The following is a 72089-nucleotide window of genomic DNA, read 5'->3' as shown; positions in this document are numbered from 1 at the left end:
TGGTGCCTGACAAGAGTGGTGACAGGGTCCAAGAAGGGTGTCCAGAAACGGGGTCCTGGGAGAGCAGCCTGGTAGGTCTGTTACTGAGTCCAAGCTCACTCTGTCAGCTGGTGGCACAACAGTCCAGTAAGTCAGGAGATGAGGTGTTGAGGAAAGGCATACGACTTTGTTTGGAAAGCCAGCTGACCAAGAAGATAGGTGACTAGTGTCTCAAATTAGCCACCTTACTGGGGTCTGGATGCCAGTTTCTTTTATTGAACCCAGAGCAGGAGGAGGTGAGGAAGTAAAGTAAAAAGACTATTAATCTTGCAAATATCTCCTGGAATGGCCAGCTTTGAGGCAAGCGTTGGGGGTGAGCTGTTAATTTCTTCTCTCTTGCAGCCACCTACAGGTGGACAGGGTCCTGAGCAAAGGCGCTTTGGTTTAACCTTCAGGCAGAGAGGTAGCGTTCCTCAGGGCAGGCCATTACATATGGACAGTATCCTTTTGATAAACAAAACCAACGGGAAGCAAAGGTTAAAGTAAAACCAAAAAAAACCTACCTGCAGTCAGATTTTGTTCTTGGCTATAGCAGGTCCGGTGAGGTCCAGTGATTCTGAGAGCCCTTTCCAGAGGTGGTGGATTAGCTCAAGTGGTTGCAGTCTGTGATGGAGTGCGGGGGACCTGAATGAGAATCCCAGTAAGGTGACTTAAATCACCTACATACGACAGTCCTTCTGGGTCTTCGTTTACATTTGACCAATTATCTTGTTTCTTTCGTCACACCTGACTGCTCTGTGAACCTTCCTCAAAATATATGAGCAACTTTTCTCTAAGATGGATCTCACTGCAGAGGCCTGTGGGTTCCTGTCTATACTTATTATGGGGTGGGGCCCCTTCTCTTTTTGACCCGCAAAAAGGCTTCCTGAGCATGTGCAGCTGGGGAAGTCTTCCTTGACCTCTGGGGGCAGACATCTTATCTCTTTACGTTAACTGAGCTCAGCTTTTGCCACTAGCTTGTCCTTGGACTGTCTGCTGCTGCTGCTGCTGCTAAGTCGCTTCAGTCGTGTCCGACTCTGTGCGACCCCATAGACGGCAGCCCACCAGGCTCCCCCGTCCCTGGAATTCTCCAGGCAAGAACACTGGAGTGGGTTGCCATTTTCTTCTCCAGTGCATGAAAGTGAAAAGGGAAAGTGAAGTCGCTCAGTCTTGTCTGACTTAGCGACCCCATGGACTGCAGCCTAGCATGCTCCTCCGTCCATGGGATTTTCCAGGCAAGAGTACTGGAGTGGGGTGCCATTGCCTTCTCCGTTGGACTGTCTGGGTGAGGACAAAGTTTGAATTTTACTCCACTTGACAAACACCAGGTGTCTGGCCCAGAGGCCCATCTGTCTGCTACCTCATTCCCATTGTTGGAGCTGAGATTCTATCTTCTTCATGTCCTCTTTGACAACACAAAGTTTGCTTTCCAGTCAGTTTGCCTTAAGGGTACAAATGAAGACCTGGGAGCCCACTGGTGGTGGGGCCTGCAGGCACTGTGGATAGGACACCTGAACCCACAGGTGCTTCAGTTTGCAGCTCTCTGCAGAAAAGTGGCTTCCAAGCATGGATGTCTCTTGCCTGTGCCCTTGTTGTGGATGAGGTCGCCAGCCTGGTGCAGGAAGGACAGAATTGCTCTTGGAAAGGCTAAGCATTTGTAACTGAAGCTCTTCTGCCCAGTATACATGGCTCTGAAGTTCTCTATCTCTGGGAGGATGTCTGCCTTCAGTTCCAGCATCATGCGGCCCAGTGACTGCTTATCCAGGTACAGGAGCAGGTCTCTGAGGAAGAGGATGGGCGGCCGGCAGGGAGGAGCCTGGTTGCTCCAGGTGGGCAGGCGGAGTAGGTGGGGCCCCCTGCTCAGTGCATCTTCTGGAGCACGGGTCTGCAGGGCAGGGAGCGGAGACCATAGAAGTCAGAGTCATGTGTGCCCAGAGGGCCTAGTGCTTAGCTAAACTTTGGACACACCCCAAATAAATGCCTTGGTATAGTTCACTGACTCCTTTGAGAATTTTTGTGATTTGATTGGGATATATGCTCACAGTTCTTCTTACTGAAAAATCTGTTACAGCTGAGTCTGGAGGAAAGAATGCGTAAGAATTAGCTGATAAATGGATAGATGAGTTCCTTACATAACATAGTGGTTCTCTGGTAAGATGGCCTTTATTCATAGTTGCCTGTGTTTGCATACTCAGTCCTGTTGGACACTTTGAGACCCCATGGACTAGCCTTCCAGGCTCCTCTCACATCTGGTCCATGGAATTCTCCAGGCAAGAATAATGGAGTGGGTTGTCACTTCCTTTTCCAGGGGATCTTCCTGATCCAGGGATGGAACTAGCCTCTCTTGCATCTCCTGCGTTGGCAGGTGGGTTCTTTACCACTAATGCCACCTGGGAAGCCCCTCTCCATAGTTAAAGGGATATAGATTTTCTAGCAGGTGGATACTGTCTAAAATGTCTACAAGTTAGTTTCGTATATTTTCTGCCTCCATTTCCCATATTGAAAAACAGTAGTTTGAAGCATTTAGCCACAGGTGAGTATAGGAAGAGGGAAGAATTTTCTAGTTGTCTTAAAATTTGGGACAAGCAGTTTCATTTTTCAAGTTAATCTAATTAGAATCACTTTAGAAATAAATATCATTACTTGGTATTATAAGTATTGATCTTAAGAATAATATCAAGCAGCATAAAAAAACAGTATATTTATATGATTTCTCAGAGCTTATGAAGTCTTCGTGTGCTTTCAATTTCAAGACTGGTCCAACTGGAGACTCGCTCTATTTGGGTACCTACATCATATTTAAATGACCTCATTTGTTCAGGATTTTCTTTTTTGTTTAAATGATACCAGAATGGGTTTTTGGAATTAATGGAATTAATGAAAAGTTAAAATAGCACAAAGGGCCAACTATAGTTATCTTTACTGGACAATAATTTAAATAAAAGCAAACAATTAAAATAGGAACTTCCCAATAATTTTGCTGCTTTTCAGTCTTTGTTCATCCTCTAGGGCTTGTAAATTCTTCTGGTTGCAAGTGATAAAAGACAGTTTAAGGTTCAGTATTTGCTTAAAAAAAAAAGCATACTGTGTCCTCTTGTTTACTCTTACATTCTGCATCATTACTACTAGCAATTTAACATTGGTAAGCAGAATAATGGCACCTAAAGGTATCCTTGTCCTGTGAATATAATATACCCATGAACTGTGAATACACTCATCCCTTTGGTATCCGAAGGGGATTAGGTCCAGGATCCCCATACTAAAATTTCTTGATGCTCTAGACCATTATATAAAATGGCATAGTAAGGGCTTCCCTGATAGCTCAGTTGGAAAGAATCTGCCTGCAATACAGGAGGCCCTGGTTTGATTCCTGGGTTGGGAAGATCTGCTGGAGAAGGGATAAGCTACCCACTCCAGTATTCTTGGGCTCCCTCTGTGGCTCAGCTGGTAAAGAAATCCACCTGCAAAGCAGAAGACCTGGGTTTGATACCTGGGTTGGAAAGATCCCCTAGAGAAGGGAACAGCTACCCACTCCAGTATTCTGGCCTGGAAAATTCCACAAACTGTATAGTCCATGGGAATCAAAAAGAGTTGGACACGGCTGAGCAACTTTCAGTTTTTTTTTTATTTGCTTCTAAACCTGTGCACCAGAGAAGGCAATGGCACCCCACTACAGTACTCTTGCCTGGAGAATCCCAGAAACAGGGGAGCCTGGTGGGCTGCCATCTATGGGGTCGCATAGAGTCGGACATGACTGAAGCGACTTAGCAGCAGCAGCAGCAAACCTGTGCACAATACTCTTGAAACTTTGCATCATTTCTAAATTACCTATAAAACCTAATAATGTAAATGTTATGCAAATAGTTGTCAGCGTGAGGCAAATTTAAATTTTGCTTTATGGGAATTTCTGGAATTTAATTTTTCCAATGCTTTTGATTGACAGTTGGTTGAATCAGTGGATGTGGAACTCAAGGATGTGGAGGGTCAGCTTTATACTACTTTAGTTGCAAAAGGGACTTTACAGAAGTAACTCAGGATGTGGACCTTGAATTGGTGATGTTATTGTGGATTATTTGCTTGGGCTCAGTCTAATCAAATGAGTCCTTAAAAAGGAAGAACTTTTTCCAGCTGAGTCAGAGAGGAGATGGAATAAGAAGGAGCAGAGATCTGACACATCAGAGAGAGCCTTGCCACTCTGTTGTTGGCTTTGAAGGTGGAGGAAGTGCGGGAATGAGCCAAGGACTGCAGTACCTTCTAGAAACTGGAACTAGTCCTTGGCTGATAGCCAGCAACATAATAGGGCCTTGGTCCTAAACTTCAAGGAAGTGAATTCTGTCAGCAACCCAAATGAGAAGAAAATGAATTTTCCCCTAAAGCCCCTAGAAAGGAATACTCCTTGTGGATGTTAGCTGGGTGAGATCTGTATTAGACTGTTGACCTACAGAATATAAGATAATGAATCTGTATTGTTTTAAGCTACTAATTTTGTTATGGTAGCTTAGGACACTAAGATACTAATGTTTAAAATTCCATCTTAATTAGTGTTTGACTATGAGTATGGATCAGAAAATTATATGAATGCTTCATTCCTGGTGATCTTTTTTACCTTCTTTTGATCTTTACACATTTGTCCACTGCTCCACCTTTTGATGGACAACATTCTTTTATAATATTCTGAATCCATTCTGAAGACAGCACTTTCTCTACCTGCTCTCCCATGATGGATTTCCTGCTAATTCTTAAGGTCTTCATCTTTGTCTATGAAGCTAGATGACCCAGGACCACACTGGTAGTGGCCTGTTTTGTCTTCTGATGCCTCTTGTTTTCTCCCTGTTCCTAAGCTCTCTTTTGGATGCTTGTACCCATTGCACCTGCTCAGTGATTGTGTGGACAGAGGACAGTTTACCTCTTGCCAACCCCTTCCTCTTACAAATAAGTGAATCAGGCGAGGACATCATGAACCTCATTTAGACCAATTTGATCCTCTTTTCAGAACTTTTGATTTAGAACTCAGATAATTTAAAGTAAATGTTGATATAAATAATGTATGGGGCTTCCCAGGTGGCTCAGTGGTAAAGAATCCACCTGCCAATGGAGGTGATGCAGGTTTGATCCCTGGGTGGGAAAGTCCCCTGGAGAAGGAAATGGCAACCCACTCCAATATTCTGGCCTGAGAATCCCATGGACAGAGGAGCCTGTGGGTTAAAGTCTATGGGGTTGCACAGAGTCGGACACGACTTAGTGAGTAAAAAACAACAGCTGCTGCTGCTGCCGCTAAGTCGCTTCAGTCGTGTCCGACTCTATGCGACCCCATAGACGGCAGCCCACCAGGCTCCCTTGTCCCTGGGATTCTCCAGGCAAGAACACTGGAGTGGGTTGCCATTTCCTTCTCCAATGCATGAAAGTGAAAAGTGAAAGTGAAGTTGCTCAGTCATGTCTGATTCTTAGCAACCCCACAAACTGCAGCCCACCAGGCTCCTCCGTCCATGGGATTTTCCAGGCAAGAGTACTGGAGTGGGGTGCCATTGCCTTATATCTCAAATGTTTGAATGTACCCTATATATATATATATAGTTATATATTTGTTGAATATATTTATGATTGAAATATACATATATTTGTGAACGATTGAAGCAGCCATTACTTTCTATGTGCAGAGAGAAATGCAAGTAAATAGTCTGCAGAGAAAGAAACATGAATCAGGAATGTACTAGTTTGCTGTGATGCCATAACAAATTACCACAGACTTGGTGGCTTAAAACAGCACTAATGTGTTCTGTTACAGTTCTGGAGGACAGAAATCCAAAGTCAGTTCCGCTGGGACTAAACCTGGTTTTCAGTTATGCCATACCAGAGGCTTTAGGGGAGAAAGAATTCATTTCCTGGCTTTTTTTCAGCTTTTGAAGGTGCATTCCTTGACTTATGGCTCCTTCCTCCATCTTCAAAGCCATCAGCATAGCATCTTCAAATCTCTGCTTCCATGATCACATTACCTTCTTTTGTGTGGTAAAATCTCCTCTCTGTTCTCTCATATAATGATGCTTGTGATTACAGCTAGTACCCATCTGGGCAATCCAGTATCTTCTCCCTATTTCAAGTTCTTATTCACTTTTACAAAGTGCAAAGTCCCTTTTACTTATGTGCTCTGTGTGTTACATTTGCAGGTATCAGGTATTAGGGGTTCTTCAGGGTTCATCATTCATTCAGCCTACCACAAGATATTTGGGAAAAAATCCGATAATACAGAGATTAATTAAGCCCCCCCCATCCCTGCCCCCAAGCTGGAGAGAGATTTAAAGGAAAGAGAGTATCTGCCTTGTGTTTTTTAAAGGATTTCTAGATCCTGATTCTAGCTCCTTTGCAGACCTTGCTATGTTTTACCTCCTAGGGTTTTATTAGGTATTCTTATTGTAATAAATACCCATTTTACTTAAGTTCACTTGGTTACTTTTCCCCATTTGTTTTCCCCCAACCAGGTGAAATCTAAGATATTAATTCCTCTATAGATATGACCACATTGGCCAGTTGCCACAGACGATCAGTCTAGACTGTCAGTTACTGCCCCTGAGTAATTGGTTTTCCTTTCAGTCCATCGTGTCTCAAAATCTGTTCTCACTCATCCTGATAACTTCTTGGTCTGCAGGTTTTCTAGGTAATGAGCACTGGCAGGGAATGCTCTTATTTCAGAAAAAGTGGATAACTTCCATGTTAACTTGTTTCCTGTCTTAACTTTCTTCCCATTTAATATTTCATGGTATAAGGAAGTGCTGAAGTAGCCTGGAGTTCACATATATCTGCACATACATAGTCAAAACCAGTGATGTAGTTTGCGGCAAGATGCTTAGTGAACTTCAGTTTTTTCATCTGTAAAATGGAGATAAAAATATCTGATTTTCAAGGTTGTTAAGAGGATTAAATGATATATATATATAAATATATATACATTTAAGTGCACTGTACAACACTGAGATATGTTATTCTTCTTCCTTATTTTTTTGTTGTTTTTCACAATTATTATCTGCAGTATTTGGCTGAGAGGGATGAAGCCAATAGTCTTGTGAATGATGAAATGCCCAGTTATGAGTTCACTTTTGATTACATGTGGTTTTATGTCATATACTATTTCAGTTAAGCTTATTTTAACAAAAAGGAAAAGCACAAGCTGTATTCTCCACTTTACAGAAGGAAATAAAGGTCAGAGAGGCTGTGTCACCTGCTTAAAAAAACACGTTAGGATCAGGCTTAAAATTCAGGTTTTGTGACCTTGGTTAGTATTTTGATATTCTGTGTGTGAGACAGTCCAGTAAGAGTTCAGAGCATGTTTATTTTTCTCTGTGGCTGAATTACCTCCTTTAGACCTTGATTTGTATCCAATGTGGCAGGAAGTTTTTCATTTCTTCTTACACATCTTTGATTCTATGGTCTTCAAGAATACTTTACTCCACATTGTGTCCAAGATTTTAAAGTGTCATTTTGCCTTTTTTTAAAAAATATTTATTTATTTATTAGGCGTTAGGCATGTAGGATCTTTAGTTACAGCATGTGGGATCTAGTTCTCTGACCAGAGATCCAACCTGGGCCCCCTGCATTGGGAGCACAGAGTTTTAGCCACTGGACCACCAGGCAAGTCCTGAAAGTGTCATTTTTAGGAAACAAACTTTCAAGGTTTCCTGTGCAATGAGGATATAATTTTGTTGACTGCATCTCTCAAAACATCTTTTACAGTTTCATTCCTTAGACTATAAATGAAGGGGTTCAAGAGAGGGGTAACCATTATAGTGAAGACAGCAGTCACTTTGTCAAATTGCAGGGAATGACTCTGGCTGGGTCTCACATACATGAAGATGTTGCTCCCGTAGGCAATAGAAACGACAGTGATGTGAGAAGCACAGGTGGAAAAGGCTTTCTGACGCCCTTGGGCCGAGGGGATGCGCAGGATGGTAGAGATGATGTAGGTGTAGGACACGGTGGTGATCAGCATTGAGGTCAGGAGGATGAGAGAAGACAAGAGGAAGCTTATCATCTCAAGGAAATGAGTGTCTATGCAGGCCACCTGCAGCAGAGGGGCGATGTCACAGAAGAAGTGATTAATCTCCTTATGGCAGAAGGGCAGCCTGGAAAGCAGAATAACTGGGCAGAGCACAGACAGGAAGGCCCCCACCCAGCAGCCCAGAACCAGCAGGAGACACGCCCTGCTGTTCATGATGATGGTGTAGCGCAGGGGTTTACAGATGGCCACATAGCGGTCAAAGGACATCACCACCAGCAGGATGAACTCCACGGTCCCCAGGAAGAAGAAGAAGTATGTTTGGCTGATGCAGCCTGCAAGAGATATGGTCTTCCTGTCCTTGAGGAGAAAGGATAACAGTTTTGGGGTAACTGAGCTAGTGTATGAAATATCCAGCAGTGACAAATTACTGAGGAAGAAGTACATTGGGGTTTGGAGGCGATTATCAGCCCATATTAGGGAAATGATGACACCATTTCCAGTTAGAGTGAGCATGTAAGTAAACAAGAGGACCACGAAGAGGAAAATCTGAAGCTTCCGGAGAGCAGGGAAGGCAGTCAGGATAAATTCGGTCACTGTGGTCTGATTCTGCACATCCATTGAGTGCAGAGCAAGGTGGGCAGCATGTCTCTGAAAAAATAATAAAATAGAAAGATGAAATTCAACTTAAACTTTCAACTGTCAATATCATTGCTAAGATGCAGTAGAAGAAGATCTGACTGCAGAGTCGAGGGTGATTTGTTTTCCTTCTCTCTGTAACCCTATTAAAGGGAGGACCTTGGATCAATGCCTTGAGTTCCCTAAACTCAGTATTCTCATAGTAAAAATTTTGGTTGAATAGAATTATCTTTGTGATTTCATAAAAATCTAGTCTTCATGACTTTATTCTTTTTTTTTTAATACAAATCTTCCGTTTTTCATTTTCATTTTTCTTTTTTTTTTTATTTTCATTTTTCCTAATGCTATTTTCCCAGCTAAATTCTGTGCCTCCTTAACTGAGAATCCAACCAATCAACTTGAAAAATGGAAAAAGGAAATGTTAATAAAACTGAGTTGCTTTTTTTCAAAGTTATTTCAATGTTTCAGGCATTGTTTAAATCAAAGAGCAGAGACAAAGAAAACTAGACAGTCAATGAAAGGGGACTTGTTTCTGTCTTTCCTTGCTTTCATTATCAATATTTTGTTGGGTATCAAGTTGTACCCAATTTACTTTGCTGTAATAGTAGTTGATCTCTCCATCAGGCTGCATAGGTTTTCTTTGTTTTTATTTTCTATAATGATATAAATTTTTATGTTTACACTGTTATACAACAAGTAGGTCAATGGTCTGTGTTTCATAAGTTGCAAGTGATTTCATATATTTTGAAAAATTGTTTTTGGGAAAATGGTCAATGTGGTTCTTTTTTGTTCCCTGCAATGTTGTATCCATGGCAGCATCCAGAAGAATAACAAAATTTCCCCTCCCATTTCCCAACTGATTCTTTTTTTTTTAAATTAAAATTCATTTATTCATTTTTTGGCTGCGTGGGGTCCTGGTTGCTTTGTGGATTTTTCTCTAGTCGCAGCGAGTGGGGGCTGCTCTCTAGTGTGGTGTGTGGTGACTTCTCTTGTTGTGGAGCACAGGCTCTGAGGTGTGTGGGCTTCAGCAATTGTGCTGCAGGGGCTCATTGCTCTGCAGCGAGATCTGCGTTGATCTGCAGTTCGATCCCTGTCAGGGATTGAACCCACGTCTCCTGCATTGGCAGGTGGGTTCTTTACCACTGAGCCAGCAGGGAAGCTCCCTTGCCTCCAATTGATTCTTACAGGATCTCTCACTCATCTCTTATATTCTTTTCAGCCATTTGAAGATCATGTTTGTTATTAATAGTAGTTCAAGTACAGATACAGATGGTATTTGAATCACTCACTTTTATCTCTGGAGACTGCTCAACTTTGTTGAATACCTACTGTATAGAATGCAGCTGCCTGCTGTCATTTGTTGTATAATTTTGTGACTATTCCTTAAGTATCAAGTTAAAACAAGATATTCATGAACGCTGGACTGGATTCTTTCTGGGTTTGGAGCCCACCTGGTTCCTCTTTAAAGGAGGTCAGGTTCCTTGGACTCTATCTGGGATAAGTAACTTCTAGTAACTGCCTTTTGACTTAAAGACAGTTTTTTTTTTTTTTTTGTGAACAAATTTCATTGACTTTGTGGTCCTGTAGGAATCTCTTTATTTCTATTCAACTCTCATTTATCCCACACATCTATGCATCCTTCATATTTTAATAGTAAGAGTTGTGTCTTCACCTTCTCTGTTCTAGCCAGGAAATATTGGTTTCTTAGAATTTTTAACTTTTCAGGTTGGTGAATAAACTCCTTTACAAATGCACACTTGTTTCTGTTCATCTCAGATTAATTTTTGAATGTAGTAGGATTTGAACAACTTGACTTGCTATTGAACTAATAGGAGAGCTCATTTACTTTCTCTTAATCCTGGGCTCCAATTTCCAGATCTATAAAAAAGAGTATTGATCATCTACATTTTCCTTCCAGTCTAAATAACATCTTTTGTTTTCCATAAAGGTAGTCACAGTCTCTATTTAAGCCCCATTCTTTGGGTACAAGCCCCATTCATTTTTGTATTCAATAAATAAACAGCGTAGTGGAGCTCCCTGCTTAAGCATGAGGGTGCAGCTATTCAAGATTAAACTCAGGACTGCATTTTCATGTACCAAATACAGATTTTACCATAATCTGTACCTTCCTGATGTGTGTCACCTTTTCTCTAGTTTTAAGTGTGGGATCCTTGTAGTTCTAGAAAACTGATTGTTGCCACATTAATGCTGGATGTGGGGAAGGGACCCAAAACCAATGAGTCTGATAGATCGGACCTTTCAGGGTTTAGAGGCAGGGAGCATCACAAGAAGGTAACAGCCTAGGATAAGAGAGAGCAGTTTACAATTGCAAAGTCCATTATTCCATTTCTTCGAATAACCTTCCAAATTATTATAAGGCAGTTTGTTTCACCTTCTTTTAGGCTATCAGAAGTCTTCAAAGGGTCTCACCCATTTATGCAGGGTCTTGGTACCAGAAGGAACTCTCTCTACCACAAAATATTCTAATATTCACTCCTCCCCTACTGCTCCTGCACCCAGATGATAAACTTCCAAACTATTTACTAAAGCAAGAAATAGTTTCTGGGTGAACCAGTGTCCCATCACTTCATGGAAAATAAATGGGGAAACAGTGGAAACAGTGTCAGAGTTTATTTTTTGGGGCTCCAAAATCACTGCAGATGGTGATTGCAGGCATGAAATTAAAAGACGCTTACTCCTTGGAAGGAAAGTTATGACCAACCTAGATGGCATATTGAAAAGCAGAGATATTACTTTGCCAACAAAGGTCCATCTAGTCAAGGCTATGGTTTTCCCAGTGGTCATGTATGGATGTGAGAGTTGGACTGTGAAGAAGGCTGAGTGCCGAAGAATTGATGCTTTTGAACTGTGGTGTTGGAGAAGACTCTTGAGAGTCCCTTGGATTGCAAGGAGATCCAACCAGTCCATCCTAAAGGAGATCAGTCCTGGGTGTTCATTGGAAGGACTGATGTTGAAGCTGAAACTCCAATACTTTGGCCACCCCATGTGAAGAGTTGACTCATTGGAAAAGACTCTGATGCTGGGAGGAATTGGACGCAGGAGGAGAAGGGGACGACAGAGGATGAGATGGCTGGATGGCATCACCAACTCGATGGAAGTGAGTTTGAGTGAACTCTGGGAGTTGGTGATGGACAGGGAGGCCTGGCGTGCTGCAGTTCATGGGGTCGCAAAGAGTCGGACACGACTGAGTGACTGAACTGAACTGAACTGAACCAGTGTTAATGTTATTGAGGTTTAGTACAGTAGTAGAATTGAGCACACTTTGTAGAGTAGACATGCTTTGATAGTACCTTTAATTTGTAGGTCACCATCTTCATCACCAACAACACTGGATACTGATAAGTATCATAACAGAATACTGTGGGTTCTCATGAAGCTTCCTCTCATCTATTCTACTGTTTCTTCCATTTATCTATTTCACCACTGCCATAATGTTTTCCAATTGCCTATATAGTCTTTGATGACCCTGATATGAGCTTGAATTCCCTTTTATTGTAAAATGTGAATAACTTGGTATCTTTAAAGCATTATGCCATTCTTCAACAATAAAAATATGAGATGTTCAAATACAGAGTTGATATTTGCCATGATTGCCATAGGATTACATAACTATGGAAAAACAGATCTTTATATTCTGTTGTATTTTGGTCAAATAAACTTCTATGAGAAGAACTAAAGATATAGCATTGCTCTCATTTTTGGAGTCTCTCAAGTTCACGATAGTGAAGAAAACCTGGGTTTGTGTTAGCTTTGTCCCGATGATCTCTCTGCCCTCAGGACCCCATCGTGTCCAGGAGGAAAGGTTCTGGACCATGACAACCTTTGTATAGCAATTTAGTTACAACCTTGCCAAATGAAGATTTTCTTTTGGGGACCATTTTTCTCATTACCATTTCTGTGGATTGTTGCAAAACTGCATAAAATTGCACATTTCAAGAATCCAATTCAGTCAGGAACTTGTGGAACGATGGAAAGAGCCTAGTAGGTATCAAAATTGGAGAACCTGTGTTATAGTTTTTATTTGGCCATGGAGGGCTTTGAGATCTTTCATAAGACTCTTTCATAAACTACCTGAGTTTTATTTTCCTCCTCTCTAGAATGAGTTATAGTCCTAATGGCAGATTGATAGTCCTAACACAGGAGATATCGCAGCAATTTATACATACTTTGTGTTCAACAGATATTTAAGAAGACAGTGATGGGGAAGGATGACAGAAAAGGACTAAGATGTGTGTAGGGGGGATGGGGAGATCTGTGCTGCTATCAGGAAAATATGAAAAAGTTTAGTTGTAGCTGAGGGACATTAAACACATGAATTTACATAATTATGGGAAAGCTATCACCTTTGGCTTCTGTCATAAGTAATTTTTTTTGCAAAGCAGTAATTGGAATTTAACTCATAAAATATACATATAAACAAATTTACTAAGACCTAGATGCTTAAAATACAAATATGGATAAATGCATAATAAAATATACTTACATCTTCCTGAATGTAGAACTTGTGGCATTTTCTTCATTCAATTATCAGAAATTTTGTTTTTCTTCTTATGCCTTCCATCCATTATCCTTTAAATTTTTTTTATTGCTTTGATTTTGAATTTCATATAAATCCCTTTGTCTTACTCTGAAACTCTTCCCCATATCGTACACATCCCTTTTCTCAAAAACACACCAAATGGTTATTCAGTTTTTGCTAAAGTACATCATCTGCTTCATTTGAATAAAAAAGTGTCCTTTTATAAGCTCTGATTACTTTCTTCAGTTTTTTTTAATTGTTATAGAAAAGTCTAAGTTTTGACTTGTACTAAGTCAAAGCATTACGTTATCACTTAATCTTTTTTAATACACATATTTGGTATCACATTTTTGCCAAAATGGCAAAATGATGACTTTGATGATGACTCAGAAAGTTAGACCCAGTGAATTAAGAGCAGGTCTTCTGACTTCTGGTTTATACTTCTGACAAAAAGACTGGAAGTCTTTCTTCCCAAATCTCCCAAATTTCAGATCTTGTTTTTCAATATAGAAAGGTAATAACCCGACAATTTGGTTAATTTCTGTACCTTCTGTGGATCTATTCAGAAACTTGGAACTATTCAAAACCACAGACTGTCAGGTTAGAAGAGAACTAAAGGGCGTATGAGACAGTCTGGTGCTACAACCTCCTGCCCTGCCTCTGTCGTCTAGTGATGTGAAGCTCTCTGTTTCCTCTATTTCTCATTCTGCTTTACTGGTTTTGGTTGTTAGAAGAAACTTATATTTGCATTCACTGAACTACCTTTCTAAATTTTCATCACTTTGTTTAGTCACTCCTGTTCATTCAGCTGGCATATTGCGACTTGATTTTGGACATATCCACCTTATTTGCTTTCTTTAGGAAATGATGTTGTTTTGTGATTTGTAAAGTGATTACAACTAGAACTGTGATATTTAAAGATTTTTTAAAATTTACCATTAGAGGTTTGGTTTAGAATGGCTCTTGGGATTCTGGCATTAAAAAAGGTTAATTATTATTATCGCAGTCTTGGGATATTAGAACTGAAGTTACTAATCACAGAAAGTTAAAGTCTCTTGAGAGACTGTCTTGGGTGCTTATTTTATTTATCTAAAGAAAAGCTTAGACATCTGATTTAAATTTTCAGTGAACTAGATACTTGGAAAACTTAAAAAATATAATGTGTTTAATAAGTTTTAAGATGCTTGTCAAAATGAGATTACTTTTGAGAAGGTGTATGTACATATTTAAAAATTTATTGAGATAAGATTTATAGACAGTCAACATGTTTAAGTATATAATTTGTTGAACTTTGACAAATGTACACAGTTACCTAGCCACCATTACCAGTACAACATTGGTTTAACATTACCTTAAACATTTTTTGTGACCTTTTGCAAGTAAATGCTTTTCCCTCCATACCTCAGCACCTGACAACCACTGATGTTTTCTGTCAGCATAATTAGAATTTTCTAGAATATTATATAAATGCAATCTTATATTGTTTATGAACCATGTATCTTGATAAGATGTTAATATCCAAAACATAGGAGGAACTTATGTATTGCAATAGCAAGTACATATATATTTGCTAAATAAATATTATTTATATATGTATTATTTGCTAAATAAATAATATAACTATATATATGTATTTGCTATTGCAATATATAAGTTCCTCATGAGTTTTGGATGTTAACATCTTATTAAGATACATGGTTCATAAATATTTCTCCTGTTGCATAGATGGCTTTTCACTTTGTTGATTGATGGTCCTCCCATGGGCTTTTTGGGTTGTTGTCTTCAGTTCAGTTCAGTTCAGTTCAGTCGCTCAGTCGCGTCCGACTCTTTGTGACCCCATGAATCGCAGCACGCCAGGCTCCCTGTCCATCACCAACTCCCGGAGTTCACCCAGACTCACGTCCATCGAGTCAGTGATGCCATCCAGCCATCTCATCCTCTGTCGTCCCCTCCTCTTCCTGCCCCCAATCCCTCCCAGTTGTTGTCTTAGCAATTGTTAACTGTCATTGTGTTGGTGGGAGTGTCATTTAGCATGCTAATGAATTATAATGACCATATGATGAGGGTCAAGATCAAAACTTCCACCAGCTTGGGCCTAGTTAGTTCTAACCATTGTTTTCCTCTTTGCAGCTTCCTCTTGAAATTTAGATAAGAATAGTTGGTTTCCACTTGAGCGAAGGACCAGGTGTATAATTCTGGGATGATAGCCTTGGCAACGACTTGTGTTGGGCTTCTAACTTCAGAACTATAAGATAAAAAATTTGTATTCTTTTGAACTGCTAATTTTGTTATGGAAGTATTTGGACACTAAGTAACTTTCAAAATTCTTCTTAATGAATGTCTGATTATGAGTACAGAGCAGAAAATTATGTGGACGCTTCATTCCTGGTGATATTGTTTTACTTTCTTTTGATCTTTAAACATTTGTCCACTGGTTTATTTTTTGATGGCCTATGTTATTTTATAACATATTATAGTATTTGAATCCATTCTGAAGATAGCACTTTCTCTGCTTGCTCTCCCATGAGGGTTTCCTGCCAATTCTTAAGGTCTTCATCTTGTCTACGAAGCTAGATGACCCATGACCAAACTGGTAGTGACCTATTTTGATCTTCGAGATGCCTCTTGTTTTCTCCCTGTTCCCAAGCTCCCTTTTTAGATGCTTGTCCCCATTGCACCTGCTCAGTGGCTGTGTGGACAGAGGGCAATTTACCTCTTGCCATACCCTTCCTCTTACAAAAAGAGAACTGGGGAAGACATCATCTCACTTCAGTGAGACCAATCAGACCATTCACTTCAGTGAACCATTCAAGGAATTTGGATTTAGAATACAGGTAATTTAAAATACATATCCTAAAATAAAATAGAGAATTCCTTGGCGGTCCAGTGGTTAAGATTCGGCACTTTCATTGTTGTGGGCCCAGGTTCAATCCCTGGTCCAGAAAGTAAGATCCTGCAAGTTGTGCAGCACAGTAAAAAAAAAAAAATCCATGTAAATTGTATATATCTCAATATATTTAAATGTATTCAGTATACATGCATATATATTGAATATACCTATGATGGATTTTTTTTAGCCATGCCATACAGCATGAGGGATCTTAGTTGCCTGACCAGGGATCAAACCCGTGCCCACTGCAGTGGAAGTATGGGGTCCTAACCACTGGACTACCAGGGAATTCCCTGAAATATATATTTGCAAATGACTGAAGCAGCCATTATCTTCCATATGCACAGAGAAATGGAAATAAATAGTCTGCAGAGAGAGAAACATGAAACGGGTAGGTACTAGTTTGCTGTGATGCTACAGCCAATCACTACACGGTGGCTTCAACAACACTAATGCGTTCTGTTACAGCTCTGGAGACAGAAATCCACAGTCAGTTTCAGTGGGCCTAAACCTGGGCATTGGCTGGGCCATGCCAAGGGCTCTATGGGAGAAAGAATCCTTTGCTTTGCTTTTTCAGCTTTGAGATGTACATTCCTTGGCCTGTGGCTCCTTCCTCCATCTTCAAAGCTAGCAGCACAGCAACTTCAAATCTCTGCCTCTGTGATCACATTACCTTCTTTTGTGTGGTAAAATCTCCCCTCTCCTTTCTCATAAAATGACACTTGGAATGACAGTTAGTACCCACCTGTGTAATTCAAGACCATCGCCCTATCTCAAGATCTTTAATTTGAATCCCTCCTGCAGAATCCCTTTGCCATATACATTTTATATGTTACTTAGATTCACAGGATCAGCGATTAGGTCTGGGTATCTTTCAGGGCCGTCATTCAGCCTGCTACAAGATATTTGGAAAAAAACAGTAACATAGAGACCAAATGACCCCTGAGAAAGCTAGAGAGAGATCAGAGATTCTGAGGGAAGTGGGTGTCTGCCTTGCATTTTTAAGGAGTTCTAGCTACTAATATTACCCCACTCCAGTACTCTTGCCTGGAAAATCCCATGGACGGAGGAGCCTGGTAGGCTGGAGTCCATGGGGTCGCAAAGAGTCGGACATGACTGAGCGACTTCACTTTCACTTTTTCACTTTCATGCATTGGAGAAGGAAATGGCAACCCACTCCAGTGTTCTTGCCTGGAGAAATCCCAGGGACAGCGGAGTCTGGTGGTCTGCTGTCTATGGGGTCGCACAGAGTCGGACATGACTGAAGTGACTTAGCAGCAGCAGTTACTAATATTTGTCCTTAGCAGGTCTTGCGGTTTCTTACCTTCTGAGGTTTTATGTGGTATTCTTGATTATTATTATGATAAATACCAATGTTACTTAAGCTAGCTTGATTACTTTTCTGCTTTTATTTTCCCCAACCAAATGCATCCTAGAACATTTATTCTTCTGTAGATGATGACCACTTTGGCCAGTTGCCACAGACGATCAGTCTGGACTCATTGTCCATTACTGCCTCTGAATAACTGGTTTTCCTTTCAACACATTGCCTCTCACAGTCTGTTCTCACTCATCTGATACTCCTTGGTCTGCAGGTTTTCTAGATAATTAGAACTGGTGGGGAATGCTCTTATCTCAGAAAACATAGATAACTTCTCATGTTAACTCTGTTTCCCTTAAGTTTCTTCCCATTCCACACTTCATGACACAGTGACATGCTCGAGTAGGCTAGAGTTCACATATATCTGCACACACACACACACATATATATATATATATAAATGTATATTCAAAACTAGTGATGTAAGATGCTTAATCTCAATGAATTCCAAGTTTTCTCAGCTGTAAAATGGGAAAAATGTCACATTCTCAAGGTTAAGAGGACTAAATGAGATGTATATATGTACATATTGGACCATACTGTACAAACACTGGGATATGTTATTCCTTTTCTTAGTTTGTTGTTATTATTATTATCTACAGTATCTGGCTGTCAGGGATGGAGCTAATCATCTTGAATAGTCTGCAAAGACCTGTAAAAAGTACTTATTTTTAATTGCATGTGGTTTCATTTCTTAGACCATCGTGGTTGAGCCTACATAACAGAAAGAAAAAGAAGACCCACAGACTATATTCCCCACTTTACAGATAATATATTAGGTTCAGATAGGCTAAATGTCACCTGATAAAAAAGTGATAGAGAGGGCTTAAAATCTCTGACTTCAGTGTTTTTTGTTAATCCATGAAATTCTGTGTGTGAGAAGGTCCAGTAATAGAGTTCAGAGCATGTTATTTCCTCTGTGGCTGAACTGCCCCCTCTGGACTCTGACCACAATACTTTGCAGCTGGTGTGGCACATAGTTCTTCCATCTCTTTGCACACATGTTCGATTTTATGGTCTTCAAGCATGCTTTACTCCACATTGTGTCTAAGACGTGAAAATGCCATTCTTAGCAAACAAACTTTCAAGGATTCCTGTGGAATTATGTTTCAAGCTTTCCTGGGCAATAAGGATATAATTTTGTTGACTGCATCTCTCAAAACTGCCTTTACCTTTTCGTTCCTTAGACTATAAATAAAGGGGTTCAGAAGAGGGATCATCATTGTGGTGAGGACAGCTGTCACTTTGTCAAATTGCAGGGAATGACTCTGGCTGGGTCTCACATACATGAAGATGTTGCTCCCGTAGGCAATAGAAACGACAGTGATGTGAGAAGCGCAGGTGGAAAAGGCTTTCTGACGCCCTTGGGCCGAGGGGATGCGCAGGATGGTAGAGATGATGTAGGTGTAGGATATGGTGGTGATCAGCAGTGAGGTCAGGAGGATGAGAGAAGACAAGAGGAAGTTTATCATCTCAAGGAAATGAGTGTCTATGCAGGCCACCTGCAGCAGAGGGGCGATGTCACAGAAGAAGTGATTAATCTCCTTATGGCAGAAGGGCAGCCTGGACACCACAATAGTTGGGCAGAGCACGGACAGGAAGGCCCCCACCCAGCAGCCCAGAACCAGCAGGAGACACGCCCTGCTGTTCATGATGATGGTGTAGCGCAGGGGGTTACAGATGGCCACATAGCGGTCAAAGGACATCACCACCAGCAGGATGAACTCCACGGTCCCCAGGAAGAAGAAGAAGTATGTTTGGCTGATGCAGCCTGCAAAAGATATGATTTTCCTGTTTTCTAGGAGACAGGCTAACAGTTTTGGGGTAACTGATGTAGTATATAAAATGTCCAAAAAGGCTAAGTTACTGAGGAAGAAGTACATTGGAGTTTGGAGGCGATAATCAGCCCATATTAGCGAAATGATGACACCATTTCCAGTTAGAGTGAGCAAGTAAGTAAACAAGAGGATCATGAAGAGGAAAATCTGAAGTTTCTGGAGAGCAGGGAAGGCAGTCAGGATAAATTCAGTTACTGTGGTCTGATTCTGCACATCCATTGAGTGCGGTGCAAGGTGGGCAGCATGTCTCTGAGAAAATAATAAAGTAAAAAGATGAAATTCAACTTAAACTTTCAACTGTCAATATCATTGATAAGACTTCCCTGGTGGCCCAGTGGTGTAGGAGCCACAGAAGACGCGGTTTGATCCCTGGGTTGGGAAGATCCCCTGGAGAAGGGCATGGCAACACACTCTGGTATTCTTGCCTGGAGAATCCCCTGAACAGAGGAGCCTGGTGGGCTACAGTCCATGGGGTCGCAAAGAGTCAGACACAACTGAAGTGACTTAGCATGCACGAAAATTCATAAAATGCAGTAGAAAAACATCTGAATAGAATTGAGTGATTTATTTTCATTCTGCCTCTTACCCTTATAAGTGTAGCATCTTAGATAAATTACATGACTTCTTCTAAGCTCAGTATTCTCACATTTAAAATTTTTCTTTGTATTAAGTTGTCTTCATGGTTCCATAAAGCTCTAGTCTTAATGATTTTGTTGTTTTTTATACAACAGTCCTTCCCTTTTCTATTTCACTCCTCCTAAGCTTATATTTTCTTAGCTAAGTTCTGTGCCTTTAAAGAGAAATCTACTTCGCTGAGATTTCAGTCAGTTTGGAAAATGGAGAGAATGTTAATAAAAGTGGAGTTATTTTTCTCAAAGTTATTTCAAATTTTCAGGTGTTATCTAAATCAAAGAGCAGAAAAATTGAAACTAACCAGGAGAGTCAAATGAAAGGAAATCTGCAATGTCTGTCCTCACTTTTGATATTGATATTGAGTATCTGATGGTACCCAAGTTTTTTTGATAGAATAGTAGCTGAGTTCTCCATCAAGGTGTATAATTTTCTTTGTTTTTTTTTCTATAATGATAGAAAGTTTTATGTCTACAGTCTTATAGAACAAGGGGGTCAGTTATACATATTCCATTATTTGCAAAACATTATATATATTTTGAAACACGTTTTCTTGAAAATGATCAATGCGTGTCTTTTTATTCTTTGCAATTCTATATCTATGGCAGCATCCAGTAGAGTAGCTTTCACCTCTCATTTCCCAGCTAATTCTTGTAGGTTCTCTCAGAGAGGACTCTGATACCTTATATTCTTCTCAGCCATTTGCAGATCAGGTTATTAATAGTAGTGGGAAAAGTGGATGCAGATGGATGGTGTTTGAAGCCCTCAACTTAATCTTTGGATACTCTTCAGCTTTGCTGAGCATTTATAGCATGTCTATAAAATACAGTTGACCCACTCCTTTGGTGTATAATTTAGTGGCTAATCCTTTAGTTTTAAGTTAAAGCAAAGCAAATATATACCAGTGCTGGGTACTTTATAGTGGCTCAGTAGTTAAAGAATCCGCCTGCCAATGAAAGAGACGCCAGAGACACGGATTCCATCTCTGGGTCGGGAAGATCCCCTGGAGGAGGAAATGGCAACCCACTCCAGTATTCTTGCCTGGGAAATCTATGGACAGATGAGCCTGATGGGCTACAGTCCAGGAGGTTGCAATGAGTCCGACATGACTGAAGTTACAGGGCATGCACTCACGCATAGATGACTGTGCAATAGATATACTTACATCATATTGACTGTAGAGCAGGTGGGATTTTCTTCACTCAAATATGTTAAGAACCATGAACTTTGGCTATTCCTACTGCTTTCTGTCCATTTTCTTTAAATTCTCTTACTGCTTCTATTTGAATTCCATGTAACTCTTAGTTTTACTCTGAAACTCTTTCCTGTATAACACATCCTCTTTTATGAAACCACATCAAATGGTTTTTCAGTTTTTGCTGAAGTTCTTCATCTTCTTCACTTGAATGAAAAACAGAAACAAACCAATAAAACATAACCTGTCTTTTGATAAACTCTGATTACTTTTCCCAATTATTTTTCTTATTCCTGCAGAAAAAAATCTGTCTCGACTTACACTAAGATTAATTCCAAGTGGTATATTATCATTTAATCTTATATCTTATACATTCAGAGAGCCTTATTTTTAGACTGTTTCTCTAGGTTTTAAGTAGTATGTATTTTGGATCATATTTTTCAAAAAAAAAAAAAAAAAAAAAGAAAAAGCCAGAATGGTGAGTTTGGTGATGACTCAAGAAATCAAACCCAATGAATTAAGAGCAGATCCTCCAACTTCTAGTTTAGATCTATGGCAAGAAGACTGAGAGCCTTTCTGACTGAAATCTTTCCAAGTTTCAGGTCCTTTTTTTTCACTTATAGACATGTAAGTTTATGTTTGTTCTGATAATTTCTGTCTTCTGTGCATCCATTCAGAAACTTGGAGCTATTCAGAATGATAAACTATCAGATTAGATGAGAACTAAAGGGCATATGAGATAGTCTGGTGCTAAAATAATCTGTAATGTCTCTGTTGTCTAATCACGTGAAACTCACTGTTTCTTAAAGGATCTCATTCTACTTTACTGGTCCTGATTGTTAGAAAATTTCATATTTGTATTGACTGAACTATCTCTCTGAAGTTTCATCTTTTATTTTTGTCACTCCTGTTCATTCTTTACTGTATTGTAACTTGACTTCAGACATATCTACTTAATTTATTTTCTCCTGGAAGTAATACTACCTTGTGCATATTAATGTGGTTACGACTGGATGAATGTGATATTTAATGATTCTTTAATTCACTTTTGAAAGTTTGCTTTAGAATGGCTCTTGGGATTCTAGCATAAAAAAGTTTAATTATAAGTAGTGCAGTCCCAGGATGTTAAAAGTGAAGTAACTAGTCACAGAAAGTTAAGGTCCCCTGGGAGACTCTCCTGGGTGTTTATTTTATTTATTTGGTGGATGAACCTAGAATCTATTATACAGAGTAAAGCGAGTCAGAAAGAGAAAGATAAATATCATATTCTAATGCATATGTACAGAATCTAGAAAAATGGTACTGAAGAATTTATTTACAGGACAGCGATGGAGAAGCAGACATAGAGAATAGACTTATGGTCATGGGGAGATGGGAGGAGAGGGTGATATATATGAAAAGAGTAACATGGAAACTCACATTACCTATGTAAAATAGCCAACAGGAATTTACTGTATGGCTCAGGAAACTCAAACAGGAGCTCTGTATCAATCTAGAGGGATAGGATGTGGCAAGAGATGGGAGGGAGTTTCAGAAGGGAGGGAATATATGTGTACCTATGGCTGATTCATGTTGAGGTTTGACAGAAAAATAACAAAATTCTGTAAAGCAATTATCCTTCAATAAAAAAAAATAAATAATAAAAAAAAAAAGAAAAACTTATAGCTCTGCTTAAAGCCTCTGGAAACTAAAAATTTGGATAAATTAAATTAAAAAAACATTCATCATATATTAAAATAAACTGTTTTTCAAACTGAAACTATTTACATAAATATATGTCTATGTACATATTTAAAAAAACCTGTAGATCGACTATACTTCAATAAAAAACAATATCCATTGGGGAAAATATTTTATTGAGCTATTATTTATAGACAATAGATAAACTTAAGCATATAACTTTTTGAGTTTTGACAAATGTATGCATTCATGTAGCCACCACCACCAGCATATCAATGGTGTGAGGTATTTAACATTTTTTGGAAGTAAATTGCTGTCCTCTCCCCTCCTTATCCCCTGACAACCATGGATTTGCTTTCTGTCAGTGTAAGTTTGAATTTCTAGGCTAATGTATACATTCTATATTACAACATATAGCTTTAATTTGTTCCACTTAATCTGATACTTTGAAATTAATTTGAGTGTTTCAGGCATGAGTAGTTTCTTCCTTTGTGGTATTTGAAGATTTATCTCCCCTACAGATTGTGTAGCTATATGAGCTTACATATTCACCACATGATAGACACCTGAATTGTCTTCAATTATTAGTTATTATGAATAAAGCTTCTCTGAACATTTGAGTTCAAGCTTATGGTGAATATTTGTTTTCATTTCTCTTGGACATGTTCCTAGGAGTAGAATTACTCTATTGTTTGGTAAGCATATGTTTAACTGTACCAGAAGCTGACAAAAGTGTTTTCCAGAGTTGATGTATTGTTTTCCTTGCTACTATCCATGCGTGTGAGTACCATAGTTCCACATCCTTGCTAATACTTGGTGTTGTAAATCTTTATTTTTAGCCATTAGATCATATATAGTGGAATCATCTAATTAATTTTTGCTTTAGCTTTATTGAGGAATACTTGACAAAATTGTATATAAAGTATGCTATGTGATGATATGACATACGTGTATTTGTGAAAAGACCATCAAAGAGGTTAAGTATTAACACATCCTTCACCTTGTGTGTGTGCTTTATCGCTTCAGTTGTGTCTGACTCTGTGTGACCCCAAGAACCATAGCCCACCAGTCTCCTCTGCCCATGGGATTCTCCAGGCAAGAATACTGGAGTGGGTTGCCATGCCCTCCTTCAGGGCATCTTCTGACCCAGGGATCGAATCCATGTCTCTTAAGCCTCCTGCGTTGGCAGGCGGGTTCTTTACCACTAGTGCCACCTGGGAAGATACCTCCTTCACCTTACCTCAGTTCTGTTCAGTTGCTCAGTTGTGTCCGACTCTTTGTGACCCCATGAATCGCAGCACGCCAGCCCTCCCTGTCCATGACCAACTCCCGGAGTTCACCCAAACTCATGTCCATCGAGTTGGTGATGCCATCCAGCCATGTCATCCTCTGTCATTCCCTTCTCCTCCTGCCCCCAATCCCTCCCAGCATCAGGGTCTTTTCCAATGAGTCAACTCTTTGCAGGAGGTGACCAAAGTATTGGAGTTTCAGCTTTAGCATCAGTCCTTCCAATGAACACCCAGGACAGATCTCCTTTAGAATGGACTGGTTGGATCTCCTTGCAGTCCAAGGGACTCTCAAGAGTCTTCTCCAACACCACAGTTCAAAAGCATCAATTCTTCAGGCTCAGTTTTCTTGACAGTCCAACTCTCACATCCATACATGACCACTATTATTATTATTTTTTTTTTGGCAAGAGTGCTTAATATCTCCCTTCTTAGTAAATTTCAAGCATGCAATACAGTGTTATTAACTATAGTCACCATGCTGTACATTAGATAACTAGAGCTTATTTGTCTTGTAACTGAAGGTTTCTAGCCTTTGACCAGCATCTCTCCATCTCCCTTTTTCCCTCAGGTACTGTTTACCACCATTCTACTCTTTGCTTACATGAGCTAAATTTTTAAAATTCTGTATAAAACTGAGATCATGCAGTTTTTTTATTTTTCTCTTTCTGGCAAACTTCACTTAGCACTTAGTATGTCCTCTGGTTTCATCTATGTTGTAGCAAATGTCAAGATTTTCTTTTTTAAGGGTGAATAAATGATATACCATTGCATACACGTATGTTTCATCTTCTTTTTCTGTTCATTCATCATTGGACTCTTGGCTGTTTCCTTATCTTTACTATTTTGAATACTGATACCATGGATATGGGAGTCCAGATATCTCTTCGAGATGCTGATTTCACTTCCATAGGGTATATACCCAGGAGTGGAATTGCTAATCTTATGATTGTTCTATTTTTATTTTTTTTCAGGATACTTCACATTGTTTTCTATAGTACGTGCATCCATTTACATTCTCACCACCAATGCACAAAGCTTCCCTTTTTTCCACATCCTTGTCAAGGTACTGTATGCTGTGATTCTCAAATGATATTAGTGACTTCAGCAGGGCACACTTAGGCAGACTAAATCTTTATAAAGTCCTGTGATGTCACATAGAGGTAATTTGGACCATGAAATCACCGGAGGCTATCTTCAGGTGTATTCTTCCATTTATTTTTATTTTTGGCTGTGCCAGGTCCTTGCTGCTGTGCTTGGGTTTTCTCAGTTGCAGCAAGCAGGGGCTACTTTCTAGTTGCTGTGTGCCAGACTTCTGGTTGCAGTGGCTTCTCTTGTTGCAGAGCATGTACTCTAGGGTGCACGAGCTCAGTAGTTGTAGTGCATGGGCTTAGTTACTCCATCTTCCCAGACAAGGGATTGATCTCATGTCTCCTGCATTGGCAGGTGGATTCTTAACCACTGAACCACCAGGGAAGTCCCTTTAGATTCTCTCTTGGTGTGCTGCTTTGCACATTGAACTCCTCCAGTATATCAGATTGTGCTTCATAAATAATCACAAAAAATACCATACTTTCAAAAGTTTACTGAATTGCCACTTGAGGTAGAACTATGCATATATATTCAGTCATGTCTAATTCTTTGTGACCTCATGGACTGTAGCCCTACAGGTTTTCTTGTTCATGGAATATTCCAGGCAAGGATGCTTGAGTGTGTTATCATTTCCTACTCCAGGGGATCTTCCCAATCCAGGGATTGAACATGTGTCTCTTGCATCTCCTGCATTAACAGGCTGATTCTTTACCACTGAGTCACCTGTGAAGCATCTTTGTGTATACCTCATCCTTAAATTAACCCACTCCAGTGTTCTTGCCTGGAGAATCCCAGGGACAGGGGAGCCTGTGTGCTGCCGTCTCTGGGGTTCGCACAGAGTCGGACACGACTGAAGTGACTTAGCAGCAGCAGCAGCAGCAGCATCCTTAAATTAGCCTAAAAATCCTTAGGTTGTGACTTGAAGTAAGTTTAGGCGCCATTAAGTGAGCACAGGCATTTTCTAGATTGATCAAATGTAATCTCTAAAAGTGGGTAGAAACCCTCCAAAGAGGCCAGGCTTGGAATAGAGAGGTGCCACGTGGCATTACTCTCAGCCAGTGGACTCTTGCATGTGTGTGTGTGTGTGTGTGTGTGTGTGTGTGTGTATTGTATCTCTTGTCTACTCCATTTAGCTCACATCAAAAGATTAGTTTCTGGGATTCATCCATTTCCCTCTATCAAAGCCTAGACACTTTGACATTTCTACCTATTAAAAGTCAGAAATTGTTGGATTAGTTTAAAAAAATCCAACTACGTTTTAATTACTGGAGACACATCTAAAATAGAAATTGTGATTGAAAAATAAAGGGAAAGAAAAGGGATACACAAGGCAACACAAACCAACTTTGGTAGATCGCATTATTGTTCTCAGCCCTGTTGTACCCCTTTTCTTTATAAGATGATTGCATGTCTCCACTTACACATCCCATTCTCACACTGGCCTTGTGACATGCTTTAGATAATGGCAGCTGAATGGACCTGCAGCGCTCAAGGCTTGAGCTAAAGTTTGAGCTATTGCTCTGTTCCCTCTGTCACAGAGTGGCATGTCCCAGGTAGGGGCTGCTGCTTTCTCCTGAATCCAGAATAAGGACATGTGTGGGGCAGAGACAAAGCACATAGGGAGCCAGTAACATGCAGTGTGGTCGAGCAACACGTCTGCTTTCTTTCTTTGTCTATCTTTTGGCTGCACTGTGTGGCATGTGGGATCTTACTCCCCAGTTGAAAATGGAACCCATGCCCCTGAAATTGGAAGCTTGGAGCCTTAACCACTGGACCACCAGAGAAGTCTCTAAATCTTCTTATTTTTTGTTAGCCAATGAAATCTGGGGGATTGTTTATTAATGTATCATAACATAATCAAATTGACTCCTATGCTATTGAAAAGCAACTGCCAACTTAGAGGCCAAGCCCCCCAAAAAAATTCATCAAAAAAATGAAATAAAGATATTAATATTTTCAAATAAAAAGTAACCTTAACATGTTTATTGTCAACACATCTGCATAAAAAAACTACAGATTATTATTAACATCGAAGAATAGAAATTTAGATATGCAGAAAGAAATTAAGAACAACATATAAATTAAATATATGAGCAATGTGAATTAATTTAGACTTTATAAAATAATTATAGTGGTTTCATAAAGTTTTAAATATATTTATAATAAAAACTCATCATCATAATAATGTGAAATGGAATTAAGGACATACATATGTCAATATGTGATGATATTACATATAAATATATTTGATTTTCTAATTAAAAATCTAAATTTTCAGATTGGATACAAATCCCAACTGTACACAGCTACAAGAGACCTTAAATATGAGGCACAGGCTTGTTGAAAGTGAAAGAACTGAAAAAGATATATAATGCAAACTCTAAGAAAAAAAGCAAGCGTAGCTATATTAATGTTAAACTAGATGTTATGACAAGAAGTTACTAGAGCTATACTGGAATATTCTGAAATATAAGAATTCTAGATCTGTACCTACCAAAACTATGACATCAGAATATACAAAGCAAATTCTGACAGTGCTTGTAGGAGAAATAGACAAATTCATATTTGTAGATGGAAGTTTAATAATACTTAAGAGATAAGATGGCTTCTTAAGCAATAGAAAGCAGACAAAACAAACAGTAACAATAAATAAGATTTGAATAATACAATTAATAGTTTGATTCAACTAATATATAGGATATTTCAACCAAGAGTGACAAGATAAAGAGCAGCTTTACATAATGATAAAGGGGTCAAACCTAAAGAATACATAACAATTGTTATTGTGTATGTGCCTATCTACAACAGCAGAGTGTCAAAATGTGTGAGGCAGAAACCAATATGACTGCAAGGAGATACAGATAAGTTGACTATTATAGTTGAAGAATTAAAAAATCCTGTATGAGAAATGAAGAAATCCAACAAGCCAGGAAAAAGCATATAGTTGAACTCAATAGCAGCACTAATCAACCAGGTATAATTTACATCTACAGACGATTTCAACCCCAAACAGAAAAATATACATTCTTCTGAGGCTCACATAGAACTTTCTTCAAGATAGACTACATTCTGGACCATAAAACACACCTTAACAAGTTTAAATGATCAGAAATTCTACACGTTTTCCCCATACAGTGCATTATCTTGGTTTACTGTATATGAGTTTATTAGTGAAAACCATAAACTTTTTAATTATGTTTAATTCAAAACATTTTCTAAGGAAGAAATTAAAGGCATCTGGTTTACAGCCTAGAAAGAAAAAAACAACTCAAATAAATATTGTGAAATATTGCATATGTTCTGGTCACACGGGAAAAAGCAGGATGTTTAGATAAGTCTGTAAAGGTATAATCTCCTAATCTAGATATTCTAAGTTTTATCCTTTGATCACCAGAGCCCAAATATTGGGACTGTATTAGTTTTCCCTTTGATCAGTCTTCTTCATTAAATTGCATTTTGATTTAATATTGGCCTTTTATAAGCCAAATTAAAATTAAAGTTCTTCCTCATTTATTACAAAGTTGTTGTAATGATTTTTACCATACTGTTCAATGTTTCCTGTGAAGATTTCTATTAAAAAAAAATCTCTTTTGAGTAAAATAAATAAGAGGAAAGACTTTGTCACACTAAAAGAATTGAGTGTGTTTTTGTTTCTGATATAACTATACAGTATTTCAAGATTTTGTTTTCTTTTTGCTTAGATTCAGGGAACTGAATTTCTAAAGGATAGAAATTGAGTTTAAATCACAGGAATCATATTAAACTTTAAGTTGAAAATATTTGCTACTTCTTACTTTTATACTTATTTTACCTTTTATTAGTCTTGTGTGTAAATATATTTAGTAATCTAAATGTATATAATATCATATATATATATATATATATACACACACACACACACACAATCTTTGTTGTTCAGCCAATAAGTTGTGACCGACTGTTTTCAACCCCATGAACTGCAGCACACCAGGCTTCCCTGTCCTTCACAATCTCCCAGAGTTTGCTCAGTCTCATGTGCATTGAATTGGTGATGCCATCCAACCATCTCATTCTCTGTCATCCCCTTTCCCTCCTGCCTTCAATCTTTCCCAGCATCAGGGTCTTTTCCAATGAGTTGGCTCTTTGCATCAGATGGCCAAAGGATTGGAGCTTCATCTTCACCATCAGTCCTTCCAATGAATATTCAGGACTGATTTTCTTTAGGATTGATCTCCTTGCTGTCCAAGGGACTCTTCTCAAGAGTATTCTCCAGCACCACAGTTCAAAAGCATAAATTCTTTGGCATTCAGCCTTCTTTACGGTCCGGGACAGTATCCTGTGGGGTCACTGCTCTTTTCTCCTGGGTCCTGGTGCACAAGGTTCTGTTGTGCCCTCCAAGTGTCTATTTCCCAGTTCTGTGTAAGTTCTAGCAGCTCTATGGTGGGGGTTAATGGTGACCTCCTCCAAAAGAGCTTATGCCATACCCATATCTGCTGCTCCCAGAGCCCCTGTCCCTGCAGCAGACCACCGCTGACCTGTACCTCCACAGGGACGCTCAAACACAGTCTGTATCAGTCTCTCTGGGGTCACTGGGTCCTGGTGCGCACAAGGTTTGTTTGAACCCTCTGAGCGTCTCTGGTGGGAATGGGGCTTGATTCTAAATGCGAATTCGCCCCTCCTACCATCTTGCTGAGGCTTCTCCTTTGCCCTTGGACATGGGGTATCTCCTCACAGCCGCTCCAGTTGCCTACTGTCTTACTGGGGTTTCTTTGACCTTGGACGTGGGGTATCTCCTCTTGGCTGCTTCAGTGCCGTGAAGCTGCTGAAGAATTGATGCTTTTGAACTGTGGTGTTGGAGAAGACTCTTGAGAGTCCCTTGGACTGCAAGGAGATCCAACCAGTCCATCCTAAAGGAAATCAGTCCTGAATATTCTTTGGAAGGACTGATGTTGAAGCTGAAACTCCAGTACTTTGGCCACCTGATGCAAAGAGCTGACTCATTTGAAAAGACCCTGATGCTGGGAAAGATTGAAGGTGAGAGGAGAAGGGGATGACAGAGGATGAGATGGTTGAATGGCATCACTGACTCAATGGACATGAGTTTGAGTAAACTCCGGGAGTTGGTGATGGAAAGGGAGGCCTGGTGTGCTGCAGTTCATGGGGTTGCAGAGTTGGACATGACTGAGTGACTGAACTGAACTGAATTGAACTTCTTTATGGTCCAACTCTCACATCCATACATGACTACTGGAAAAACCACTTTACCTCCTTTCGAATTATTTTTAAAGACTCAGGACATAAACACAAGCAAGCACATATGATTATGAATACATAAATAAATCTTAATATGGGTGGGATGCAGGATGAGAGGGAGATCCAAGAGGGAGGGGATACATGTAAACATACAGCTGATTCACTTTGTACAGCCAAAATCAATACAATATGGTAAAACAACTATACCCCAATAAATTTTTTAAAAACATTTTCATTATGAAGATATTTTTCTTCTTAAGAGTTTCATCAATGAGTTTTTTACTTCCTTGTTCCTCAGACTATATATCAGGGGATTCAACATGGGAATCACATTGGTATAAAATACTGAGGACACTTTCTCCTGGGTGAGTGAACTGCTGGAAGCAGGTTTGAGATACATGGACATGAGAGATCCATAAAATACAAGGACAGCTGTCAAGTGGGAGCTGCAGGTGCTGAAGGCTTTGGACCGACCTTCTTTAGAATGGATGCGGGAGATGCTGGAGAGGATAAAAGCATATGAAGTGATGATGGTCATGCTGGTGGCTACCATGTTAAATCCTCCGATGACAAAAATCAAAAGCTCATCAATATAAGTGCTGGAACAGGAGAGTTTAATGAGAGGAACGATGTCACAGAAATAATGTTTAATGATGTTTGATTCGCAGAAAGTCAGCCTTAACATAAAGCCACCATGCATCATAGCATCAGTAAAACCTACTGAGAAGACAGCAGCCACCAGCAGAGAACAGACCCTGGGGGACATGATGACACTGTAGAACAGGGGGCTGCAGATGGCGATGTAGCGGTCATAGGCCATTGCTGCCAGCATGTAGCACTCAGAAATGATGAAAATACAGAAGAAAAACAGCTGGGTCATACATCCAGAATAGGATATAGCTTTATCTCTGCCTAAAAACCCTGCCAGCATTTTGGGGGTAATGACAGAAGAATAGCAGAAATCTATAAAAGACAAACTACTAAGGAAATAGTACATGGGCTTGTGGAGTTGAGAACTCAACCTGATTATCAAGATCATGCCGAGGTTTCCCACTGCCGTGACTACATAAATCCCTAAGAAGAGGCAGAAGAGAGGCAGCTGAAGCTCTGGTTGGTCAGTTAATCCTGCAAAAAGAAACTCAGTCACTGTGGATTGATTTCTTACACCCATTCTCCCCTGAGAACTCTGTGGAGATAAGGAGAAAGAGTCAAATTAGACAGGCAGTCCCAGTCCCTCTCCAGTTCTTTACAATCCAGATATTCTCTCTGTGAAAACACTGAACCCCGGTTTTCTTACCCTTTGGCACTAAGCCTGTGCTTTTACTGATGGGTAGAGACCCATCAAAAGTCAGGTCCCAGATAAAACAGAGTAAGTATCCTCTCCCTGTAGATTTTGTGTGCTCAGTAGCTTCAGTTGTGTCTGACCCCATGCGACCCCATGGACGGTAGCCTCCCATGCTCCTCTGTCCATGTGATTTTGCCAACAAGAACACTGGAGTGGGTTGCCATGCTCTCCTCCAGGGGATCTTCCTGACCCAAGGATCAAACCTGCATCTCCTGCATTGCAGGCGGGTTCTATACCTGCTGAATCACTGTGAAAGCCCCCATAGATTTTAGGAACCATATATAAATTTTCACATCCTCTTACTGTCTCAAATTCTTTTAGCAAAGTATAAAACACTTAACTTCAGCATTAAAAATAAGTCTAATGCTAAAGAACATTGGAGAGTTTTTCTAAAGCAAATCAGTTGAAAAGGCACATAAAGAAGAGCTGTGTGCTTAGAAAATACTTCTGCTAATAACATAGTGGCCTAGGGCCAAAACTGCCTCCAGGATTTCCTATAGAGAAGGTATTTATTGTTAAAATTAATTATAATGCCCACATCAAGTTTTTCAAAGGTGTTCAAGAGTATTAATTCCAGGGTGTACATGAAATAGGTATGTTAGGATCATACTGGTTTCAGACATGCAGAATTACATAAAGTTAAACACGTTTTGTAACTAAGACTATTTCCGATTCTCCGGGACAGCTCTACAACAAACAATTTTTTCCAAACTAAATTGATGATAGAATCCCCCTTCCACTTTAAAACAATCATATTGTAGCTCCAGTGTGGCTCAGAACATGTTTCAGAAAACTGTATTTTCATTTCTGCTATTTTATTGTAATCTAATCACAAGCAATTTCCAGGTAGGAAGCATTTTCTTCTAATACTTCAGTAAAGCTCGATGATGGTGGAAAGGCAGCACTCCCATGAATATTTCTGCCTTGTGAACCTCTGTCAGTCCTCTGAGCTAAGCCTACCTGTATCACCAAGGCTACTGAGCAAGACAATGCACTTCTGCTACTGCTGCCACCTGGGGATTTCAGTTTTCATTGGAGGCTTTTAAGTAGTGCTTCCTGTCTTTCACTCACACTTCCCCCAGAAGGAGGCAAAGAGGGCACTCGACTTGGAGATGCCTGTCCTGGGGTCAACAAAGTCCTTATCTCTGAAAAATCAGACCAGTTTCCTTTTGGTGTTGGGCTGCTCACAGTCTGCAGTCTTCTATCTACCTAGAGCTTATACAGGGCAATGCTCAGACCTCTGGTCTATCATCTTCTCAACCTGCCAGGCACAGATCTACTTTTCTCCCTGGCTCTTAAAGAAACTCTTGTGCCTCTTACCTCCATCCATTCCTGCCATATTAGGACAGAGCACACTTCCTTTGGTCACATGCATCCCCAAATCTGTTTAAAACAAAGGAGCTTCCTAAAACTGAACAGCTGTCCTCTGAGCAAGGTGGCCAGATTTTACAGAACATGTGACTTTTGCATTTGCTCTTCTTTTCCTGTCCTGAGGGATGGAGACAGGGGAACCATGTGCAGAAGAGAGATTGTCCAGTTGCCCTGAGTCTGTTGCTAAAACACCCATGAGTCCTCCTTTCCCTTCTACTCTTGCCAACTAACACACAGGTGTAGTCTAGTCCTAGAGACCACACACAGAAATAGAAAATAGAATGTTCAAGAAGACCCAATACTCAGCTTTTTGCCTATAAGGTCTTTTCAAGCATGCCTTCAGAATGCCCTGAGTGTCACAAACTCACTAACCTCTCTCCTCATGTGTCTAATTCTCCCACATGCCCTCTGATTTTTACTGGGCTCTCGATCACAGTGAAATATCTGCCATTCTGCCCACGTTCCTTGTTCTGTTGAAGGCCTCTGCACCTGTCTTCCCTCTACTCAAGCCAGCTCACTTCTCTGTCCTGTCTTTGCCCTTTCCCAAACATTTCTGTGCTGTGGGTCCTTATTACTCAACATGGAACATCACTAACACCACTGGGGATTTGTTGCACTGTCTCAGGTCCTAAGCTATACCAATTGAGTCGGGATCTGCATTTTAGCAAGATCCCCACGTGATGTGTGTGCACATTAAAGTTGGAGAGGTGCTAGTCTAGGTTTCTGTCTCCTAGAACTGGAACCATTTCTCTTTGTTCATATTTTCTCCCCAGAACCTCTCTCTGCTTCTTTTCTGTGCCAGAAAGCATTATAGGATCATTTAAAGCCCATCCTTGAAAACATCCTCTCAAGAAGGGCCTTTTGGATGAAGGATAGAGCTGCACCATTTTACATTTTGGTGTTTTTCCACCTTTACATAGTCTCAGAGATTCCATGGGAGTGTAATACGCATTCCAATGGCTTATTACAACACATAGAATTGCGATGTTTTGTTTATAGGAAGAATTTTTATACAGATTACATCTTAATCCACATAAAAATGAATAATGCTAACCAGTATTGACTTTATTTAACCATTACTAAGCAGTAGATTCTACTAGGCCTGGGTTAAAGTTTTTTATGTTGTATGTTTGACCCTCTTTGGAATGATCTACTACACTGATTCAGGCCTTATGTAAATTTTGGATTCAAAAGCGATTTAACAATTTCTTTTTTTTCAGTTTAGCAACTCAAAAGGTAAGTTTATAAACATTTCCATGTACCATACAGTGCTATTAAGACATGACAATTGATAGTATTTTTTCAAAGGTAAAGTCTAGATCAGCATTGCTTAATAGAAAGATAATGCAGTCACAAGGGTGATTTATTAATATAATGTCCTAGAAGCCCCCCTCTTTTTTTTTTTTTACAAAGCAAAAGCAAATAGCTAAAGTCAATTTACTACTATATTTAATTTAGTATATACAAAAAATTACATTTAATGTAATGATATAAAAATTCTTATGAGGTATTTAATACTTTTTGTATAAATTTTTGAAATTTATAATGTGGCTCAGATGCTAAGGAATCTGCCTGCAATGCAGCAGACCTGGGTTTGATTCCTGAGTGGGCAAGATCCCCTGGAGATGGGAATGGCAACTCACTCCAGCATTCTTGCCTGGAGAATTCTATGGACAGAGGAGCCTGGTAGGCTCCATGGGGTCGCAAGGTCCATGAATGACTAACACTGATTGACTTAACAATACACTTCAAATCACACTACATTTCAAATGCTCAGTGGCCACATGCAGCTAGTGGCTATAGCATTGGACAGCTCAGGTCTAGAATATAATTTAAAAAAATTGGATTTGATTTTCAAAAATTGCCCCCCTTTAAAGAAAGAAACCATTAACACAGAGTGGCAGAAAGAACACTGAATCATGAGTCAAATATGTTTTGTTTCAATACTAACTCTAACACAGTGTAACGTTTGACTCAGCAGAGAATCTCTGAGTTTTATGTTTTAATCTATAAAAAATAATAAATACTTATAAATATGGCCATGCAAATTAAATAAGACATTTTTTGCATTGTCTATTGTGTGTAAAAATATTTCTAGTATTGTAATTCGTACTTTAGAGGCTGATGACTTCATAGGTTAATTCACTAGGCTACTCAGATAAGGAATCTAAGTCTGAGATAGGTGTCCACAGGCTCTTCTCTCCCCTTCCTGTGTCTTGGTGGCCTGAACCTTCAGCTTGTGGGAAAATCAGGAGTTAATTTAAAACCTGTTTATTTTAATACCTATACAACATGAGCATTGTAATTGTGAAACTCACCTTTCTCCTTGTTCTTATCACTTTAAGAATAAAAATGAGTTAGTTGTACCTTTTCATCTTGGCATGAAGAAGAAGCAGATCTAAGTGAGTGTGACTTCTGTTCTCAGTTCAATTATTTTATGCCTAGAGATATAAAAAACAAGCGTCCCCCAAGGGATTCTGATCTCTGGGGTTTAGTGGCTGGTATATTTGTAGGAATATATCCTATCATATTCTTTTTACATAAGGAAACCTAGCCATGTAATATCACATTTCCAGAACATTGTAATTAGTGTAGCTCAAAATCAGAAATATATTTACAGCACGTAATGAAGAAATAGAATGTATGAGGAAAGGAATGTAATACTCTCATAAGAAGTATTTTAAACTGTAGTGATAGATTTCCACTCATATTTTTTAAAGACATGGATAAAATTTTAATTTAAAAGGTATAAGAATAATTCAAATATTACATAAATTAGTGGCCACAGGACTGGAAAAGGTCAGTTTTCTTTCCAATCCCAAAGAAAGGCAATGCCGAAGAATGCTCAAACTACTGCACAATTGCACTCATCTCACACGCTAGTAAAGTAATGCTCAAAATTCTCCAAGCCAGGCTTCAGCAATATGTAAACCGTGAACTTCCTGATGTTCAAGCTGGTTTTAGAAAAGGCAGAGGAACCAGAGATCAAATTGCCAACATCCACTGGATCATGGAAAAAGCAAGAGAGTTCCAGAAAAGCATCTATTTCTGCTTTATTGACTATGCCAAAGCCTTTGACTGTGTGGATCACAATAAACTGTGGAAAACTCTGAAAGAGATGGAAATACCAGACCACCTGATCCTCCTCTTGAGAAATTTGTATGCAGGTCAGGAAGCAACAGTTAGAACTCGACATGGAACAACAGAGTGGTTCCAAATAGGAAAAGGAGTATGTCAAGGCTGTATATTGTCACCCTGTTTATTTAACTTATATGCAGAGTACATCATGAGAAACGTTGGACTGGAAGAAACACAAGCTGGAATCAAGATTGCCGGGAGAAATATCAATAACCTCAGGTATGCAGATGACACCACCCTTATGGTAGAAAGTGAAGAGGAACTCAAAAGCCTCTTGATGAAAGTGAAAGTGGAGAGTGAAAAAGTTGGCTTAAAGCTCAACGTTCAGAAAACGAAGATCATGGCATCCTGTCCCACCACTTCATGGGAAATAGATGGGGAAACAGTGGAAAGAGTGTCAGACTTTATTTTTCTGGGCTCCAAAATCACTGCAGATGGTGACTGCAGCCATGAAATTAAAAGACGCTTACTCCTTGGAAGGAAAGTTATGACCAACCTAGATAGCATATTCAAAAGCAGAGACATTACTTTGCCAACAAAGGTTCGTCTAGTCAAGGCTATGGTTTTTCCTGTGGTCATGTATGGAAGTGAGAGTTGGACTGTGAGGAAGACTGAGAGCCAAAGAATTGATGCTTTTGAACTGTGGTGTTGGAGAAGACTCTTGAGAGTCCCTTGGACTGCAAGGAGATCCAACCAGTCCATTCTGAAGGACATCAGCCCTGGGATTTCTTTGGAAGGAATGATGCTAAAGCTGAAACTCCAGTACTTTGGCCACCTCATGCGAAGAGTTGACTCATTGGAAAAGACTCTGATGCTGGTAGGGATTGGGGGCAGGAGGAGAAGGGGACGACAGAGGATGAGAGGGCTGGATGTCATCACTGACTTGATGGACGGGAGTCTGGGTGAACTCCGGGAGTTGGTGATGGACAGGGAGGCCTGGCGTGCTGCGATTCATGGGGTCACAAAGAGTCAGACACGACTGAGAGACTGATCTGATCTGATCTAATTCCTACTCCAAGATATTTGAAGCTACTTTTTTTTTCTTAAAATTCTTTTATTCAAGTATAGTGGACTTACAGTACTGTATTAGGTTCAAGTGTACTGTAGTTATTTAGTTATTATATGTATATACAAATATATTCTTTTTCAGATTCGTTTCAATTGTAAGTTATTTCATAATATTGAATATAGTTCCCTGTGCTATCCAGTAGTTCCTTGTTGTTTATATGTAGTAGGGAGTGAAGTGAAGTCGTCAGTCGTGTCCGACTCTTTGCGACCCTGTGGACTGTAGCCTACCACGTTCCTCCATCCATGGGATTTCCCAGGCAAGAATACTGGAGTGGGTTGCCATTTCCTTCTTCAGAGGATCGTCCCAACCCAGGGATCAAACCTGGGTCTCCTGCATTGTAGGCAGATGCTTTACAATCTGCGCCACCAGAGAAGTCGTATGTAGTAGTAGGTATCTGTTAATCTCAAGCTTTTAATTTTTCCCTCCCTCTCCTTTGGTAACCATAAGCTGTTTTCTATGTCTGTTTTGTAAATAGGTTCACTTGTACCACATTTTTTAGATTCAAGATATAAGTCATATTATATGATACTTATCTTTCTCTATCTGACTTACTTCACTTTGATTGATAATCTCTAGGTCCATTCATGTTGCTGCAAATGGCATTATTTCATTTTTTATGGCTGAGTAATATTCCATCGTATATGTGTACCACTACTTCTTTCTCCATTCATCTGTTAATGGACATTTAGGTTGCTTCCATGTCTTGGCTACTGTAAATAGTGCTGCTATAAATATTGAGGTGTATGTATCTTTTTGAAGTATGATTTTCTCTGAATATATGTCCAGGAGTGGGACTGCTGGGTCATATTGTAACTCTATTTTTAGTGATTTTAGGGAACCTTCATACTGTTCTCCATATTGGCTGTACGAATTTACATTCCTACCAACAGTGTAAAAGGTAGAATTTCTATTCTTAATACATAGTTCATAAATAAGATAAACAAAACTACAAAAATGGTAATGCATGGAACATCTGAGAAAAGAATAAAGAAACACCACTATCAATATGAATGTCATGGAAGAATTTTTAAGACAAAAAAATAGCTATCTTCAATAATTTTAAAAGTGCATGTTAAAATCAGACTTTTATAAAATTCAATTGAAAATGATGCAAAGATTGATAATTATTATTGGCAAAAATATGGTGAGATTGAACATCTCACACACATCAATTGGAATACATTTTCTGAAAATAAATAACAAATAAATATAAACAATAAATATATAACATATATATAACAAACATTCAGTAAAATGTTCATATAAGAATATGTATCTCACATATATAAATTGGAATAAATTTTTTGAAAATAAACATATAACAAGCATTCAGTAAAATTTTCATATCTGAGAGTTCTAAAACATCTACAAATTTGAGGATTTTATGAAGTAATACTTTGCCTTATTGATATGCATAAAATATTGTCCAATACACAGATGACCTCAAAAATCTTTAACAAGGACAATGATACCAAAAGCAATTGGTTGGGAACAATAAAGTCAGATTGAGGAGCAGCAGGTTTGTGGTAGTTGGCTGAACTCTTACTTTCTCAGTGAACACTCACATTGATTTATTTTATGCATTTAAATCTTTGATCTGTATGGTAATTAAGAAACATTATAAAATAGGGTAAGAGAAAGATAGGAAAACAGATAACTGGAGACAAATAATTGCAAATTAAATTTTTGAATTATGGTGCCATGATATGGTGATGCAGAAAAATCTTTCAAGCCAGAGGGAAAGCAGTTCATTTATCCTACAGGGATGGTTTACTCAAGCCATTGCCCTTCCATGCTCTGGTTCTTGGTGTGGTCTCCAGTGACATATGACTTTGGAGAGCACCGGGCAGGTTTGCCTGCCCCATACCTGGAATTTGCCTCCTGTTGTGCCAGTAATCCCTCTGCACTAAAATTAGCCAAGTTCCATTCCCTAAAGCCCTCTCAAGGGCTCAGCAGAATCTTTACACTCAAATATTTTGACCCATATTTATAAATCTGTATTTGCTATTGGCATATCTTAAATGGGAAGCTGCAGGTAAGTGAACCACTGCTATTTCATGTGTTCTTTGGCTTTTTCTCATCCATTTGGAGATGTAGATCCTGAAATTTCCATTGAAAGGATATAATGAACAGCATGGTCTAGTCTGTGCTACTAACTAACCTTGAGAATTTAGCAAGTCATTTTTCTTCTCTGAGCCTCAACTCTGCTGGAGTGACTTTGCATTAAAGTCTAAGACCATTTTTCATGCTGTGGTCACTCTACTTTTAGGATGAGAAATAAGATTTAAAATTAGACTATTTCCTTTTTTTTGGTAGGTTTTATTATTTTTTTAGTTGGAATATAATTGCTTTACAAGGTTGTATTAGTTTCTACTGTATAACAAAGTGAATCAGCTATATGAATACACATATTCCCTCCTTCTTGGAGTTTCACTTAAATGGAGTGAGTAAACAAGAGGTTTAAACATCTATAATTCCACTGACCAAAGAGAATTCACAAATTTTAAATGTTTACTTAAATAGGGTGTTCAAATGGCACAGCTAAGCAGTAGTAATGCCTTTTTGATTTCCTTATTCCCCTGCTTGTAAACTCTATCTAAAACAGGAACTTCTTAACCTGACATTTACCTAAAGCTGAAGTTATGATCCGAGTCTTCTGTCTACTTTTCCTATGTTCTCCCTTACCACTATTTCTATTTCAAGAAAGACATTCTGACTCTATCCAGACATTCCCTCTACTGTCGCATCTCTGTGTATTTTTTCTTTCTTTTTTTTTTTTTGTGGTTTTTCCATTTACCATCTTTGTATTTGACAACATTATATAAATCTTTAGACTAGATTTTTGTTTTAAAAATATTTATTTATTTTGGCTGCATTGGGTCTTAGTTGCAGCATGGGAACCCTTAGTTGTGGCAAGTGGGATCTACTTCCCTGATCAGGGGTCCCCTGCATTGGGCGCAAGGAGTCTTAGCCACTGGACTACAGAGGAAGTCCTAGAGTAGATTTTCCAAAATTATTTCTCTAGTTAGCTTCTTACTAAAATATAAAAAGCCAAACAAAAACAGTTACACAGTTATTATACAAAATGTATTCTATAAAAATATGGAACGCTTCATGAATTTGCATGTCATCCTTGTTCAAGGCCCATGCTAATCTTCTCTGTATCGTTCCAATTTTAGTATATGTGCTGCCAAAGCGAGCACTCTGTATTTTCTTAATGTTTCTTCCCTCAGAAATGCATTATTTCTATCCCTCCCTGTTTCTGAGTTAAGAATACTTTCTAAATTTCAAGATACAGCTACTATTTATTTACATTCAAGATACTGTTATCTAGTATTCTTCTAGGCATTAGGCTAAAAGCCTTCTATACATTGTCTAATTTCATGCTTAAATCAACCCTCCAGGGGAAGTGTTGCTGTCCTCATTTTGCAATATTGAAAACTGTGATCTAGGACCATTGCCCACACCATACAGACTAGATTCAGAACAATTCAGATTCTTTAACCAGGAGATCACAGTTTATGAGTCCAAAATCCAAGGTATACTGGTGATGCTGGGAACATGCTTTCCTCTCTATCCAAGCTGGTTTTTATAGTGTTGGCAAAAGTTATGGCTATTGAGCACCATAGGTATCTGGAAGTAGAGATCCTAAAATGAATGAAATAGACTTCTCTCCTGGAGGTCTCACAGTTACTCATTCCTTCAAGGAGAAGGAATTTTTTCGCCTCCCAATAGCACTATATCTATAACATTTTAGAGACAGGTATCACATTTTAAATTTATTTAAACTTTTTATTTTGTTCTTAATTTACAAAATGATTTTCTTATCTTTCCATCTAAAATAAGATACAAGAAGGTAGAGATATTACGTATTACTTCTTCACTATTTTTGTAGTTGCTAGTACTCTTTGTTTACATAAAATATTCTGAGAATAAATGATCACTGAATTGGAGTGAATGGAAAATTCACAAATGTATGCCTAGTGGTGGTTTGGTGGTTTAGCCGCTCGGTTGTGCTTGACTCTTGTGACCCCATGGACTGTAGCCTGCCAGTCTCCTCTGTCCAGGAGATTTCCCAGGCAAGAAGACTGGAGTGGGTTGCCATTTCCTTCTCCAGGGGATCTTCCTGACCCAGGAATGGAACCCAGTTCCCCTGTATTGCATGTATGCCTAGAATTATACTTAAAAATACCTAAAAATGTATGCTGAAGAACAATCCACTATGTCAGTTAAAAATCTAATATTTACATTTACAATGCTAGATATAAGATATATTACAGTGAATTTCCCATTTAGAAACGTTTCAGGTATGACAAACGAGAGTAAACTATTCCCTATATTAGGCTCATCGGCAACAGAATCTGCTTAGAATCATACAAAGGCTGGGAAAAAGTCATACCTATATGGCAACCGACTCCGTACTCTTGCCTGGAAAATCCCACGTATGGAGAAGCCTGGTAGGCTGCAGTCCATGGGGTCACTAGGAGTCGGACACAACTGAGCAACTTCACTTTCACTTTTCACTTTCATGCATTGGAGAAGGAAATGGCAACCCACTCCAGTGTTCTTGCCTGGAGAATTCCAGGGATGGGGGAGCCTGGTGGGCTGCTGTCTATGGGGTCGCACAGAGTCGGACATGACTGAAGCGACTTAGCAGCAGCATATATTAATTTACATATTATGCTTAAAATATCTCAGTGAGGCAAACTGGGTATATTGTCATCATCTTCATTTTACTGCCAGGAAAATTAAAGTTGAGAGAGGTTAAGTAACTTTCTCCAGATCACATGTCCTAGTGCAAAACTAGTTAAGTTAAACGTGAATTGATAAGTGACCATTCTGTTATGGGATGTGAAGAGATGCATTCCAGGTGTCTTGTAAATGGCTAGGTTTTTTTAGTATCTTTTAAAATGCTTAAATATATGAAACATCTCTTTTATTTCCAAGGTTTTCAAATGTTGAGGCAGCTCTGTATTTTGATAGTGATTTTAAAACTTAAATCAGTATTTGTGATCTTCTCTTGAAACTTTTCATATGTATAAGAAATTACACTTTAGATAAGTACCCTGAGATTAATATTGATAATCACAGTCTGTTCTAGTCACCCTTCTATTTGTTTCCCCAGGGGACTATCATTTCTCTGGGTTTCCCAGAGACACATGATAGAAAGCTTTTCTTCCACATGTTTTCTAATCAGATGTAAGAAAAGCAGTAGGTCATTATCTTTATAATGTGCAGAACAGTGGTTTTTTTTTTAACTTTTGATTTTGTATATAGAGTGTGTCAATTAACAATGTTGTGATATTTTCAAGTGAAAAGCAAAGGGGCTCAGTTGGACATGTACATGTATCCATTCTCCCCCAAACTGCCATCCCATCCAGGTTGCCACATAACACTGAGCAGAGTTCCGTGTGCTATACAGCAAGACACTGTTGTGTGTACACTTAAACAGCAGTGTGTACATGCCCATCACAAGCTCCTTGACGCTCCCTTCCCCCATCCTTCCCCTCTAGTAAGCTTAAGTTCGTTCTCTTAAGTCTGTGAGTCTGAGGAACAGTGTTTTCTATTTTGTCCCTTGCCCATGATTTAACATCCTTCTAGGATGAAAATCCTAAAGCAGGAAATATATGTCCAAGTTAGAGCTAACTCAAAAGGAAACAGAATATTTTCCCAGGGATATGATGGGAACTTGTACTCTTTTTTTTTGGGGATATAAATGAGCAATCTGTCACACCATGGAAACTCTAAATATCTGCCATGGGAATTTATCAGGTTTCCTACATAAATGCCACATATAATTATAAACTATAGAATATTTTGCATACATTATGGCTACTTTATATCACAGATGTGGCAAGTGAGGTTTAGAGAATTTCTGAAGATTGTTATTGTTTATACAGTTAGTTACTGAAAGAATAAAAATTCACTCCCAGTTTGGCAATATTGCCTCTACTCCCAGTTTTTAATTTTTGAGGACTGATGATTTGTGATTCTCATGAACTATAAATACCAGTGCTATGCTGTGTTTACAGAGAAGGCAATGGCACCCCACTCCAGTACTCTTGCTTGGAAAATCCCATGGACGGAGGAGCCTGGTAGGCTGCAATCCATGGGGTCGCTAAGAGTCAGACATGACTCAGCGACTTCACTTTTACCTTTCACTTTCATGCATTGGAGAAGGAAATGGCAACCCACTCCAGTGTTCTTGCCTGGAGAATCCCAGGGACGGGGGAGCCTGGTGGGCTGCCGTCTATGGGGTCGCACAGAGTCGGACACAGCTGAAGCGACTTAGCAGCAGCAGCATGCTGTGTTTTATGGTCTTGGTGTTTGATTATACCAGTACTTGATGTTCAAATGCTGGGTGTCCCATAGAGCCACTTACAACCTTCTTCTTGTACTAAGTGATAGTGGCGAAAACTCCATTCCCCAGGGAAGCCAGAAGATACTGTCCTGGAGAAGCTTGTGGAGCCCACAGTGAACATGCCCATTTTCCTCAGCAGGCTCACTTGCCAGGCCACACCAAGCAGATGACCGCAGCAAACCATTCCCAGGTGACAGGTTTTGTCCTCCTGGGGCTCTGTCAGGTATGGGAGCTCCGGCTTTTCTTCTTTATCATCTTCTCAGTTGTGTATCTTATAACTGTGACTGGAAATCTCCTGATTGTGGCCGTAGTGACCTCTGACCCACGCCTGCACACAACCATGTACTTTCTCTTAGGCAATCTTTCTTTCCTGGATTTTTGCTACTCGTCCATCACGGCACCGAGGATGCTGGCTGACTTGCTCTCGCGGAAGCCTGTCATTTCCTTTGGTGGCTGCCTGACTCAGCTCTTCTTCTTCCACTTCATTGGAGGCATCAAGATCTTCCTGCTGACGGTCATGGCATATGACCGCTATGTTGCCATTTCCCAGCCCCTGCGCTATATGCTTATCATGAATCGGACAGTCTGTGGGCTCCTCGTGGCGGCCTCCTGGGTGGGGGGCTTCATCCACTCCATTGCACAGGTTGGACTGACTGTCCAGCTGCCATTCTGTGGGCCTGACAAGCTGGACAACTTTTACTGTGATGTGCCCCAGCTTATCAAGTTGGCCTGCACAGACACCTTTGTCTTAGAGCTTCTGATGGTGTCTAACAATGGTCTGGTGACCTTGATGTGTTTTCTGGTGCTCTTGGGATCCTACACAGCACTGCTAGTCATGCTCCGAAGCCACTCGAGGGAGGGCCGTAGCAAAGCCCTGTCCACCTGTGCCTCCCATATTGCCGTGGTCACCTTAATCTTCGTGCCTTGTGTCTATATCTATGCACGGCCATTTCGGACATTCCCCATGGACAAGGTGGTCTCTGTGCTGTACACAATGGTCACTCCCATGCTGAATCCTGCCATCTATACCCTGAGAAACAAAGAAGTGATCATGGCCATGAAGAAGCTGTGGAGGAGGCAAAAGGACCTTCTGGGTCCCCTGGAGCACTGACCTCCAGATGAGCAGAAGCAGGGAGCTGAGAATCTGAGCTATGCTTCAGTGTAGCAACCTGCCCGAGAAGACCCATGAAGTAGCCAGAGCTACGAGTACATCTACTGCTTCTTTACTGCTTTAACCTCAGCTAAGTTCTGCTGACCTGAACTTTTAACAAAGCTAGACAATGGAATCAAGGGCTTCCTTGGTGGTAAAGAATCTGCCTGCCAATGCAGGAGACATGGGTTAGATCCCTCATCTGTGAAGATACCGCATGCTATGGTGCAACTAAGCCCATGCACCACAATTATTGAGCCTGTGCTCCAGAGCCTTGGAGCTACAACTACTCAGCACACGTGCCACAACTATGGAAGCCCGAGTACCAACAAGAGAAGCCACTGCAAACAGAAGCCCATGCTCCGCAACGAGAGAATAATCCCCATTCTCCACAACTAGAGAAAAGCCTGTGTGGCAACAGAGACCCAGCACAGCCAAAAACAAACAAACAAATAAATAAAAATTTTTAAAAAAGGAAGTGGAATTGAGAACTTCTCCCAAGTTTCCCCTAGAGAAAAAGCCTCCAGAGCTATTCAGAAATTATGTTTAGCTCCGATGGCACTTTCCCTTACGATGTTGGCCCTGCTGAGAACGTTCAAACTGCGGTATGCATGGAGGTGGTGCATCTGTGTTTTCTTTTCTGATTTTGCTTCTCGGACACAAAATACATTTGAGGAGCTCAAAATGACTCTAAACTTCCAGGAGACAGGAGGGATCTGTAGGTTAAAATAAATGTCAGAAGTCAAATCATGATTTCAGGAGGCTAATTGAATTTAATGTTGATGAAGAGAAAAGGAATCATCTTGGGCAAAGTTCTTTCTTCCTCACAGTTTCTTAAAGTCATCGTCACCTCCATCATTAAGTAGTATCTGTTAAGAGCTTACTGCGTGCCAGGCATTGCACCAAGTAATGTAGTTTTATTGTTTACTTTCATTCATTCAACATTCTTATAAGGTTGGTACCTTCTGCATTTCAAAAGTGAATCATTTGCAGGCTAGAGACATAAAATAATTTACTTAAAGCCCTAGAGCTCGTTTCTGAAATGTTTCTGTTTATTTAACTTTTGAGTCCAAGTTCTTGATAATATCTAAGACTCTCAGATATGAGAGCATATGAATGGCAACCACTCTAGTATTCTTGCCTGGAGAATCCCATGGACAGAGGAGCCTGGTGGGCTACAGTCCATGGGGTCACAGAGAGTCGGACACGACTGAGTGAAAATATCTGAAACCCAGGAAAGAATGCAAAATTGGGATATAAAGTGGGAAGAGAGATTATCCTCTGGTTGCTAAATAAAGAGTGGTATAAAATAATACATAAGCACCCCTACTAGCTCTACTTCAAATTAAGAAGGTGTGGAGAAATTATTATGGCCTTCTCCTTCATCATCTCTGTTTCCCCCCAGTACCCTATCTCCCTGATCCAGGTTCCTGCATTTCCTGTCACCAAGGTAATCAGTTGGCTTCTCATCTATGTCAGAAGACCTGTGAATTTTTAAACTCACTTCCATATCTAAGAATCAATTTGAAAACAAAGCAAAGCAATGCTTGTTTAACTTCTTGAATGTATTTAATCCATCAGTGATACTCTCCATGGATGTGGGATGAGATGAGGATGACATGTGTCTGTGATCTTAGCATTAAGTCATTATCCGTTGCTTAGTAAGTAAATTAATTAAATTAACTGACAGATTAACTTACTAAGTTGATAAAATTAAATTAGTAAGTAAATTACTGTAAGTGTAGTTCCCCTCCACAATAATAGGCAAACAGGGCCTAGATCATGGGTCAGACTTGAAAGAGGAAAGGCAAAGGATTAGAAAAAAGGAAGCTGGGATATTGTAAGAGAAGACATGACAACATAGAGCAAACAAACTCTTATAGAGCATGTATTTCAATGGAAAGAGAATTTCAGAATCAGGAGATGTTAAGTCAGAGTCCTCTTTCAATGCACCTTAATTTAGTAGCAAAAATCTAATTCTCTTTTTACTATATTCTGAACTTGTAGCAAACTTTAATTATACAAGTTATATGTGCAAATAGATTGTAGCTTCTCAACAATCAATGTAATTTTCCTAAAAGTGTCCTCTAGCCAATAGTAGGGAAAAATAGCTAAAATTTAGGCAAGTTTATTACACTTACTTTTATGTATAAAGTCAAATAATTCCTTAAAAGAAGTGGTCTTTTTTTTTTTTTCCAGAAAATAATTCAGTCCTTTAGAATTGTGGCCTCTCCTTCTTTCCAATTTTGTCCCTTTAAAAAAAAATTCTTTATTTATGGCTGTGCTGGTTCTTCACTGCTGCATGGGCTATTCTCTAGTTGCAGTGCGCAGGCTTCTCATGGCGTGGCTTCTCTTATTGCGGAGCACAGGCTGCAGGGCACGCAGGCTTTAATAGTTGCTGTGCTCAGGCTCTAGAGCATGGGCTCAGTAGCTGTGGTGCATGGGTTTATTTACTCCACCACTGTGGGAGCTTCCCAGACCAGGGATCCTACCCGTGTCTCTTGCATTGGCAGGTGGATTCTTTACCACTTAGCCGCCGGGGAAGCCCTTTCATTTTGTAAAGTGACATCAAAGTGCACAAAGGAGGAGTGTAGTTTACTTGATCCCGTGGTGATGAAGCGAGACAGGCCTCGCATGCACACGTTGTCCTCTGCTACAGAGTGGCTGAACCTGGACTGCTTTCTGTGTCCTCTGCTACAGAGTGGCTGAACCTGGACTGCTTTCTGGGCTTGTGACTGGACACCGGAATAACTCCACGTCTGAATGTTCTGCTGACCCTGATGCTGAAGTCTGTGACTAACAGGCTGACATTTGGTTTCTCTGTTCCGTCAGGCTGGGTGATGCTCCCATTGGAGCTTAGTCTCACCTAATCCCTGGTTTGGGTCATAGATCCCATTGAGTCTGTTGCTCTTTTTCCACCCATTCCTAGGCCAAGTTTTTCACCCCACAGAGCTTAATCATGTGACCCCTGGCCACTGTGAACCCCGGACACATTCACTTGCTGTCAGCTCAGACCCCAACTGATTCCTTCCTCCGCAGAATATGGGATCTTGGGGTCCATCCATTATCAGAAGGAAATTGAGGGTGCTTGAAAAGCTATATTGCCAGCCCATCCTTTGCCTTACTACCCTGGTTCTCTCAGATGACTTTAATGTGACCACATACCAGCTTGGTTTGTGGACAGCCTGTGGGACCAGCTCATTCAATGCCCTAAACGTGAGCAGGAAGAGGGCTTCTGCTCTTGGCATTCCCCTTAGTCTGTTCTCAGAGGCAATGCAGTTAAGGAATATGGAGACACCCCTCTGACCCTCTGCCTCCTCTACCTATGTATTCTTTTGTTTCCTTTCAATATTTTGCTCTTTCTCTTTCTGACCAGGACCTTCATAGGTGAAACTCTATATTCTGGTAAGTAATCAGGCCTAGATCCCAGTGTGTCAAAGAGACATTAAATAAAAACAGAAAATCCTTTTCACTCTGCCAAACTCAAGTTTCATGACTATTATCTTGATAAAAGATCAAAAGAATCAAAACTAATAGGTGTCTTCTTTGTTTCTGTGTTTTCTCTGTGTATCTATCTATGAGTCTTGTTGGGAAACCTTTGGATTAGAAAGATTAATGAAACCATGATTAAGGAGGGAATCTAAATGCTTCAGCTTATTGTTCATAGACTATTTTCCCTTTGCACTACTGATGGGTTCTTCTTTTTGTGAGTAGAATGGCAGAAGTTCTGGAAGAGTACAGAGATAATATGGGAAGCAAATGACTTACTCAGTGTTAGCATGTCTATTGGCATATGCTAAGAGTTCAGGTAGAATTTACTTGCATTGGCTTCCCAGGTAGTGCCAGTGGTAAGGAACCCGCCTGCAAATACAGGAGACATAAATGACCTGGGTTTGATCCTTGGGTTGGGCAGATCCCCTGTAGGAGGGCATGGCACCCCACTCTCATATTCTTGCCTGGCAAGAGGAGACTGGTGGGCTACAGTCCATAGGGATGCAAAGAGTCGAACATGACTGAAGCGATTTAGCACACAATGACTTGCACTTAAATTTAGGAGGCTGAGAAAACTAAAGATATTTTAATAATGTATGAAACGAGTTGCCAGTCCAGGTTCGATGCATGATACTGGATGCCTGGGGCTGGTGCACTGGGACGACCCAGAGGGATGGAATGGGGAGGGAGGAGGGAGGAGGGTTCAGGATGGGGAACACATGTATACCTGTGGCGGATTCATTTTGATATTTGGCAAAATTAATACAATTATGTAAAGTTTAAAAATAAAATAAAATTAAAAAACAAACAAACAAACAAAAAACAGTGTTTTGAAGATACTTGACAGATGTGGTATGTCTATCATTTCTTTCTTCTAGGAGGGGAGTGTTGGGGGATGTATTTTCTAGCATTAGCTGAAATAATTAGTATAGCACAATTGGGAAAGCAATAAGCAGCATGTTGACACCCTCCTCTTACTGTTCCTACAAAAATCCTCAATAACCCTTGTTCCCATAATAGATTGTTATGGCTGAAGTTGCCCAAAGGGTTGTGATAGTATTTGGAACTTAGAACAGTGAGTTGTTCTCGAAACAGACTAAATGTCTATGCCATTCAGCATATTCAACTTAAGAGCCTGCCATGTCCAGAGTGCCTGCTGGTTTTTCAGATGAGTTGCCTGAGACAAGGAGAATATTTCTGGTCTTTCCTGTAATATGCAGGAGTCTTCCCACAATGTCTACTTACACATATTTATACATAGTGTCAGACATGACATAAATTTGTCTCTTATCTATTTCTTTCTATTTGTCTATCATGTATTTTTATCTATCAATGTTCTTACCAAAATATGATGCTAACAATGATGCTTGCAATCATAATGTGTTAGTAAAGGTGTGTTTGAATAGACCTCAGATGTAATTGAGGTTCTTTCAGAGTCATACAGAGTCATAGATTGCTAGAGCTGAAAGGATATTAAAAATTATCTAATCTATGGTTCTAGAGATAGGCTTAAGTGCTCCATAAACAATCTGAAATTATATACTAGGTTTTATGTCTGTATAAATTATTTGGAGTGAAGAGGGTATATAGATTTAAAAAGAGATTCTCAAACAGATGCATGATTCCTCCAAATAGTAAAAACCATCTGATTCAGTTCTTTTATTTTACACATGAGGAAAATAAGGAAAATGAGAAAATCATTTGTTCAAGTGCACTGAGCAAGTAAGTTGGAACAATAGGAACACTGATCTGCTTTCTGGTTCTATACTCCCACCCCCTGCCCCCACCACCTCAAATTGCACTTCCTAAAAATAGTAAGAACAGAGCTTCATTGATTGGCTCCTACTTATTTTTCCATTCTCAGGCCTTCCTTCTCTTTGCCCCAAGTCTATCATGTTGTGTATCTTTTGTTTTCCTGAATATGCTTGGAGCACCTCTGGGACTGTGTACCTGCAGAAGTGTTATAGGGACCACCCAACACCCCTCTTAACCTGGCGTACTTCTCTGTGATCTAAGGTGAGATAACACCTCAGGAAGTGTTCACTGTCCCTTTCCCTCTGTGTTAAGTGCCCTTCTCTTCTTTTTCCCATAGAATCCTTGCCTTTCACATTGTAATGCTTAGAACTGCTGTGGTTTCCTTTTACTACCCTGGTTCTACTATAGACTGCAAGATCTGTGGGCAGGAAGAGTATTTATCAACTCTCTTCTAAATTACATGTGTACTGTTCATTTCTCTCAACCGCCATTGTTAAGTCTAAAGTATTACCTAGCCCATCTGTTGTGGTTACCTAGTTAATTCTTGAAAATCCACGTTTGCCTCCCTCTAATCAATGGCTCCCACAATGCAGATTGATCTTTTAAAATATGATGTGAGCAGTCCCTTGTTTAAAACTCTTCAAAGGTTTTACATGTCTTTTAAAAAGAAAGAAAGATGCCTATAAATTTTATTGATAAGATCTTGTCTGCACTGACCTCAACCCACCTCCCCAGTTCCACTCCTTTACAATATTTGTTTCTCTCAGCCACTTCTTTCTTTGCAAATACTGCTCACTTTCTCTGAATGCTCCTCTATTAATTTTTCCTGGTTAACCCCTTCTCGATCTCAGGCCTCAGTTTAAAGATCACTTCCTCAGAGATGTGGTGTTCTTTGATCTTTAATCCAAATTATTTGTCTTTATTACTCTCTTACAAAACTCAGCCCTTTTCTCAAAAGCATTCTTCACAACTTACAACTACATATTGACTTATGCATTTAAGATTTTTTTTTGTCAACCACCCCGATGATACTATAAATTCTACCACAGTGAAGCTATGTCTTCCTTGTTTTCTACAGTATCCCCCAAGGCTTCGTGCAGAGCCTAGATCAGGGAGCAGCAGCAGAGGTGGTTCTGGTGCAGCAGTGAGGAGTCGTTTAGTCTCAGCTTTGTGCACAGCCTGACCCTAGCCTTGCCCAGTCATGTGGGCAAGTGTGTCTTTAAAATGTGTGCCCTAGACATCTCCCTTGGCTCACCCTAGTCCTATCCCTACCTAGTTCAGTGCCTAAAACATATTATTTAATAATATTTCTTAAATACATGGTTATCCCCATATTTGGAGTCTATTAGGTAGAATTTGACTTGGGAATTAGAAATAGCTAAATATTTCTTGAGAGTCCCCTGGACAGCAAGGAGATCAAACCAGTCAATCCAAAGGAAATCAACCCTGAATATTCACTGGAAGTACTGATGCTGAAGCTGAAGCTCCAGTCCGTTGGCCACCTGATACGAAGAGCTGACTCACTGGAAAAGACCCTGATGCTGGGAAAGATTGAAGGCAGGAGGAAAAGGGGATGACAGAGGGTGAGATGGTTGGATGGCATCACTGACTCGATGGACATGAATTTGAGCAAGCTCTGGGATATGGTGAAGGACAGGGAAGCCTTGTGTGCTGTGGTCCATGGGATCAGAAAGAGTCAGACATAATTGAGTGACTGAACAACAACAATAAATAGTTTTTTGGTCTCAGCATTTTTCCTATGTGAGATTGTTTCAGGAGCTGCTAGTCACATAAAGAGTATAACACAAGAGAATCAAACAGCTAATAAACATTTGTTATGACAGCCAGAATTTGATTTTCTGATACGGGGATCCTGGGTAATCTTATTTGTCATATCCAGTCTAGATGCAAGGCCTCAGAAGGTATCTTACTCCCCTCTAAGCTGCAAATCTGAATCTCCATATTTTAGCATTTCTGTTTGGCTTTATGACCTACCATCTTGAAGCAGTAATAGGTGTGCTTAAGCACACACGTGTGCAGAAAAAGAGGAGCAGTCTCTGTGAATGGAGGCTACATGTTTAAGCACCTCAAAAGAAACATGTCATCACCAGAAGTTTGAAACTTGACCAAATGGATCAGTTTTCTTTGTGTGAAGATTCAAGGGAGGAAAGCAAAGGCTGATCTCCACATTGCATGTTTATGAAGACCTATTTCATTATCTGAGAAACGTACAAGGTATTGCCTCTGTGACCTGAACTTCAATTATTTGCCCACTCTAGTAGGAATATTTCCTTTTACACGTGACCCTCATGGTGTTTCGCAGCCATGGGTCAGTTCCACCTGAGGGCATCTCTCAGGGCTCACTTCACCTTCTCATTGCAGAGGCTGAAGATGAATGGTTTCAGGAGGGGCATGATGATATAGTTCAGAACCGAGGCCCCTTTGTTGAACAGCATGGACTGAGTCTCTGGCAGATGGATGTCGAGAAAAATGGAGCTGCTGTAAGAGATGATCACCACTGTAAGGTGTGAAGCACAAATGAAGAACGCTTTCTTTCACTCAGCAGTTGTTCCTGAGAACGGTGGAAAGAATGCAGGTATAGGGAACTGAGGTCAGTGCCAGCGAGCCCAGCAACACTGACATGGATAGCACGAAAGCCAGCAGCCCCAGTAGGCAAATGTCTCCACAGGAGAGCCTCAGGAAGGGCCCAAGGTGACAAGAGAAGTGGACAATACCACTGGGGCCACAGAGTGGTAGGCTGACCATGAGGACGGAGTGGCAAAGGACACAGGGAAACCCAGCTAGCCAGGAGGCCAAGTTGGGAACCGACATGACCACTCATCAGGGTCTCATAGCAGAATGGGTCTACAGATTGCCAGGAAACGATCCAGAGACATGACAGCTGAGAGGAAGAAGTCGGTGGTGCCTAGGAGGAAGTAGAGGTAGGACTGGATGATGCAGCTGGCGAATGAGATGGAGCGGTCCCCTGGGAGGATGACAAGCATCTTGGGAACCACAACAGACATGAGCAGCAGCTCCAGGAAGGACAGGTTCCACAGGAAGGAGGACACCTGTGTGTGCAGGCCTTGGTCCATCCAGCTGAATCCAGTGATGAGTGGGTTGCCTGTGGTAGTTACAATGTAGACCACCAGTGGCCTTAAGAAAATAGGAACTGCAGAATATTGCTTTTGGGGAAGCCCAGGGGGACAAACTCTGCTACCTGAGTCCAGTTTTTAGGGCTCATTTCCAGTCATCCGCAGGGTAAATGGAACAGAAATTCATAACTGGTCCACAGCTACCAATCCTTCAATCAATCAATGACATAATATCGCATGCCTAGCAATTTCTTATATTCTGACACTTAATCTGTATTTCTGCCTGTGGGTTACTTACAAAAAGAGAAACAGATTGTGATAGCAACCAGAATACCAGTAATAACACAGATGATATTGAGCACCAATCACTTATTAGGAAATTTACAGCCAGTATCTCCTCTCTCATCTGCCCTTAAAGACAGGTAGTGCTGTGCTCATCTTGCAGATAAGGAAAGGATGACTGAAGATTAAGGAACTCTTTTATGATCACTCAGAGTCAGAGGCACGATTTCATGCCAAGTCTCTGGCTCCAGTACACATACTACTGGACCTATTTCACTGAAGCTGGGGAGTACTGTGGGTTTAGGGGAATCCAGAAGAGTAGAGGGGTCAGAGAACACCTTACAGAATAAATGCACCTTGAACAAAATCTTATTGGTATTAAGAACTCTTCTTTTAGTGTTTGCAGTCCTTCTGTGTCCTGGCTTAATATAAAAATAATAGAATAAAAGTTTGGGTTTTCAGTGTCTTTACAGATTTTTTTTCTTAATCAGCCAGAGAGCCACATTGGATTGGGCTGTTCAGAGCCCCTATCCTGTCATAAGGTTTTTTTTTTTAAACCAAGACTTCCCTCTTTAGGTTAGAAATAATCCCTCTTCCTAACCTAAAGAGAGAAGTCTTGGTTAAAAAAAAAATCAACAACAATGACAAAAAAATGTTGGCTCAGTGGTAAAGAATCCGTCTGTCAGTGCAGGAGATCTAAGAGATGTAGGTTCAACCCCTGGGTCAGGAAGATACCCCAGAGAAGGAAATGGCAACCCAGTCCAGTATTCTTGCCTGGAGAATTCCATGGACAGAGGAGCCTGGTGGGCTGCAGGCCATGGGGTTGCAAAGAGTTGGACATGACTGAGTGACTGAGCATGCACTTGTGCATGCTTCAATAAAGCTGGAAAAACAAGTCTACTTTTTTTAGCCCAAGGACAGGAAAAGGGCAGCCAAGTGAGATAGAAAATTTTAGTACAATAACCACCATACCATAGACCAACCCCAGGGAAAACCTGTAGCTCCCCCTCCATGACAGCAAAGTTCAAATAAAAATCCATAGACTGCCTCCCTCACAGGATGCAATGATTGCCCCAATACTTTCTCTGGTGGTAGAATCAGAGAATGCTATGTAGAGTCAGGGCTTTGACTCTTGCTGGGTGACAAGAGCTCCCTACGTGGTGTGAGCGGAGGCCATTGAGGGAGCCTGAACTTCCATCAATACCCGTCAGTAATGAGGGAGTCCTTGTCCTCCATGAGGTCATGTCAGAGGAGGACTTAAGGGGAATCAAGCCTCTTATCATTGTCCGCTTGCAATGACTGGCACCCTATTGCCTGTTGGCTCAGATGGTAAAGCATTTGCCTGCAATTCAGGAGACCCAGGTTCAACCCCTGGGTAGGGAAGATACCCTGAATAAGGGAATGACAACCCACTCCAGCATTCTTGCATGGATAATCCCATGAACAGTGGAGCCTGGCAGGCTACAGTCCACGGGGTCGCAAAAAGTTGGACATGACTGAGTGACTAATCCACACACCCTTGCCTGTCAGATGAGACCATGAGGGGAAGCAAAATAACAACTCTCACTCAGCAGTGAGAGGACTTGTTCCTCCAGGCAGAGCAGTATCAAAGAAAAGTAGCTAAACAAAAGGTTTAAATAAAATCTAAAGTCTCATAATATAATTTGCAAACTGCCCAGGTTTCAAAAAAAAATCACTTTTTATATGAAGAATAAAGAAGATCTCAAATTCAGTGCAAAAAGGACAAGAAATACATGTTACATGACAGAGATGTTAGAATTATTTGACAAAGATTTCAAAGCAGCCATTGTAGAAATTCTTCACTGAGCAATTACAAGCACGTGAAACAAATTTTTAAAAAAGAAAACCTCAGCCAAAAAATAGAAGATACAATGTTATACTGTGTATGCTTCTATTAAATAATATAACATAAATCTTGAAATGATAAATTTATAGAAATGGAGAACCTGGTTGGTCATGGTTGCCAAAGGTTTAGAGAAGAATAGGATAGAAAGAAAGTGGGTGTGGCTTTGAAAGGAAAAATGGGTGTGATGGTTGGATGGCATCACTGACTCAATGGGCAGGAGTTTGAGTAAACTTTGGGAGTTGGTGATGGACAGGGAGGCCTGGTGTGCTGCAGTCCATGGGGTCGCAAAGAGTCGGACACGACTGAGCAACTGAGGAGGGAAAAAGTGGGTGTCGAAGGGAACATGAAGAAGCCTTGTGGCAATGGTAGAAACAGTCAGTATTTTGACTGAATCAATATCAATGATATAGCTGTGATATTTAAAAAAAATTAGCAGCAGTCATCTGTATAAAATTAGTATCTGATAACTTGCTTTATTTTGCTTAAAAATTATAATATAACCTCAGTTATACATTTAATTTTGAAAACATATTAGTTAATATTTCTGGGTGATTGTAGCTTGTTAGCTTAGTGTCACATAATCCTGCCAATTAAAAATCCACTTAGTTAAAATACATCTTTATGTTTTATGCATCTTTATGGTATAGTATAAATATTTTATTACCACTGACTTTGACAAGTTAGAACATATTGGGGTTGAGATACTTAAAAAGGAGTCAAGAATGAATAAAACTGAATGTATAATTTTTATGAATATTTCCACTATTTTCTGAATTTTTCTTCTGCTTGTAGTAACACTATAGTTTATCCAAACATCTAGGCTACTATTTTTTGGAATTTGTTGGTCTTCTATCATCTTTGTGAGAGGTCCTGATGAATCTTTCCTTGGAATATATCTCAGTGAGAGGGTGACCATTTGAGAGTTACACCTGAATTAGGCTAACCTGATGGTTATGGAGAGAGAAGAAAGAAAGGGAATGAGAATTTTGCTGTGTAAGTACAAGCTCAGAATTGCTCTATATTAATTCCATGTTTGCTTGAATGATTTTTCAACTCTAGTGTAGAACCCTGGCATATAATTCTTCTTGCAATGTGATTTGATATACTATAAAATTAGAGGAAGTATTTCTGTCTATTGTATTGCCTAAAAAAGATTTTTTAACTTTTCATAGAAAACACATTTTAATAAAGTCCCAAGTTCTTTATCATTGCTGAGGTCAAGGAATGTCTACCTTGTGGGATAGAGTTCAACTTTGGCTTGAGGAATTTTTGGTCCCCTAGTAATTGTGAAGGGTCTGAGAAAAATGATTGGGACTCATTTTAGTGATGAATGGGTTTAAGAGATTATTCTAAGTATAATACTCACAATTTGGGGAATTTCCCAAGTATTCTTCTACCCTCTGTTCTTTTTCTCTTTACTTGCTCTTATTTAGTTTACTTAACCCCATGGCTTTAATCTCTATGGAAACAATCCTCAAACCTTCTCATGTTCTGACCTTTCTTCTTACTTTTAGCCTTTGTTGTTCAGCCACTAAGTCATATCAGACTCTTTACCGCCCCATGGACTGCAGCACACCAGGCTTCCCTGTGTTGAACTATCTCCCAGAGTTTGCTCAAACTCATGTCCATTGAGTCGATGATGCCATCCAACAAAGTGCTTTAGCTTTAGTTAGGCATTTGCCCAATTGTACACTTTTACTTGGATGTCCCCTGGTGGCTCAGCTGGTAAAGAATCCGCCTGCAATGTGGGAGACCTGAGTTCTATCCCTGGGTTGGGAAGATCCCCTGGAGAAGGGAAAGGCTACTCACTCCAGTATTCTGGCCCAGAGAATTGCATGGACATGTTAGTCCATCTGAAAGAAATGGGAATACCAGACCACCTGACCTGCCTCTTGAGAAATCTGTATGCAGGTCAGGAAACAACAGTTAGAACTGGACATGGAACAACAGACTGGTTCCAAATAGGAAAAAGAGTATGTCAAGGCTGTATATTGTCACTGTGCTTATTTAACGTATATGCAGAGTACATCACAAGAAACGCTGGGCTGGATGAAGCACAAGCTGGAATCAAGATTGCAGGGAGAAATATCAATAACCTCAGATACGCAGATGACACCACCCTTATGGCAGAATGTGAAGAAGAACTAAAGAGCCTCTTGATGAAAGTGAAAGAGGAGAGTGAAAAAGTTGGGTTAAAACTCAACATTCAGAAAACTAAGATCATGGCATCTGGTCCCATCACATCATGGCAAATATATGGAGAAACAGTGGAAACACTGACAGATTTTATTTTCTTGGGCTCCAATGTCACTGCAGATGGTGACTACAGCCATGAAATAAAAAGATGCTTACTCCTTGGAAGGAAAGTTATGACCAACCTAGACAGCATATTAAAAAGCAAAGACATTACTTTGCCAACAAAGGTCAATATAGTCAAAGGCTATGGTTTTTCCAGTAGTCATGTATGGATGTGAGAGTTGGACTATAAAGAAAGCTGAGCACCAAAGAATTGATGCTTTTGAACTGTGGTGTTGTAGAAGACTCTTGAGAGTCCCTTGGACTGCAAAGGAGATCCAACCAGTCCATCCTAAAGGCAATCAGTCCTGGGTGTTCATTGGAAGGACTGATGTTGAAGCTGAAACTCCAATATTTTGGCCACTTGATCTGAAGAGCTGACTCATTTGAAAAGACCCTAATGTTGGGAAAGATTGAAGGCCGGAGGAAAAGGGGATGACAGAGGATGAGATGGTTGGATGTCATCACCGACTCAACGGACACGAGTTTGAGTAAACTCTGGGAGTTGGTGATGGACAGGGAGGCCTGGTGTGATGATTCATGGGGTCGAAAAGATTCGGACACGACTGAGCAACTGAACTGATCTGACTGACAGTTTTAATAGCTTCCTATTGCAGACCTGCCTCCAGTCTTCCTTACTCTAGTCTGTTCCTGCCAGTGCCCACGTTATTACTTTATAAGTCGGCATTTTGATTATTTCAAACCTGTGTCAAAAAAGAAATGATTTTGAGTGGTTCCTGATGATCTCCCTAATGAGCTGACCTTGATTTGAGCATTTGGAAGCTTCCTGTGTTGATCCAAAACTGCCTTCTGATCTGAGTCTATGCTGCAGACTTCTGAGAAGAGGCACTGGGGCCTCTGTAAGAGCCATGGAAGCCGTCTGTGTGACATTCAGGGAGGACAGAAACTTGTATTTTCTCTGAGTTCAGTAACTTTGATCTACAAGGCTTATAGATGGCCACTAAGACTTTACCCATGACCTTCACTACCTCACTGGTGTTTGTCCAGTCCCACACTCAGGCCTACGAGGAAAATCACTGATACTATATAAGCCTTTGCCCATGGGGCAGTACTTCTGTTGTGGTATCCAGTCTTGGTCCCCAGGGAAATGAGGAAAAGGGGTTCTCATTCATTCATTTTTATTAAATGAATATTTATATAATACCTACTGTATATGTGTGGTTTTACTCTAAGTTGCTACAAAAACAGTACTGAACAAAACAGACAAAATCTCTGCCCTTACGGAACTTAGGTTCAAATGCATGTGAATGTATGTGTTTGTGTTGTGAGAAGACACACCAAATAAACAAATAAGTCACTAGTGTTTCTTAAGAGCTGTGGATGCAGGAAAAGTCACTGCTTTTCCATTTGAGGATGTGCTCCATTTGGCAACAAACCAAAATGTATGCAAAATGGGTTACTTCCAACACACACTGTTATTCTAGTGAACTCCTCTTAAATGCAGAGTGGGTAATTTTTCTTTCTTACAAATCATATCTCTGGGGAAAACACAATGAAAACCTAAGACTTCTTAATCAGGTCCCTAGGATTTCCCAATTCACAATAACCCCTGGGTCATATTAGCAGGTGGCTCCCTGGGCACCAGCAGATGCTATTTCCACCCCCTGGACTGGAGAGGACACTCTGGCAGAGCCAGCATCAGAAATCATGACCTGTAACTCATGTCACCTTAGAGCCTGGTGTACTGAGGTCTGTGCTCTGACTCTCAGAGTCCAAAACGCACTCAAAACAAAAACAACAGCAAAGAAGACGAATCTCTGTTCTGGGCTGTTCATCTCTAAAATTCATCAGAACCACTTGAGAATAAGGAAGCAGAGTTAGCAAGTCCCAACACTGAAGTTTCTGTGCAGAAGGGTGAGTGTTGAATCTTATCTGTCCGGTTACTCATCTTCCAAACCTCATCTGTGGAAGCCAAGGATCCCCTGAAATGACAGCTTTCCTTCTGCTGAGATGACCACTGATCATTGGGTCTGGTAAGCTGTCAGAGCAGAAGTAGAGCAGAGATGCTGTTGTCATGAGGCTAAGGGTCACTGAATCTTACCCTGTAGAACTTGCCCGTTAGTGTTTTTAATACACATCTTTAAAAATTTCCTCAGCCTTTATACAAAGAAGAAGAAGAAAAAAAAAGACACAGAGGGGTGGGCTGGGGTTCATTCTCACATTCTGGGTCTCAGCCTCATTAGAGTGGGATTGGGTGGAGAGAGCGGGGTACTCATTTTAATGTTACCCTCTGTCCTGTTCCCACAGGTATGTCCTAGGGAAGAATGGCCCCAGGGAACGAATCTTCAGTGACTGAGTTTATCCTGCTGGGTTTAACACAGCAGCCAGGACTCCAGCTGCCTCTCTTTTTCATTTTCTTAGCAGTTTATGCGGTCACTGTGGTGGGGAACATTGGCTTGATTATTCTTATTGGTCTGAACCCTCACCTGCACACTCCCATGTACTACTTTCTCTTCAACCTTTCCTTCATTGATCTCTGCAACTCCTCTGTCATTATCCCTAAAATGCTGATGAGTTTTGTAAGCCAGAACATCATCTCTTATGCAGAGTGCATGACTCAGCTCTGCTTCTTCTCCTTCTTTGTTATTGATGAGTGCTATATTTTGACATCAATGGCCTATGACCGATACGTGGCCATCTGTAAGCCCCTGCTCTACAAGGTCTCCATGTCCCATCAGGTCTGCCTCATGCTGACAGTGGGTGTATATGCGATGGGGCTTGGGGGTGCCATGGCCCACACTGGGTGCATGCTGCGACTCTCCTTCTGCGATGGAAACATCATCAATCACTACATGTGTGACATCCCTCCTCTCCTCCAGCTCTCCTGCACAAGCACCTCCATCAATGAGCTGGTGGTTTTCATCGTGGTGGGTGTCAATGTCATAGTGCCCAGTGTCACCGTCTCCGTTTCTTACACCTTGATCCTCTCCAACATCCTCCACATCCGTTCTGCAGAGGGCAGGTCCAAAGCCTTCAGTACCTGCAGCTCCCACATAATTGCGGTTTCTCTTTTCTTTGGATCAGCAACATTCATGTATCTCAAGCCTTTTCCTGCTGGGTCTCTGGATGAAGATAAAGTGTCCACAGTCTTTTACACCATTGTGGGGCCAATGGTGAATCCTTTCATCTACAGTCTGAGGAATAAAGATGTCCAAGTTGCACTGAGTAAGACTATTAGGAAAAGGGTGTTCTGAATAGAAATTGTGTTAGCTGTTGATGTCAAATTTTAGTAAGGGCACACAATGTATGATGATATGGAGAAAAGAATTAAAATAAAAAAGCAGGTGATTTAAATAAAAAGAGAAGCAAAGTTTTTTATGAAAACCACTTTATAAGAAAAGACAGTATAAAGAAGAGGAGAATCAGGCATTCATCCTTTCATAGAAAGTTAGGAAAGTACTGGGTTGGACAAAAAGTCCAACCCTATAATTCATTCTGTCATGCTCCAGCTTATTTTCAGAGATTATAAGGTTTTAAGTAGAAAAAAGTGAATGGTGATGAATCCAGAAACAGTAAGGTTGTGAGATTTTTGACTAAGGTATGTCCAGAACTCCTGTGAAGCTTTGTCAAGGACATTTGGACTTTGTGGACTTCAGATTCAGTAAGTTACTCATTTATTTAATAAACCTCTGTTGAAAGAGCTGGAGAGGATTTTGTCTGGTAGATTCCTTTGTTTCTCAGAAAAGAAGACTAGGAAAATACTTCTCACTATTGTCTCTATCTTCTCAATTTAGTCTTAAGAGAACATGGTAAAGGGAGATTGTTTTTTGATCTCAGTTCAAGGACAAAAAAACTCAGATAACCATTTATAGAAGTCAGGAATGAAAAAGGTAATGTTTTATTTTATGTAAAATATATCTATTCTGCATACGGTAATGTGTATATTTCCATGTTTCTCTCAATTTGTCCCACCCTCTCCTTCCCCTACTGTGTCAACAAGGCTGTTCTCATGTCTGCATCTCCACTGCTGCCATGAAAAGAGGTTCATCAGTACCATCTTTCTAGATTCCATATGATGTGTTAATGCACAATATTTGTCTTTCTCTTTCTAACTTACTTCACTCTGTATAACAGGCTCTAGGTTCATCCACTTTATTAAGACTGACTCAAATGCATTCTTTTTTTTTTTATAGCTGAGTAATATTCTATTGTATATAAACGTACCACTATTTCTGTATCCATTCATCTGTCGATGGGCATCTAGGTTACTTCCACGTCCTAGCTACTGTAAAAAGTGCTGTCATGAACATTGGGGTACATGTGTCTCTTTCAGTTAGATTTTCAAAGGGTATATGCCCAGTATTCATAGTTACTTATATTTTTACTACAATGCTGCTATATAGTTTTATTACAATGATTCAGGTGTCCTGGGGTAACTGAAGGTCACTGAAACTTTTAAAGAAGGAAGGGACTCCTGCATCGAAAGTGATTATGGGCTGCCTGTGCCCTGGTCATCGATACTGCAGGGAGAGGAGTCTCTGAAAGACCTGTCCCCGTGTTTGAAGGGCCCAGCCGTCCCTTCCAAACCCTGGAGCTTTCACGCACTAGTTTTTTTTCTCCTGCCATTCCCTTAAGAGCTTAGACCTTGTCTGGTCCCTGGACTTGCAGGGGTTCACTTTGTCTTTGAAGTTTGGGGGCCTCTTGGCAGAAACCAGTCAACACATTTATACTTAGTCTTCACATTGGAATAAGTTCATGTAGTGCAAAAAAGCATGGTGTGGGGAGGAAGGGCTGTAAACCGTGGCTTCTGCTCTGTGGACTTAACAGGAGTGGAGGACAACCTGTAATGTATTATTCAAGACAGCCCGTGACTGACGCGCTTATTGGTGTGGCTGACAGAGTCACCAGCCCTGCCATCAGCAGAGGGCTGATGACCTGCCTTTTGAAAAAAAAAAATTAAAAAAAAATAAAATAAAGAAGGAAGGGAGAGTTGTGTGCTTCCAGAACTTATCCTCCAGTTGTGTATATGTCCAAATAAGAGGGAGTATGTGAGAAAAGCTAGAATTGTTACTGGAATCATTACATTTCAGCATATAGTTCAATAAAAACCTCAAAAGTACCTGAACTTGTGTGGTGGCTAAGGGAAAAGGATGGAAGTCAGTGTGGCTGTCGACCCTAATGCTGAGCATGTGAGAAACGTGAGAAACACTCGGAAGGCTTTCACCAGAGAACAATGTAACTTACAGAGTTATTTATGCAGTGCCTACTGTGTGAGTTAAAGTCGCTCAGTTGTGTCCAACTCTTTGTCACCCCCATGGACTACACAGTCCATGGAATTCTCCAGGCCAGAATACCGGAGTGGGTAGCCATTCCCTTCTCCAGGGGATCTTCCCAACCCAGGGATCGAACCCAGGTCTCCCACATTGCAGGTGTATTCTTTACCAGCTGAGCCACAAGGGAAGTCCCTGCACTATTCACAGCAGCACAAGAGAAGTGGTAAATAAGACAGAAGAGATGTTAGTCCTCATTTATAATTTATAAGGATACACAGGAATTAAAGAGAAAAATGGTGAGTGTTATGATGGAGGATTTACAGAAAGTTTGGAGAACATATATGGAGACGGCTGGCATTATTTGACTGTATACTACATGCCAGGTACTGTTCTAACCATTTTTTTTTGTATTTTTTTTCATTTAATCATCAAGATAACCCAATGAAGGAGATGTTATTATTATCATCAATATTTTAGGAATTATGAACCTGAGGCATGGAGAGTTAATCAACGTGTCCAAGTTAGTAAGCATGGGGGTAGGCCTCAAACTCATACCCTCTAACTCTATAGTCCCCACTCTTTTCTACTATGAGAAATGATTCATGACCTCAGTTAATGAAATAATATATTTAAGGACCCAGCTGGAATCTTAGGTAGATATTTCCAGTAGGTGTTTAAAATGTAAAAAATTTAGTAGGGAGAAAGGCATTTAGCATTTTCTTTTTGAGATAATCCATGAGAGACAACAAGTGAAGTGAATTACTAGAGGGTTTGTAAAATTTCAAGTAAAGATGTGAAGAAACCCCTAGGTAGACTCTGGAAAATTTCCTCTTAGGATCTGGGAAGACACGGAGAAATAACCTGTACAATAGATTTTTCTAAGGTGATGACGGTAGTAATATGGGAGCTTACTTTTGCCTCTGCCTTGGGGATGTACAATCCCTGGAGTGATGTGTAAACTGGATTAAAACATTGAGTCCCTAAGGACTTAGATAGAGAACATGGTAAATGTAACTCCCTTACTTCTTTTTTACATATAGAATCTAATCCCTGGGGAGAGACTGAGCAAGCTTCCACCCTGTTTATAACCAAGTGCACTATATCATTAAGCTCACAGTCCATCTTCTGTTTATTATCAAGTGGCAAACCTGATAACAACGCTGTGAAATTTTCCTTGCTGAGTGAGAAGACTCAAAGTCATAATTAGAAATTAATATATGTAGTTCAGAAAGATTTCCAGGGCATAATCTGAAATTAAGTCTGGCTGCTCTGATTTTTCATTTTAGAATCAAATGAACCAGAGCCTCAGACCTGACACTGCCTTTCCAGGACAAACACCAAGGGAGAACTCTAAGGTTTCTGGCCACATAAGGGTGAGTGTCTGAATTCTGTTGACATCAGATCTGCCACTTTCCTGTCTCCCCTTCTCCACACCATTTTGTGCAGTCATGAGATTCAAGTGAAACTCTTAGGAGACTATATTGAAGGGGATCAGAGAGTGTTCAGAGGTTAGGAGGTGCAGAAATATCTCAGTCAGTAAGTTCCTTTTCTATGGACAGACTCTCACTCTTCTACTTGGGCAATAACTAAACCTCCTCTAGCCTTTGGTCCCTTAGTTTTTGGTTAGAGACAGCCTTCTTGGTTCCAACTCACACCAGATCTAATCTGCACCAGAAGCCAGCACCATGTAGCGGGGGTCTCTGCCTACAATTTTGCTGATGAGGAGAAGGCTCAAGTGAATGAAGAAAAGGTGAAGTTAGAGAAGGACTTTCTAACTTGATCCCTCTCTCTTATCTCTTCGTTTTTCTAGCAGGCATGTATCTGTATGGCAGCATTGCCTTCTCTCTGTAGGCTGTTTGTTATGATCTTTGTTTTATTTAGCTTATCAAGACTCTAGAAAGGGAAAGCCCATGGTAAAGGCAGATTCTATGGGCCCAGGTTGGCCTAGTGTCAGACATGCTCAGTATGTACACTCTCTTGTAGGATGAGATATTGTCAGAAGGACTGAGCTGTTCCCCAATGTAAATATTCTCTCCTGTGTCCACAGATTTTCTTAGGGAGGAATGGCTCCCGGGAATGGGTCTTTCACGACTGCATTCATCCTGGTGGGGTTAACAGACCAACTGGATCTCCAAGTTCCCTTGTTTTTCCTGTTTCTATTAATGTATATGGTCACTGTGATAGGAAATTTGAGCTTGATAATCTTAATTGGGATACATTCACATCTACACACCCCCATGTACTTTTTCCTCTTTAACTTGTCCTTCACAGACCTCTGTTACTCTTCAGTATTTATACCCAAAATGCTGATAGATTTCTTATCGAAGGAGAATATTATCTCTTACATGGGGTGCATGACTCAGTTCTACTTCTTCTGTTTTTTTGTTGTTTCTGAATGCTATGTGCTGACATTAATGGCCTATGACCGCTATGTGGCCATCTGTAAGCCACTATTATATAATACTGCCATGTCCCCTAAAGTGTGTTCCAGCCTTATGCTTGGTTCCTACTTGATGGCATTTTCTGGTGCCATGGCTCACACTGGATGCATGCTGAGACTGACCTTCTGTGATGCAAACTCCATCAACCATTATTTCTGTGATATCCACCCTCTGCTTCAGCTCTCCTGCACAAGTACCTATGTCATTGAGCTGGTAGTTTTCATCATGGCATGCATCAACATCATTGTGCCCAGTCTCACCATCTTTGTCTCTTATGGTCTCATCCTGTCCAGCATCCTCCACATCAAGTCCACGGAGGGCAGGTCCAGAGCCTTCAGCACCTGCAGTTCCCACATCATCGCTGTTTCTCTGTTCTTTGGATCTGGGGCATTTGTGTATCTCAAATCATCTTTTACTGGATCTTTGGATGAGGGAAAAATCTCTTCTGTCTTTTATACCAATGTGGTTCCCATGATGAACCCCTTAATTTACAGTCTGAGGAACAAAGATGTTAAAAATGCTCTGAGAAAAACCCTGAGGAGAAGAAAGTATTGATTAGAATCAGTTTCTGTGTCCAGGTCATAGGATAGGAGAGATTTTGTGTGTTTATTCACAATATTTGTAGTGGCAGCCTTCTTACCTTATTTATTTCTCATTATAGGGAAGGAAATTTAGTCTTCCCTCAAGTTGTTTCCAGTTTCTTAGAGTAGATCATCTTTCTTTTATTACTACTTTAGCAATATCCTTTCCTTTTCTTCATGTTTCCCATTTAAGAATAACATAAATAAACTAACATCTTTTTTTTTTTTTTTGCCACCAAGCATGGCTTTTGGGGTTTTAGTTCCCCAACCAGGGATTGAACCCTTGCCCCCTGCAGTGGAAGTTCAGAGTCCTAACCACTGGACCACCAGAGAATTCTCTTCTATTTATTTTTCCTATTGTTATTATGGACTTTTTTTTCTCACTTGGAAAAAGATGAATGTTTCTGCTAATGATCAATAAAGTAACACTGCTACTGCTACTGCTAAGTCGCTTCAGTCGTGTCCGACTCTGTGCGACCCCAGAGACAGCAGCCCACCAGGCTCCCCCGTCCCTGGGATTCTCCAGGCAAGAACACTGGAGTGGGTTGCCATTTCCTTCTCCAATGCATGAAAGTGAAAAGTGAAAGTGAAGTCGCTTAGTCGTGTCCGACTCTAGCAACCCCATGGACTGCAGCCCACCAGGCTCCTCCGTCCATGGGATTTTCTAGGCAAAAGTACTAGAGTGGGGTGCCATTGCCTTCTCCGAAAGTAACACTAGTGTGACTTTATTGGAGAAGGAAATGGCAACCCACTCCAGTGTTCTTGCCTGGAGAATCCCCTGGACGGGGCAGCCTGGTGGGCTGCCGTCTATGGGGTCGCACAGAGTCGGACACGACTTAAGTGATGCAGCAGCAGCAGCAGCAGTGTGACTTTAAAGTCTTTAGAGTAATTGATTTTGAATGTTCGATAAAGTAGCACTTTCTTAAATGACATTTATGTCACTGGAAGCATGAATCAGAAAATCTGTCCTACCTTTTTCTTTCTCCTTACAGTGGTCAGGCATGTGGTTTCTCCAAATGCCATTGTTTCACCCTTATAGGAGATTCCATAAAGACTATCAAAGATACTCCACTTTGCAGCTGTATATACTAGTCATTAAGCTACTTTCATGTTTATCTCCAGTATTTCATATTTATTTTCTATATTCAAAGTAGCACATCAGATTTTAAATATATATTTATTTGAAGAATACAATACTGAATACTGAAACTCCGAGAAGTGTAATGATTTACTTATAGTCACACAATTTTTTAATGAAAAAATCTGAAATAAACTATTAGCCTTTTGATTTCAAATGTACTACTCTTTCTGGTATACTTTCTGTTTACTTCATTTTATTTGTATTTTAGTAAACATAAGGTAAGGCTTCCCAGGTGGCTCACACAGTAAAGAATCCAACTGCAATGCAGGAGACCTGGGTTCGATCCCTGGGTTGGGAAGATTCCCTGGAGAAGAGCATGGCAACCCACTCCAGTATTCTTGCCTAGAGAATCTCCATGAACAGAGAAGCCTGGCAGGCTACAGTCCATGGGGTCACAAAGAGTCGGACATGACTGAGAGACTAAGCATAGCACAGCAAACATAAGATATGAGAAAACATTTGTTTTGAAAACTGACTTATTCTGCAAAAAAAAAAAAAAAAAAAAAAAAGAAATATTTTCAGGATCTTATAACTCAGAGAATAGGCATTCCTAAGAAATAAGTAAAACATTTCTTAGGAATGTGTCATTAGTCCATGGTCTAATAAAAAAGGCCAATAAATAAGAGGTACCTCACACCAGGCCAATAAATAAGAGGTCCTTCAGTAGGGACTGGACAATGAGATTTAGAAGTCACACTTCGTCCTGAATTTGTTTCCTTATCTGAAGAGTACTTTAATTATCCTCCATTGTCCATAAAGCTTTTTTTTAAAAAAAAAAAAAGCAAAAAAAGTTAATTTTGAATAAAAAATTGCAATCTGGGGCAAATTGATTCTGGTAGCAATCCAAACAGTGTCCCAGCTCAGGAGTAAAGTCAAAAGCTTTTAGAGGCAAAGAAGGAAAGTTGGCACTGCAAAGAATTTTAATTTAAGAGTTGGAGACAGAAGCTAGTCTTGGCTAAGCAGGATTGAGTCCTAGCTATCACTTGTTATTGTTTAGTCACTAAGTCGCGTCTGACTCTTTTGCAACCCCATGGACTGTAGCCTGCCAGGATCCTCTGTCCATGGGATTTTCCTGGCAAGAATATTGGTGTGGGCTGCCATTTCCTTCTCCACTATAAAGCTTTTATTAAAACTTTTAAAACACAATGACCACACATTAATAGTAATTTGGAGGATGAAGACCAATGGCTATGGCCACATCTGTTGGGAATCAGGTAGAGAGAGGACAGTATCTTAAGGAGATAACATAGTGATTGATAATCAAAACTCAAGTTAGAAAGAAAGAATAGAAAATAAAATTATGAGAAAAGCAAGTCTTTCTATGATTTTCTTCTCCTTTCTAGAAGGCTCTAGAAATATTATGGAGGTCACAGGATTTCTCTGGAAAGCCTTTAGCTTATTTGGTACTTATAAAATGTTGAACACACATTCCTGTTTCTTGGCTTCCACATGCTACTCTTATGTGGATTTTAAAGTACAAAATCCTCAAATTTCAGCTGTGGGAGCAACGACTATTTGAAAGAAATATTTGGGGAATAAACTAAATTTTCAATAAGATGTCTTTTTCTTTTGAGGTATTAGGAAAAAGAAAACCACTCAAAAATATGATGTGTTGAGACAATTTAAACATGTCCTAAAATAACTGTAGTAACATTTACTACTTTACTGTTTTCCAGTCTACATTCAATATTTAGATATTTTGAAATTTAGCATAGCTGGATTGTTGGCTTGTTTTTAGATGTTCAACATTGCTAAATTCTTGACATAGTTTTACTGACCATTCTTATCCCATCCCCTGATCCAATATTAGTATGTTTGGTTTTCACTTAACTAGTTCTATGTATGTGAAATAATTGATCTTGGTTGGATTTTTTTTTCATTTTGCTTTTCTTTTAGTAACTGTTCTGATAAAATTACTTTCCATATTGAAGGGAATATATATCTCAATAGGCAAACGGTATCTTGCTATTTGGGAGCCTTTGCAGACATTGCAGATTATGTTCAATATGTTATATATTTTACTAGCATTTGAGGTGACTCAAAGAGTGGCTTAAAACTGGTGGTTGGTCTTTCATTTGATGAGATTCAAAATACAAATGAAACCCGTTTCAATCTCAGAGCAAAATCTTAAAATTAGCTTTCAATAATTAAAAAAGATGCATGTACCCTAATGTTTGAACTTCCCAGGTGGCACTAGTGGTAAAGAATCCACATGTCAAGGCAAGGGATGCAAGAGACACTGATTTGATCCCTGGATTGGGAAGATGCTCTAGAGAAGGAAATGGAAGCCCACTCCAGTGTTCTTGCTGGGGAAATCCCATGGACAGAGGAGCCTGGTAGGCTATAGTCCATGGGTCTCAGAGTTGGACATGACTGCATATCTAAGCACCTCAATGACCACAGAAGCATTATTTATAATCGCCAGGACATGGAAGCAACCCAAATGTTCATTGACAGAGGAATGGATAAAGAAGATGTGGTACATATATACAATGGAATATTACTCAGCCATAAACATGAATGAGATTGGGTCAGTTGTAGAGATGTGGATGGACCTAGAGTCTGTCATACAGAGTAAAGTTAAGTCAGAAAAGAAAAACAACTATCATATATTAACACATATATGTGGAATCTAGAAAAATGGTACAGAGAAACCTATTTGCTAGGCAGGAATAGAGATCCAAATGTAGAGTGAACATGTGGACACAGTGGGGGATGGGGAGGGTGGGACGAATTTGGAGAATAGCACTGACATATATACCCCATGTGTAAAATAGATAGCTAGTGGAAGGCTGCTGTGTTGCACAGGGAGCTCAGCTTGGTGCTCTGAGATGACCTAGAGGGGTGGGATAGGGGTTGGGTGGGCTGGGGTGGGGTGGCAGGGAGGCTCAAGAAGGAGGAGATATATTAATATATATACATATAGCTGATTCACTTCACTGTATAGCAGAAAGGAACACAACATTTTACAGTAATTATACTTCCGTAAAAATTGTCTAATTCCTTTAGATTATTTTGTAAATGATTAATCAGAAAAACAGATACAGAAGATTGTAAAAGTTAAGGGTGGCTACGTTTTAACAGAGGCAATTTAGTTTTTTAGTTAGTGCCTTTAAGTACTATATAGCTATGTGGACTTCTTTTAACAAGGAGGAATACATGTGAGGAAACAAGTCAGTTATTTTATATACACAGCATAGAATTTTGAAATGGGATAAGAGGGGTTATGAGGGAAAGTATGACTCTATTGAAGTTGGCACAGCTGAGAATCACACAGGAAAGTCATGGGATTCTCCTGTGCCTATGTACTAGGATGGAGCTGTTTCTGCTGCTAAGTTGCTTCAGTCGTGTCGGACTCTGTGCGACCCCATAGATGGCAGCCCACCAGGCTCCCCCGTCCCTGGGATTCTCCAGGCAAGAACACTGGAGTGGGTTGCCATTTCCTTCTCCAATGCATGAAAGTGAAAAGTGAAAGTGAAGCCGCTCAGTCATGTCCGACCCTCAGCGACCCCATGGACTGTAGCCTGCCAGGATCCTCTGTCCATGGGATTTTCCTGGCAAGAATATTGGTGTGGGCTGCCATTTCCTTCTCCTCCATAAAGCTTTTATTAAAACTTATAATACACAATGACCACACATTAATAGTAATTTGGAGGATGAAGACCAATGGCTATGGCCACATCTGTTGGGAATCAGGTAGAGAGAGGACAGTATCTTAAGGAGATAACATAGTGATTGATAATCAAAACTCAAGTTAGAAAGAAAGAATATAAAATAAAATTATGAGAAAAGAAAGCTCTTTCTATGATTTTCTTCTCCTTTCTAGAAGGCTCTAGAAATATTATGGAGGTCACAGGATTTCTCTGGAAAGCCTTTAGCTTATTTGGTACCTATAAAATGTTGAACACACATTCCTGTTTCTTGGCTTCCACATGCTACTCTTATGTGGATTTTAAAGTACAAAATCCTCAAATTTCAGCTGTGGGAGCAACGACTATTTGAAAGAAATATTTGGGGGAATAAACTAAATTTTCAATAAGATGTCTTTTTCTTTTGAGGTACTAGGAAAAAGAAAACCACTCAAAAATATGATGTGTTGAGACAATTTAAACATGTCCTAAAATAACTGTAGTAACATTTACTACTTTACTGTTTTCCAGTCTACATTCAATATTTAGATATTTTGAAATTTAGCATAGCTGGATTGTTGGCTTGTTTTTAGATGTTCAACATTGCTAAATTCTTGACATAGTTTTACTGACCATTCTTATCCCATCCCCTGATCCAATATTAGTATGTTTGGTTTTCACTTAACTAGTTCTATGTATGTGAAATAATTGATCTTGGTTGGATTTTTTTTTTCATTTTGCTTTTCTTTTAGTAACTGTTCTGATAAAATTACTTTCCATATTGAAGGGAAAATATATCTCAATAGGCAAACGATATCTTGCTATTTGGGAGCCTTTGCAGACATTGCAGATTATGTTCAATATGTTATATATTTTACTAGCATTTGAGGTGACTCAAAGAGTGGGTTAAAACTGGTGGTTGATCTTTCATTTGATGAGATTCAAAATACAAATGAAACCCGTTTCAATCTCAGAGCAAAATCTTTAAAATTAGCTTTCAGTAATTAAAAAAGATGCATGTACCCTAATGTTTGAACTTCCCAGGTGGCACTAGTGGTAAAGAATCCACATGTCAAGGCAAGGGATGCAAGAGACACTGATTTGATCCCTGGATTGGGAAGATGCTCTAGAGAAGGAAATGGAAGCCCACTCCAGTGTTCTTGCTGGGGAAATCCCATGGACAGAGGAGCCTGGTAGGCTATAGTCCATGGGTCTCAGAGTTGGACATGACTGCATATCTAAGCACCTCAATGACCACAGAAGCATTATTTATAATCGCCAGGACATGGAAGCAACCCAAATGTTCATTGACAGAGGAATGGATAAAGAAGATGTGGTACATATATACAATGGAATATTACTCAGCCATAAACATGAATGAGATTGGGTCATTTGTAGAGATGTGGATGGACCTAGAGTCTGTCATACAGAGTAA

General features: G+C 40.0%; 5 protein-coding genes, 2 non-coding genes and 2 pseudogenes across 7 annotated transcripts; 4 read left to right on the top strand and 5 right to left on the bottom strand.

The window, feature by feature from the left end:
* Positions 1-7678: 7678 nt before the first annotated feature.
* Positions 7679-8626, bottom strand: LOC129653807 (olfactory receptor 6M1-like). The gene has a single exon (XM_055583492.1). The coding sequence runs from the start codon at positions 8624-8626 to the stop codon at positions 7679-7681; it is 948 nt and encodes a 315-aa protein (XP_055439467.1).
* Positions 8627-18564: 9938 nt separating this feature from the next.
* Positions 18565-19512, bottom strand: LOC129653806 (olfactory receptor 6M1-like). Its single transcript, XM_055583491.1, has one exon. The coding sequence runs from the start codon at positions 19510-19512 to the stop codon at positions 18565-18567; it is 948 nt and encodes a 315-aa protein (XP_055439466.1).
* An 11131-nt stretch (positions 19513-30643) lies between these two features.
* LOC129653805 (olfactory receptor 8D4) lies at positions 30644-31579 on the bottom strand. The gene has a single exon (XM_055583490.1). The coding sequence runs from the start codon at positions 31577-31579 to the stop codon at positions 30644-30646; it is 936 nt and encodes a 311-aa protein (XP_055439465.1).
* Positions 31580-40427: 8848 nt separating this feature from the next.
* Positions 40428-40534, bottom strand: LOC129654437 (U6 spliceosomal RNA). Its single transcript, XR_008715502.1, has one exon. It is a non-coding gene; the product is annotated as a U6 spliceosomal RNA (small nuclear RNA).
* Positions 40535-43858: 3324 nt separating this feature from the next.
* Positions 43859-44858, top strand: LOC129653804 (olfactory receptor 4D5). Its single transcript, XM_055583489.1, has one exon. The coding sequence runs from the start codon at positions 43859-43861 to the stop codon at positions 44801-44803; it is 945 nt and encodes a 314-aa protein (XP_055439464.1). The 3' UTR covers positions 44804-44858.
* A 6913-nt stretch (positions 44859-51771) lies between these two features.
* LOC129653803 (olfactory receptor 6T1-like) lies at positions 51772-53333 on the bottom strand (annotated as a pseudogene).
* A 6565-nt stretch (positions 53334-59898) lies between these two features.
* Positions 59899-60843, top strand: LOC129653801 (olfactory receptor 8B3-like; annotated as a pseudogene).
* Positions 60844-62061: 1218 nt separating this feature from the next.
* On the top strand, positions 62062-62193 carry LOC129654364 (small nucleolar RNA SNORA71). The gene has a single exon (XR_008715445.1). It is a non-coding gene; the product is annotated as a small nucleolar RNA SNORA71 (small nucleolar RNA).
* A 2732-nt stretch (positions 62194-64925) lies between these two features.
* On the top strand, positions 64926-65858 carry LOC129653800 (olfactory receptor 8B3-like). Its single transcript, XM_055583488.1, has one exon. It carries the CDS (start codon positions 64926-64928, stop codon positions 65856-65858), a length of 933 nt encoding a protein of 310 aa, XP_055439463.1.
* Positions 65859-72089: the final 6231 nt, after the last annotated feature.

This window comes from Bubalus kerabau, chromosome 5, assembly GCF_029407905.1.
Source record: "Bubalus kerabau isolate K-KA32 ecotype Philippines breed swamp buffalo chromosome 5, PCC_UOA_SB_1v2, whole genome shotgun sequence".
NCBI lineage: Eukaryota > Metazoa > Chordata > Mammalia > Artiodactyla > Bovidae > Bubalus > Bubalus kerabau.
The sequence above is the reverse complement of the archived record's forward strand: the minus strand, read 5'-3'. Positions and strand labels throughout refer to the sequence as shown.

Excerpts from the sequence above, each read along its gene's own strand:
- LOC129653807 (XM_055583492.1), bottom strand. The coding sequence starts at position 8,626 with ATGGATGTGCAGAATCAGACCACAGTGACCGAATTTATCCTGACTGCC.
- LOC129653806 (XM_055583491.1), bottom strand. The coding sequence starts at position 19,512 with ATGGATGTGCAGAATCAGACCACAGTAACTGAATTTATCCTGACTGCC.
- LOC129653805 (XM_055583490.1), bottom strand. The coding sequence starts at position 31,579 with ATGGGTGTAAGAAATCAATCCACAGTGACTGAGTTTCTTTTTGCAGGA.
- LOC129653804 (XM_055583489.1), top strand. The coding sequence starts at position 43,859 with ATGACCGCAGCAAACCATTCCCAGGTGACAGGTTTTGTCCTCCTGGGG.
- LOC129653800 (XM_055583488.1), top strand. The coding sequence starts at position 64,926 with ATGGCTCCCGGGAATGGGTCTTTCACGACTGCATTCATCCTGGTGGGG.